Source organism: Mesoplodon densirostris, chromosome 2, assembly GCF_025265405.1.
Source record: "Mesoplodon densirostris isolate mMesDen1 chromosome 2, mMesDen1 primary haplotype, whole genome shotgun sequence".
NCBI classification, from domain to species: domain Eukaryota; kingdom Metazoa; phylum Chordata; class Mammalia; order Artiodactyla; family Ziphiidae; genus Mesoplodon; species Mesoplodon densirostris.
The window spans coordinates 61,095,716-61,167,804 of NC_082662.1; positions in this window are offsets into that span (position 1 = coordinate 61,095,716).

Here is a 72,089-nt window from a genome sequence, read left to right on the forward strand (position 1 = left end):
CTGTTGTGGCCTCTCCTGTTGCGGAGCACAGGCTCCGGACACGCAGGCTCAGCGGCCATGGCTCACGGGCCCAGCCGCTCCGTGGCATGTGGGATCTTCCCGGACCGGGGCACGAACCCGTGTCCCCTGCATCGGCAGGCGGACTCTCAACCACTGCGCCACCAGGGAAGCCCAAGACATTGCTTTTGAGTGGTATTGGTCCAGTGTATTTTGAGTAAATGAACTTCCACTTATTTTTTGAAGGCCTTTTATATTTTGAGAGCATTTTAGCTTTTTATTATAGAAAACTTCAAATGTAGAAAAAAGTGAAGAGAACAGAATAATAAACTCCTACATATCCACACACCAACTCAACAATTATTAATTTATGGCCAATCTTGTTTATCTGTAACTCCTCCCACAGCTAAATATTTTGAAGATAATCCATGTATCATTTGATTCATAAGTAATTCATTCTCTCTAAAATATAAGAAGTCTTAAAAATATAGCGACAATGTCATTCTCACAACCCCTGATTTGATCATTTCTTAATTTCATCAAATATGTATTCATTGTTCAAATTTTCCAAATTGTCCTTTTTTGTTGTTCTTTTTTCAGCAGTTGATTTGTTTGTTTAAATCAGGGTTCAAATAAGGGCTGTACATTGAATTGGTTATGTCCCTTAAGGATAGTTTATTCTATAGATCCTTCCCTCTTTTTTGTTTCTTAAACATTTATTTGGTGAAATGATGATATCATTAGTTCTGCAGACTTTCCCACATTCTAGATTTGATGATTGGATTGTCATGATGTCCTATAAAATATTACTTTTTCCTCTGTATTTCCTGTAATTAGGTAGTTAGATCTAGATGCTTGATATGTTTCAGGTTCTATTTTTTGGCAAGAATGCCTCATAGATGCTATTGGAGGGCATTTTTAAAATTGAAAGACTGCTGGATACCTGTGAGTTGGAGGAGGGGAAGATTCATTAAGTGTTTCAGACTGAAAGCTTTTGGCTACACAGACTTTAGAAACCCTGGTTTTCCCTAATATAGATGAAGACGGTACCTTGTCCAAGATCCCTGACTCAGAGAACTCTACTGGGAAATACTTGTAAGGTCACCTCTACTGGCTTCTCAGGAAAGTGGTGTGAGTCATGGTACAGAACTATCTTGGATTCAAAAGAAGAATAGAAGCAAGTTTTTAGAATAAATTCAATGTTTAGAACTTAAAAAGTATGAAAGCAATTAAACTCGGTTTTGACCCAGATGATAATAAAAAGTGCTACCCCAGGGCTTCCCTGGTGGTGCAGTGGTTGAGAGTCCGCCTGCTGATGCGGGGGACACAGGTTCATGCCCCGGTCTGGGAAGATCCCACATGCCACGGAGCGGCTGGGCCCGTGAGCCATGGCCGTTGAGCCTGCGCGTCTGGAGCCTGTGCTCCGCAGCGGGAGAGGCCATAACAGTGAGAGGCCCGCGTACCGCAACAACAACAACAAAAAAAAGTGCTACCCCTTTTTATACAGGTTACATAGTGATTGCTGTGTGCCAGAGGTTAAATAACTAGGACATGCAGTTAAGTGTCAGAGGTGGGAGTTGAAGCCTAGGAGTCAGTGGGCACAACCACTGTAGTATACTACCTTCTGAGGAATTATGTCACTTCTCTGCTAAAATCCTTTAGTGTCTCTCATTGAAAATGTCAAAATGTATTAATCTGTATAAGCTTCTTTACATGTGGACCTTCTTACCTTGACAGCTTCCCCTCCAGGCACTATCCCCTTCCTCTCCTGCCCGTCCTTAGAAACATAAACAACACCTCATCCGGTTATATTGAAATTCTTTCATTTCTTTGAATGCCCTATACTTTTCCACTTCTTGGCTTTTGCACATGCAGTTTCCTCTCCCTCAAATAGCCTCTCCTCTTCTGTGCTTCCCTCCAATATAACCTCATCATACTAATGCTTACTTATCCTGCTGGCTCCAGGTTCAGCTTCCTTCTTTTCAGGAGTCTTCTGTGACCGTTCCCTCTAGGTTAGCAGCTCCTATGAGCTCTTATAAAACCTGTGTTTCTGCTGTGGGAACACTCAGTGCACCACATTCCCATTCTGTGTCTTACAACAAGACCAGAAGATCTACAAGACAAGAGGCCACTTCCACCTCATTCACTGCTCTATCCTAGGCACACCATTAGTTGCCTGCCACATATGAGATACTTGACATGGTCTGAATGACAATCAGGCTAGCACTCTTAGATAGAAAGAACTGCTCCAGTGGACACTCAAACACACTTCTCAGATCATGCCCTGTTCCTTCCACTGACTGTCATAAAATGAGGTCCTAAGATCCTTGCCCATCACTGTGCTCTTCCCTGACACACTTAAACCTTTTGGTGAGCTGATCAGTTTCTCCTCAAACTCTGTCCAACAGGTAGGCGAGACAGAGGAACCACATAGGATCTTCATTCCACAAGTACCAAAACCCCCAATGGCTGAGAATTTTTAAATAAGGCATCTTTGTACATGGGCCTGCATTTTATAAAGCCCCATTAAGAGGCATGGGGGCAGCAATCTGTGGTGATCATTCATCACCCTGCCCACACAGCAATTTTAAGTTACTTTGAGGCAGTGTTTTCTTTCATCTACAAACTGATAGTTCATCAGGGGGCTGGCAGGCTGACTAATATATGTAGCGTTGTTGGTGGCTGCTTAGAAACCCCATTTCCCAGAATCATGTAAATTGTATTATTTTGACTCCCACTGACGAGATGTGACTTCTGTTAACTTTTCTTGCCAACTCTCTTCTTCTCCCTTTGTCAAGTTCTCAAAGCACTTCACAGTAGGACTCAGAAAATTACTGAGGATGTTGTTAAAGCATATATATTTTTATGTATAATACAACCCATAAATAGCATGTATATTGCAGGGAGAAACCTAGCCTCCCTTTTCCTTTTCTGTTTGAAATTATATATGAAATATTTAAATATGAGAGGGTATTTTGTCATTGTTGGTGTTATAATTTAGCTACCAAGAACTTCCTGATACAACATTCACTAACTGTGCTACTGGAATACTGCTGCAGATGAAGATGGTTGGTTTTTTGTATGTTTGTTTGGTTTTTAATTTATTTTTTATTGAGGTAACATTGGTTTATACCATTATATAAGTTTCATGTATACAACATTATATTTCCACTTCTGTATAAACTACAGCATGTCACCACCACAATTCTAGGTTCCATCCATCACTGTATAGTTGATCCCCTTTACCCATTTTTCCCTCCCCCCACTTCCCTTCTGGTAGCCATTACCCTATTCTCTGTATCTACATGTTTGTTTTGGTTTTGGTTTTGGTTTGTTCACTTACTTTTGTTGTTTGTTTCTTATATTACACATATAGTGAAATAATATGGCATTTGTCTTCCTCTGACTCATTTCACTTGGCATAATACCCTCAAGGTCCATCCATATTGTCACAAATGGCAAGATTTCATTTTTTATGGGGCTGAGTAGTATTCTACTATATATATAATATATATAATGTATATTACATTTTATAATATATTATATAATATATATTGTATGTTTTATATATATATATATATATATATATATATGAAATGCCACCTCTTCTTTATACATTCATCCATTGGTGGTCACTTAGGTTGTTTCTGTATCTTGGCTGTTGTAAATAATGATGCGATGAACATAGTGGTGCATATATCTTTTTGAGTTAGAGTTTTTGTATTCATATTCTTTGGATAAATACCCAGAAGTGGGATAGCTGGATCATATGATAGTGCTGTTCTTAATTTTTTGAGGAATTTCCATACTGTTTTCCACAGTGGCTGCCCCAATTTACATTTCCACTAACAGTGCATAAGGGTTCCTTTTTCTCCACATCCTCGTCAACACTTGTTCTTTCTTGTCTTTTTGATAATAGCCTTTCTAACAGGCCTGAGGTGATGTCTCATTGTGATTTTGATATGCATTTTCCTAATAATTAGTGATGTTGGATGTGAAGATGGTTGTTGATGCCTTGCTAGACATCTTCACCTGAAATGATTGACTTTCCAGAAATCAAGGGTGTAGATAAAAGGTGCTGTGCTTTTCATGATCAATGAATCTATTATACAATTCCAAAATGATCATTGATTGGATTAATTGGTTTGATTCCAAATTTCAACTCTCTTGTTGGATAGTTAGCTTCTCAAGGACAGAAACAATGTTTTACTCATATTTGTGTCCCCTTTAGTGCATAGAGCTGTTCCATGTATAAAACAAGTATTCAATATATGTTGAATTTAATTGCATTTTCATTCCTCTGAATTGTGAAGAATTCATCCTTATTAGAAAGCATTAAAACATAAATACTTTTTAAGGTAGAGCATGCAATTAAACAGATATGATCCAAGCTTTTTAGATATTAAAATATTCAGCATCAACACCTCAATAAAAAGTTCTGCTAAACATTTAAGGGGTACAGCAATGACTGTGATATAATATCTGAATGCCAATACATCACAGTTATGGTGGTAGACATGCAAACAAATGATAAGTTACTTTTATTTCATAACAAAGTATTTAACTACTCTGAAGTCCTTCTGGACATTTTTTAAATTATCAGAGGATGAAGGTTGGCTGCTATTGAGGATGCTTAAGAGATTGTGGTATAGATTCTTATTTTTAAAGCAGCTATCCCAAAATTCAAGACCATTCAATTCTGCTTGGCATAGGACTATCACCCTGCAGAATGCAGGAGAGAAGAGAGTTCCTGCATTTGAAATAAGACCACCTTTCTGCAGGATATCTCACCTTACCAGCAGTAATAAAGAAGAGGCCGAGAACTCTTCTTGCTCTAAGAAGTATCCTCCCTATCTTGTCCTTCTCTTCCCTACGTACTCATCACTTCTCCATCACTATCTGCCATGAGACAGCTAAGACTAATCTCCTCATGCCCCTTATGATATCCAAATCAATTAGTCATCCCAAGAAAACCACACTCATATCTCATACCCAGGACTCTAACCCCCAGTGACATTTCTGACTCATTTTTGAACCCTCCCCATCTTCTAAGCCTCTCTGACTCCCGAAACTCTCCCCATGCTCCCTGGACCTCAACACTGATCCTCAGAAAGTCTTTAAACTCAACTGGTTTGTGAGCTTCCTATTTACTCTCTTGCTCTAGCAGAAACCTATCTCTCCTCAGGTGTTTCCCCAACATATCTCTCAATCACAGCCTGTTTTATCTCTCAAACCCTTCCTACCATAGGCCCTCGGGTAGATAGTATCCTTATTTCTCAACATACCATTGTCCCTTTATCCACCATAAAAACACCAAGCTTTGATTCTTATATCATCAGGCTATGCCACCCATCATTCTACTTTGCTCTAGTCATCCACCACCCCCTGGGTCACTTCTTACTTCTCAAGGATTTTAGCTTCTGGCTCATTGTCATTGTCTAATACTAACCCTCTCTTAATTGTTAATGATTTCAATATACACAGTGATGATTGTTCCAACACTGTGGATTTTCAGTTCCTTGAATCTTTTCCTGCAATAGTTTTATCCTATCTTACCTTGCACACTACCATGCTCATACCCTATACCTTGTCATTACCAATAACTGCACCCCCTGTATAACTGTAAATTTATATACTGTCTAAGCACCATCACCTTCCATCTTGATGGCTGACTATCTTTTGTAAACCACAACTGTAATAACCCTTCATACTCACTGGAACGTTCAATCTTTCAATCTTACATCTTTGTTCCTCACCACTCTCAGGGCTTCTCCACTAGATCCTAATCTTGACTCTGTTGTTGACTCTTTGGAACATCTTGTATTAATTACTTTAGTTCTCTCTGCATCAAATTTTTTCATCTGTAAGTTAGAGAAGTTGCTAAAAGTAATAATGGTAATAATAATATGGTCAAATTTTATTGCATGCTTACCATGTGTTAAGCAATGTTTTTTATTTTTTTTAATTTGTGGTACACGGGCCTCTCACTGTTGTGGCCTCTACTGCTGCGGAGCACAGGCTCCAGATGCGCAGGCTCAGCGGCCATGGCTCACGGGCCCAGGTGCTCCGCGGCATGTGGGATCTTCCCGGACTGGGGCATGAACCTATGTCCCCTGCATCAGCAGGCGGACTCTCAACCACTGCGCCACCAGGGAAGCCCTAAGCAATGTTCTAAACACTTTTTATTTATTAACTCATTCAACCTTTACAACAACTGTTTAAGGTAGGTGCTGTTATTAGTTCTCTTCTCCAGATGAGAAAACTGAGGCAGAGAGTGGGTAAATAGCTTGCATAACGTAAGTAATCTATTTTCTGACTTACAAGGTAATGGCTCATAAGTATGTGGATTTCTTTAGGAAAAATCTCATTTGAAGGCAGTTTTCAAAATAATTTGTTTTATTGTTGTTATTTTACCTTTCAGTAAGTATAAGAAAGTGGACAAAATTTTTTCTCTTTTCTAGACTTTGACTACTTTCAGATATTATGAAATGTAGTGAATATGCCTTATATTCTAGGTAAAGAAGAAGCTGTCCAATGTAACATGGTGTTGATAGGAAGATGGGAGAGGGGTGAGGACTGGAAAGATTTTTTTCTGTCTTAAAAGAAGTGATGATAAATATGTAATACCTATTCACGTTCAACTTGGAGAACTGCAAGGGTCAGTGATACAGTTTGGGTAAGCATGGTTTTCTCTCTGCTTGTAAACAAAACAAAACATACGTGGCATATAAAAGAAGCAAGGTCTACAACTGAACTTTGGAGTGAATAGTCTGCATTTAGTGTTCTCTTTATCATCCTCAGGATAGCAAGCCAGCATATTTGGGGCCTAATTAAGAACACACTTGAGCCAGAAAGTGCACCACACTATTTTCTTGGAGTTTAGAGTTAAACCAAAGGGGAAAACATCCTAATGCGAGGTGACCTGATTGGTAGGTGAGGGTGTTCTTTCTAAGGACCTCCTTCCTTCTCCTGTCTTTCCCCTACTTTTTCCCCATTTAATATTTAATATTTCAACATTATGTCACTGAGTATTCATACCAGAGAATAATTCAACTCATAAGAAAAAGCTAACATGGGTGATGGTGATCTTCCTGTGTGAAGATCTACCTATGTGAAGTATTTTGTTTAAGATTATATGTACCTTTGTTCAGATTTCTTGTAATTGCCATCTGTCACTCAATTTATTCTTTTTTTTTTTTTTTTTTTTTTTTTTGCGGTATGCGGGCCTCTCACTGTTGTGGCCTCCCCCGTTGCGGAGCACAGGCTCCGGACGTGCAGGCTCCGGACGCGCAGGCTCAGCGGCCATGGCTCACGGGCCCAGCCGCTCCGCGGCATATGGGATCCTCCCAGACCGGGGCACGAACCCGTATCCCCTGCATCGGCAGGCGGACTCTCAACCACTTGCGCCACCAGGGAGGCCCAATTTATTCTTTTTTTAAAGTTAATTTAATTTTTTATACAACAGATTCTTATTAGTTATCTATTTTATACATATTAGTGTATATATGTCAATCCCAATCTCCCAATTCATCACACCACCACCACCACTCAGTTTATTCTTAAAAACAAAAACTTTATAACTCATTCTAGCCTTGCTTATTTAAAAATGTAGAGGGACATACTGAATTTGAGGATTGCTTCTTTAAGGATTACTGTGCTCTGACAAACTTACATCTTTATTCAGTTAGGCCTAGGGTTATATCCATGTTTGTTGTACCTAAGTGGGGTTTCTGAGTTTTGTACTGCTTAAGATTTTCGTAAATATTTTTTTTCATGAAGGTAAAAAAATTACAGTAGAGACAATATTCCACAAGGCTTCTTTTTCCTAGAATCCTAGGGGTTCCTATTCCTTAGGGAGTTGATAGGTGGACTTCAAGGTCTGTGAACTTTTGGAAATTATTTGTCAAATTGTTGTCTATATGACCTTATTTTAGAGTTGAGAGTGTATAGCTTTTGTCAGATTCTCAAGTGGATCTATAACTCAGTAAAAAACATTTTTGGACAATCTCAATTAAAGGCCTCATCATCTTCTCAGTGACCAAAGCTGAAACCCCACCACCATCAGTTATTTGTGTCTCTTCACTCAGCTCCCCATTTAATCAACTCCTGAAGTGACTCTAGTTTTCAACATTTGTCTGTGCCAACACATTTGTGCACTCATTTTCATAAGTAACAATGGCTCCTAACAAAAATAATTCTGTTAGGTGTAAGTGGAGCAAGCCTTCTTAAAACATGCATCTCATGGAGAAGAGGCTAAGCATGTATAATTTACTTCTAAAAATATCCCAGTTTATTCTGATTTGTCTTTCTGAGGGTATGAACCAGATAGTCAAGAAGCATAGGTCTCACTGATTCATGAATCTATATATAATCTCAGTTCTCTTCCTCCATTTTCACTGCCATTATCGTAGTTTCGGCCTTCATGATTTCATGCTGAGATGATTATAATTTCCTCCTATCTGGTTTCTCTGCCTTCAGTTTCTTCCCTCTCCATTCCATTTGCCATAGGTAACTAGAATGATCCTTCTGTTAGGTTGAACCAAAGGAAATTGCTATTTCACTATTTTTGACTAGCAAAAAAAAAAAGACAGTTTCATATGGTTCAACCTAATATAACATAGATACAATTGTGTCATTCCGTAGTTTACAGTCTTTTCATGGTTCTCTATTGTATTTATGAAAAAGTTCAAAGTCCTCAGAGTGACATACAGGAACATGCTCTGTTAACAACAGACCTTGAACTTGACTGCTTGACCAGGATTTGAAATTTCACATGCCTACAGGGATCAAATGAATAGAGTAAATGTTTGACATGACTTAGAGCAAGACCTAGGAATGGTGCACATGAGGTGTGGTAATTGTAAGGCAGCATGTCTTCTATGAAGGAGCTTCTCCAGTAGATTGCTTCAATGGTTCCATATTTCTCATCTTCCAGAAAAAGCTAGAAATCTAGAGTTTTATTAGAAATATTTTGACTTTTCAATATTAATAGCAAACATGCATATAGCATACATTATGGGCTAGGCATTATTTTAAGCTCTTTTCAATGTGGCCAGCTAATTCAAAATTCTAATAATCATTGTACAGTTAAAACATAACACATCTATGAAAAAATCTGATCTGGAAAATTCCAGTTCCTGGCTCCTTCCAGACAATTCTGCCAACATATCAAACTATCCCAAATCTCAGAACAAATAAGTCATATATAAACCTCACAGCTTTTGCTCCTGTGGTGTCCTCTACATTGACTTCATTTTTCCTTCTTTCCTCACTTTAGCTGAGATCAGCAACTTTCTATTCATTGGATAAATTCATGGGTTTGTCAAACTTTTCTGATTTCCTTTCTAGCCTTAATTGTTTCCTCTTTCCTTCCATCATTCTACTTTTCCCCCCATTTGTTCCTCAGTACACAGCTCACATAATAATTGGCATTCAAAACTGTTTGCTAAATGAATGAATGACTATTCTAGAGAATTACATTCTAAAGCCTATTTATTTTTTTAAATTTTTGTTTATATTGGAGTATAGTTGATTAACAATGTTGTATTAGTTTCAGGTGTACAGCAAAATGACTCAGTTATACATACACATGTATCTATTCTTTTTCCAATTCTTTTCCCATTTAGGTTATTAGAGAATACTGAGCAGAGTTCCCCATGCTATACAATAGGTCCTTGTTGGTTATCTATTTTAAATATAGCAGTGTGTACATGTCAATCCCAAAATCCCAATCTATTGCTCCCCTGACACTCCCCCCCCTGGTAACCATAGGTTCATTCTTTAAGTCTGTGAGTCTGTTTGTGTTTTGTAAATAAGTTCATTTGTATCATTTTTTTTAGATTGCACATATAAGTGATATATGATATTTGCCTTTCTCACTTCACTTAGTATGATAATCTTCAGGTCCATCCATGTTGCTGCAAATGGCATTATTTCATTCTTTTTAATAGCTAAGTAACATTCCATTGTATATATGTGCTCCATCTTCTTTATACATTCCTCTGTTGAGGGACATTTAGGTTGCTTCCATGTCTTGGCTGTTGTAAACAGCACTGCAGTGAACACTGGGGTGCATGTATTCTTTCCAACCATGTTTTTCTCCAGATATATGTCCTGGAGTGAGATTGCTGGATCATATGGTAGCTCTATTTTTAGTTCTTTAAGGAGGCTCCATTGTGTTCTCCATAGCGGCTGTATCAATTTACATTCCCACCAACAGTGTAGGAGGGTTCCCTTCTCTCCACACCCTCTCCAGCATTTACTATTTGTGGATTTTTTGGCGATAGCCATTCTGACTGGTGTGGGGTGATATCTCATTGTAGTTTTGATTTACATTTCTCTAATAATTAGTGATGTTGAGCATTTTACCATGTGCTTCTTGGCCATCTGTACGTCTTCTTTGGAGAAATGTCTGTTTAGGTCTTCTGCCCATTTTTTGATTAGGTTGTTTGTTTTTATGATATTAAGCCACATAAGCTGTTTGTAAATTTTGAAGATTAATCCCTTGTCGGTCGCATCATTTGCAAATATCTTCTCCCATTCTGTGGGTTGTCTTTTCATTTTGTTTGTGGTTTCCTTTGCTGTGCAAAAGCTTTTGAATTTAATTAGGTCCCATTTGTTTATTTTTGTTTTTATTTCCATTAATCTAGGAGATGGCTCAAAAAAGATACTGCTGCTATTTATGTCAGAGAGTGTTCTGCCTATGTTTTCCTCTAAGAGTTTTATTGTGTCCAGTCTTACATTTAGGTCTTTAATCCATTTTGAGTTTATTTTTGTGTGTGGTGTTAAAGAGTGTTCTAATTTCATTTTTTTTTACATGTAGCTATCCAGTTTTCCCAGCACCATTTATTGATGAGACTGTCTTTTCTCCATTGTATATTCTTGCCTCCTTTGTTGTAGACTAATTGACCATAGGTGCGTGAATTTATTTCTGGGCTTTCTGTCCTGTTCCATTGATCTATATTTCTGTTTTTTGTGTCAGTACCATACTGTTTGTTTGTTTTTTTAAAATTTTTATTATTATTTATTTATTTTGTTGTTGTTGAGGTATAGTTTTTTACAATGTTGTGTTAGTTTCTACTGTACAGCGAAGTGGAGTTCCCTGTGCTATAGAGCGTGTTCTTATTAGTTATCTGTTTTATACATATTAGTGTATATATGTCAATCCCAGTCTCCCAGTTCATCCCACCATTACCCCGCCCCCTAGTACCATACTGTTTTGATGACTGTAGCTTTGTAGTATAATCTGCAATCACAGAGCCTGATTCCTCTAGCTCTGTTTTTCTTTCTCAAGACTGCTTTGGCTGTTTGGGATCCTCTGTGTTTCCATACAAATTTTAAGGTTTTTTGTTCTAGTTTTGTGAAAAATGCCATTGGTAATTTGATAGGGATTGCACTGAATCTGTAGACTGCCTTGGGTAGTATAATCATTTTGACAAAATTGGTTCTTCCAATCCAAGAACATGGTATATCTTGCCATCTGTTTGTGTCATCTTTGATTTCTTTCACCAGTGTCTTATAGTTTTCAGAGTACAGGTGTTTTGGCTTCTTAGGTAGGTTTATTCCTATGTATTTTATTCTTTTTTGTTGCAGTGGTAAATGCGATTGTTTCCTTAATGTCTCTTTCTGTTCTTTTGTTGTTAGTGCATAGGAATGCAAGAAATTTGTGTATTAATTTTATATCCTGCAACTTTACTGAATTCACGGATGAGCTCTAGTAGTTTTCTGGTAGCATCTTTAGGATTTTCTATGTATAGTATCATGTCATCTGCAAACAGTGACAGCTTTACTTCTTCTTTTCCAATTTGGATTCCCTTTATTTCTTTCCTTCTCTAATTGCCGTGACTAGGACTTCCAAAACTGTGTTGAAGAAAAGTGGCGAGAGTGGACATCCTTGTCTTGTTCCTAATCTTAGATGAAATGCTTTCACTTTTCATCATTGAGTATGAAGTTAACTGTAGGTTTGTCATGTATGGCTTTTATTATGTTGAGGTATGTTCCCTCTGCACCCACTTTCTGGAGAGATTTTACCTTAAATTCATGTTGAATTTTGTCAAAAGCTTTTCTGCATCTATTGAGAAGATCAGATGGTTTTTATTCTTCAATTTGTTGATGTGGTGTATCACACTGATTGATTTGTGGATATTGAAGAATCCTTGCATACCTGGGATAAATCCCACTTAATCAAGGTATATGACCCTTTTAAGGTATTGTTGGATTCAGATTGCTAGTATTTTGTTGAGAATTTTTGTGTCTATGTTCATCAGTGATATTGGCCTGTAATTTTTTTTTGTGTGTGCTATCTTTGTCTGGTTTTGGTATCAAGATGATGGTGGCCTCATAGAATAAGTTTGGGAGTATTCCTTCCTCTGCAATTTTTTGGAAGAGTTTCAGAGGTATAGGTGTTAACTCTTCTCTAAATGTTTGATAGAATTTGCCTGTGAAGCCATCTGGTTCTGGACTTTTTTTGTTGGGAGTTTTTAAATCACAGTTTCAATTTCAGTACTTGTGATTGGTCTGTTCATATTTTCTATTTCTTCCTGGTTCAGTCTTCGAAGTTTGTACCTTTCTAAGAATTTGTCCATTTCTTCTAGCTTGTCCATTTTATTGGCATATAGTTGCTTGTAGTAGTCTCTTATGATCCTTTTAATTGATATTTTTAGAGTATTCCATGCAAAAGCAGCAGAATACACATTCTTCTCAAGTGTGCATGGAACATTCTCTAGGATTGATCACATGCTGGCCACAACATGAGCCTCAGTAAATTGAAGAAAATTGAAATCATGTCAAGCATCTTTTCTGGCCATAATGCTATGAGATTAGAAATCAAGTACAAGAAAAAAAAAGTATAAAAAACACAAATATATGGAGGCTAAACAATATTCAACTAAACAGCCAGTGGATCACTGAAGAAACCAAAGAGAAATGAAAAAAATACCTAGAGACAAATGAAAATGAAAGCAAGATGGTCTAAAACCTATAGCATGTGGAAAAAGCAGTTCTAAGAGGGAAGTTTATAGCAATACAATTTTATCTCAGGAAACAAGAAAAATCATAAACAAACAACCTAACCTGACACCTAAAGCAGCTAGAGAAAGAAGAACAAACAAAACCCAAAGTTAGTAAAAGGAAAGAAATCATAAAGATCAGGGCAGAAATAAATAAAATAGAAATTAAGCAAACAATAGAAAAGATCAATGAAACTAAAAGCTATTTCTTTGAAAAGATAAACAAAATTGATAAACTTTTAGCCAGACTCATCAAGAAAAAAGGGAGAGGGCTCAAATCAGTAAAATTAGAAATGAGAGAGGTAAAACCCATTTATTTTTTGACAAACATGTTCCATGTATTATGCCAGACAGTGTTTTAAAAGTCTAAAATGCTTTTGTTAAAACTAGAAATAATACATTGTAAAGTTTCCAGATTTGTACTTTCCCAAAGCATCAGTTGTGATACAATTTCATCATTTGCCTAAACCCTTTGCAAGGATCTCATTCCTTGGAGCCTCTATCAGCAACTCAAAGAATATGAGATTTTGTTACATCTTGAAAATGGCAGTTAGGTAGCAAGATGCAATTTCTGAAAGCTAATCCTTTCCAAAAGCTCAACTAGCCTTGTTTGGCAGCTTCCAGTAGCTATATAGAAATACAGGGAGTATACAGGGAATTGTAATCAAGTTGCTTACTGAATGCAACATGACAGTCTAGCGGTAGAGTTTAAGAAGGTATTTTCTGCTTTGTTTAAAACACACACTCACACACACACAAACACACATACATACATGCCCATGCATGCATGCATGCAAACACACACACAAAAAAGGTAGAATGAGAGAAAAATAAGGCAAAGAGCAAACAGGGGTAGAGACATCACAATAACTAGGAATGGGTTACTAAAAACAGACACATTTCTCTTATCAGTGTCTGAAATCACGTTTCCAAGTTTCCAGATTGCTATACCTCAAATGGTAATGAAGTCACTCTAGCTATGTATTAATTTCTATTGCTGAATAGCAACTTATCACAGATCTAGTGATGACACATATTTCTTTAATGACACATATTTATTATCTCACAGTTTCCAGGGTCAGGAATCTGCATGTGGTTTATCTGGGTCTTCTGCTCAGGATCTCACAAGGCTGTAACAAAGGTGCTCGCTGGGCTGCATTATCATCTGGAGGCTAGGCAGGGGTGGAATCCACCTCCAAGCTTGTTCAGGTTATTGGCAGAATTCATTTCTTTGCATCTGTATGACTGAGGGCCCTAGCATTTTGCTGACTATTGGTTTGGAGGCTGTGTTCAGATCCTAGAGGCCACCCACAGTACCTGTCACATGGGCCTCTCCAGTGTGGCTGCTCACTTCATGGAACCCCCAAGGAGAGTTTTTCTCCCTAGAAAGGGCTCAGTCCCCCTTCCAGGGTCTTAGGCCTGGCTAGCTCTGCCCCATACAGGGTAATTTCCCTTTTGATTAATGGAAAATCAACTGAGTTGAGACTGAATTGAGAACTGAATTGTATTCACAAAATCCCTTTGCTTTGCCATATTCTATTGGCTAGAAGCAAGTCACAGGTTGTTATGGGCTGAAATGTATTCCCTCTCCCTTTGCCCCCACCTCCAAAATTTATGTGTTGAATTCTTTAACCTCCAGTACCTCAGAATGTGACTGTATTTGGAGACAAGACCTTTAAAGAGGTAATTAAGGTTAAATTAGGTCATTGGGGGGGGCCTAATCCAGTATGACTGTTAAACTTAGAAGAGGAGATTAGAACACAGACACATAGAGGAAAGACTATTAAAGACAGAGAGAGAAGACAGCCATCTACAATGCAAGGAGGAGGCCTCAGAAGAAATCAACTTTTGATCAATACCTTGATCTCAGACTTATAATCTCCAGAACTGCGAAAAAATTATGTTGTTTAAGCCACCCAGTCTATGTGTTCTTTTTTTTTTTTTTTAACGGCAGCTCTATCAAATGAATACAAAGGTTCCACCCAAAGTCAAAGAGCAATGGTGGGGTAGGGTGGGGGTCAGGGTACATACAGGGAATGAACACCACGGGGCAGAAATCATGAGCGCCATCCTAGGATCTACCCTCTACAAGCTGCAACCCCAAATAGCCTAATCTGGGGAAGAAGGGATCGAGTAGACATTATACAACAATTTTAGGATCTCCTTTACTTTCTGGGACATGGAGGATTACACTTCTCTATCCCTTTAAAGCCAATGAATGTGAGCAAAGGTGTCTAGTTTCACTTCCAGGATGAACCATTTAATGCTGGTGTTCAGTTCTCTAGCCCTTATTTCCCCTGCTGGTACAAACCTCAAGGCTTCTTTGTAGCATCTTAACATTGGTGAATCACCAACTTGAGTCTCTGAATATTTATTATGAACAGAGCTCCACCTACCAACCTATGCTAAAAATGTACAGTGAGCAAGAAATAAAACTATGTTAATATTGAGCCACTGACATTTTGGGGTTGTTTATCATAACACCATAATCTAGCCTAACCTAGTAGACAATTGAGATGAAGTAAAGTTTTACACTGTTAATGAATTTGGGAAGTTAAAATAACTAAACAGTGAAAACCAAAGTATTTGCACAAGCTTGTGCAAAATTAGGAGTGAGGTGCCCATTTCTTTTATACCCTATGAACTGTTATCAGAAGGCTATATGATACTAATTGACACTAATGAAAAAGCAACCTGGAGTTCAGATGAAAAATAAGTCCTGCCTCCCCAGAAGATTCCTCTGATCAACAGTCTATGTAAGTAAACTTATCCTCTGAGTCATCAGCTTCTATGATAGAGCTTCATCTAACTCTCTAATATTGTAGTAGAAGGAAACTATATAAGACAGACTTAGAAAATTCCCCAAAGCTTTGAAATGAGTAATCCTCAAGGTGAATTAAAATTCTGTACAAAACTGCCTCAAGTTTGCTTTTCATTTCCCCCTCTCTCTCTCTTTTATTCCCAATCCTCTTGCATCCTTTTTCATTTTTCTACAGTGGTTCTGGTCTACATGGAACACTGGAAAAATGATTTTTTATTTTTCCTGGTTTGAGAAAAAGAAAAAATAAAGTTTAGGAGGACCTGCAAGGGTGTGTTTTTTGTATAACTGTGAAGAAAATTGCAGTGAGACATAGCTAAAACAAAGGTGCAAGCTGGGAAAAAGCTCTTGTAATAAGATTAATTTCTGATTCCTAACTAGCCTTCCTGATGGAGGCAGACAGATCTAGTCTATGGAGTTATCTTTGCCTTTCTGTGCAGTGCTATCCTCAGATAAATGCTTTCAGGTAGTAATACTTTAGCTCAGATAAAAGGAAGGGTGGCTACCCTGTCTCATGGGAGGGAAGTCATGCAATTTATCCAGTTTTGGCAAGTGACATCACAATATGTCAAACTCTGTAGCCTACCCCCTTTGTAAGAAGCAGTTAACTTTCACTTCCTAGTCCATCATGCCTACTGAAGCGTTCCTTGGAAACTGCAAAGCCACCAGGAAAAGATCAACCTTTTTTGGTGAGGAGACTATGAGAAAGAAGAGACATCTGGGGAAGCTTGGAGAAGAAAGAATAGGTTAGATAGCATGCTACTTAAAAAAAGATGTGTTACCTCTGTTAACATTTCTCATATATACATACATATGTTTATATAAAATATATAAAAGCTTATTATAGTTTATTCTATATATTATTATATGTAGTACATATAGTTTATAATTATATATCAACGATCATATATATAATCAATTAGCAGAGAGTCAGACCAGTAAGTTTTCTGGTTAAGTTGGAGACAAAAGTGGAGCCTGGGGAAAATAAGAATTTTGATTTTTGAATGTTAACATTTTGCTACCATTCTTGAATTTTTAAAAATTCCTTAAATTAAAAGTATTTAACACCTGCTGTGAAATGAGTTTGATTATGTCTAGACAAGCACAGAATTTTTAATTTGTGCTTCTTTGTTACCCCACAGATGTGTCTATTTCCCCACTTTGAAAAGGAAAATATTCTGAAAGCATACAGTCCATTTCCTGAACATTTACACGAAGCAGAGTATTATACTTCATTTGAGCATATTTATATTCTTGAAGTTCGGGTAAACAAATAAAAGGGTTAAATGAAACCAGGAAGAAGGTAAAAAAAGAGCAATGAGATTACCTCTGTATGTGATGAATCTATACATTTGAGGGTCTCTGTGTGTGTGTATGTGTGGGCTACTCTTGGTTCATGTAATATAACAGAAAAATGAAATAAATGGAAATTACCAAAAAATGACTTGGAAATTTAAAACTAGCCTTTAAATGCTTGATTAACTAACTGTTAAGACATTGATTAATGTTAGCTTTAGTAATTTTAAAGCATTCTTTTAGATAAACTGCCTTTCACACTTTGAGCTATGAACTATTTTTATTTAGGAAGTCATGTGAAGCGTAATTCATGATGTTTTTTCCAATCTTCTCAGGTTTAATGCCTTATGTATGAGAGAGAATAGAGTGATTTTGATAGTATTAATACTAAGTTTTATGGTAATGCCCAAACATGGCTGCAACCATTCTCCTTACTGAGTCCTTTGTGCCTTTTCCCCACTCTCATTGGCAATCCATTTCTATAAGTCCTTTTGATTGTTAACATTTGATTTATTTCTCATATTTATCTATATCCTTCCACCCCCCCCATGCTTCCCCTTTTCTATGATCTCATCCCTACCCCACTGTACTAACCCCATAAATAATCTCCATGTCTTTGCTCTTGCCCACCTCTAATACATTTCCCACATTTTGGTAGAATATTGTTTGTAAGACAAATCTGATGGTGTCACTCTCCCACTTGGAATACTTCAAAGGGGTCTCATCATCCTCAACATGAAAAGCAAGATGCATAACATGGCTTACAAGTTCCTTCGGGATCTGGTTTCTGCTCATCTTCCTTGTACCCCCAAATCCACACCCCAGTCTCATACCTCTTCATGCTCTCCATCATGCAGCCTCCTTGGCTGACTTTCTCTTCTATGGATATCTCATTCTCCCACCTGTCTTTGGAGCCTTTGCACTTGCTGTTCCATGTGTCTAAAGTGTTCTTCTCTTTTTCTGCTTAACTATTAACTGTTTCATGCCTATACATCCTTCAAGCCCCATCTTAAATGTCAATTTCACAGGGAAGACTTTTCATAGAACTCAGACTAGACCTATTGTATACTTGTGTGACACCCCGTACTTTTTCTTTACAGTGTTTTCCATAGGTTGTAAATATAAATCGTGCTTTTATGAACTTTCATAGTCACAGAGTGCAAATGTGTACAAAGATGTGATTTCATTTTGTCCAACAGGATTTAGCTCCTGGGATTCTATTTCATTCATAGTGTCACAAGTCACTTTTAGATTTTTTTTCAGTCTCTTTTAGATAAATACTATTCTTTCAGTTCACGAGCTTTCCGTCCCTCAGCTCCTTCCCTTCTCTTAGGAGGATATGAGTTCCTGGACCTGAGAAGGAATGGGGTACCTCGTTCATAATGGTTCTCTATTCTCTATGACCTGTGCTGGTATCTACCTGCTCTTCTTTGTTCCTTCCTGTGCTGGCATTTCCTACTACTCTACCTGATCCTGCCATGACCTCAGATTGCCACATTCATGCCCTATGTGCCATCCTAATTTTTACCCCAGAGGCCTGCTGACTACACCTGATCCTGTTGTGACTTCTGATTGCCACATTCATGACCTATGTCTAATCCTAATTTTCATCCCAGGTGCCTGATGACCTATTTTTAGGACTCCATTTTCTCTTGGTTGCACGGGGTAGAGGTTGCTTTCAAATTCAGTTGGTTTTCTATACCGCACTGGGGTCTTCTGTGCTCTCTGAGGCTGCCTTCAGGCTCAGCTACCTAGGACACCTCACTCACCCACAGCTAGAGCAGGGCTGTGGTGTCATGGTAGAATTTTGTTTATAAGGCTTATAAGCCTTGCCTTCTTCTCAGAATGCAGTAGGGGAAGTGAGGCCCTGCTGTAGTCCAGCTTATCTATGAATTTGTCTGAGAAGGAGGCTGAGCCAGGGGTCCTTTCTCAGCAATCCACACCAACCACAGGCTTACTGTCTTGTTTTCTCTCCCAGTTTTGAAGCTCCTACTCCAGATGAAAACTGCGTCTTCCCTGATTGCCTGTCTAATATAAAGCTATGGATAAACTTTGCACCCACCTCTTTAAGGTTTTGCCTCCTTTTGATATTTGGAGTCAAGTTTTTATCTTGAACTTCTTTTCATTGGTTTTCAAGACATTTGTTCCTGCAGTGAGATTAAAAAACCCACTCAGGAACTCAATTGACCTTTTTGCTAAAGCTGATTCACTCTCTTCCAGGGCAACAAGGATGATTTTGAGAAGAAACACTTGGTTATTTTTCAAAATATTATCTTTCTACGTGTGACTGATTTTCTTAACTTCCACAGAATTGTAAACTCTCCAAGGTCAAGAGTCAGGTTTTCATATATCATTATATCCCTTAGCCCACATTAATAATAAATATTATTAAAGAAATAAATATATAAATAAGAATCTTAACAAAGGGAAACAAACTGATACATCACTATATTGATAGGTTGGGCCCAATCTTCCAAGCAGAAATCTCATAAGCTCTGCTATCATAAGCTCTGCTAGAGTAGGTAGTCTGACCTGGTGTCTACCTGTTTCTGACATCTTCCCTAATATTAGGATCTTACCTCATCCTGGGCCTGTCCTGAACAGGTAAAGGCCACAGTCTTCTTTTGTCTCCAGATACATTGAGAGAGGAAAGAGATAAGAACATGTGTGACAGCCAGAAAAAGCTTACAATCCAGAGAAAGGGTGCAGAAGAGAGAGAATACCAGAGACAGGGCTGAGCTTTTCAGGTGAGAAAATGTCACTGGTCACTTTGTTGCAGTGGTTGTGTCGATGAAAGAGAAAAAGAATCACTCTCATTAATTTCATAATTTAATGTACAGTGACCTATCATTGTAAATGCTTCCCAACTGGTGACTTGGAGTCTGACTAATATCCCTTTTCTTTAGGTAGAAGAGGAAAGAGAGGATGAGGAGAGCTCACCCATCTTTTTACCTGTTGTACTCTTTTCATTAAACCATTGTAGGAAAGATAGTCTAAACTGGTCCAAAGAGCAACTAATCCTTTCACTGTGTGTGACAGCAAACAAATATTGGGGCATGGCCAGCTGGTGGAAGCATATAGTTTGGGGAGCTGGAATCCAAACATAAATATGATTCCATCTTCTTTTTCTTATTATTGGCTTTTACAGTGAGAGGAATTTTCCATTTTAGAGGTCAAATCCCTCTTTGCTTTATTTTGACCACATTTCAGATTTCACAAAGAAAAACATTTTAGAGGAAAATAAAACTAAACTGTCTTGAGCCTCATGATGTAGCACAGTTAGAAAGAGGTTTGGAAAAATAAACAAAGAAACATTGAGGAGGTTTCTTAAGACAACCGTGAAATGTAAAAGGCCTAAAATTCTATTTAGATTATAATTTCAGAGATACAAACAGTCACTGAAGTAATTTTGTTCATCATGCATAGTAATCACTTCATTAGGTGATTTGCTTAAGGTCAAACTAATTCAGTGCAACGTCCTGGGCAGAGATTTTGTCTTTGACTCCCAGCTAAGCCAGTCAGATCTCTATTCAGGTAAAGTGAATATAAACACAGGAATGGAAGGGGAAGGAAAGCTGGAGCCAAGGTATCTGATTGATGTGGCCTAAAGAAGGTCCATGTCCAAATCTGCCTTGACTGGCCCCTGTCCTTCAAGAGGACTCTTTTATTCCCTGCTAGAATCCATGAGCTCTCTATCCAGTACTCTTCTAACAAATTCCTTTGGTTAAGTGAATCAGAGGCCATTTCTGTTGCTTACAATCAAAGAACTCAAAAAGACTCATTAAGTATCTTTTTTGGTGTTTTTGTAATGCTTAAGATTTCTCAAAGTCCTTTGCATGCTAGTGTACATTTTCAAAAGGAGGTACAACATACATGTGTTGGTTTTTATATTTATTTGACTGTTCTCAAGGAGCATTATTTGGGATTTCTTTCTCTCTCTCTTTTTTTTTTTTTTTGGCAGAACACACTCTGGAAAACACTGTAATACGCCATTGCTGCATTGCTGTCCCTTAAGGCACTGCCTTAGCCCTAGAACTAATTTTCAGCCTATTTAGCAGAGCTTCAAAAGCCTTCCCTATTTACTAAATAAGGATGCTGTATTTATGGTATGATAGTGTGGCCTCTGTGTCTTATTACTGCAGTAGTTAGAACACTGGTAACAATTTTACTTGAGACATTCTAGTTTAACTCTGTGGGTAGGGTTCCACGATTTCTATGATTTCTTTTTTATTGTTTTACTGACTCAAGTATATTCCAAAAGGATTTTATTATGCCTCAGTTTCCCTAGAAGTAAAATAGAAAGGAATGATACTTACCTGATATCTCCCTGAGCACTGGCAGGTTGAATTAAGTAATGCCTACAATGTGGCCTGAATTCTGCAGAGACAAGATTTCTGAAACACCAACAATAAATGTTTGTTATAGAAAAAACTGCACAGTGCTTTTCATGTATTTTAATCCATTGTTTAGGTAATTGCATAACAAGTCTGTTAAATCCTTCTGAGAAAAGATAAAAATACAAGTCAGAGCAGTTCACAGTGAGTTCTGTACATGTTTAAGAAAGTCAGACCTTGTCACAGGGCTGTTACTTCCCACTAATCCTGGGGGTGGAGACATGGGTTACTCTACAATCAGTGCAGGATGCATTTAATAAAGCAGCATTATGGGTCATGTCCATGGCATGTCATATCTCCACTTCATGGCTGATTGGGAAATACATATATAAGTTGTCCATTGTCTTTGATCAATACTCTGTCCTTTCATTTTGCCACAGTTATTCCAACCTGAGGCAAGATAGTTGGGGGAAAAGTATGATAATTTTTAGTAGAAGCCAATGATGTATTTTAATAATTTATCTCCAGAAAATCTCCCACATTCAGCCCTCTCAATTGAACAAATATGGTATTGAATATTTAAAAGAACGCCAAGGCTTCTTTCCTTGGTCTTCACAGAGAGTTTTTACTAATGGAGGAAAGCTCTCAGTGAAGTGAATCTGTTGTTTTTCTGATACCTGTGGTGCTCAGCAAAGGGCCCACAAGTGGGGGCTTGATGAATGGAACCTAACAAAGATTGAAGCAGTAATAGGTGAGCAGCTTGTCTGCAAGAGGAAAGGGGCATTGAGGAAGACACCACTGAGCCTTGAAGGAGGACGGTGGTTCGAGATTGCTGAAAAAGGTGAATATAAACTCCTGAGTTCTCTTCCTCAGTGGGAATCTTAGCCACTCTTGGACAGAAGGGTACAGCAGAAGCAAATAATTGGGTCATCTCTTAGATAAGGTTTCAGAATCTACTATTATCTGTTGCTTCTCTGACTGGGGACTCCTGGCTGGAATCACAGTTAATCAGAAACACTTCTCAATAGAAAAGAATGCTTTTAATTTCAACCAGGTTATATTAATTAATTTAGATGGAACTTGCTTCTGTCTTCTTTCAAAACTACATTTCCAAATGTACCTCTCTTTTGAAGTGAGGTGCTATTTCATGGTGTTTGTTCATTAATTCAGTAAATACTTACTGGGCACTATTTCATGCAGCGTTGTCCTATCTTCTGGTGATATAATGCTGTCCAGGACACATTCTCTGCCCTAGGGTATCCCATATACTAGCTGTAAATTTAGACAGTAAACAGGTGATTTTAACTGTATTGCAGAATTGAAATTTGCTAAGAATAGAGCTTAAATGTTTTCACCAAAAGAAGGGTAAATATCTGAGGTGATGGATATTAGTTAACTCAATGGGAATCCTTTCACATTGTATACACACACACACACACACATCAAATCGTCATGTTGTATACCTTAAATATCTTACAATTTTATTGGTCAATTATACCTTAATAAAGGGAAAAAAATAAAATAAAATACAATTAAAAAACAGGTGATTTTAGTACAGTGAGATATGCATTTGATAAAGTTATGGAACCTTAGTGGAAGGAAGGAATAGGTAAACTAGTTTAAAGCACACTAGATAATGCATTCCAGAGGAGAGCTGAGCTAAGAATTAAAAGATGAATAGGAATTAGGTAGAAAGAAAAAAATGAAGAGAACCTTCTCTCTCTCACAGCCCTAGATATGCAACTTTTACTAGCCAGAAGTTTTGAACATTTAATAAGTGATCCATAATATACATGTATCTTTTTTATTTCTCATAACAACCTTCTGAAGAAAGTACTATTATTATTCCCATTTGAAGGGTGAAGTAGAGTCTCATAGAGGTTAAGTTGTTTACTCAATCATGCAGTAAATAAATAAGTAAAGGAATCTAGATTCAAACCCAGGTTGGTCTGACCACAGAACCTTAGTTTTTCCCCATGGTGTATATTGGGTCTCATGTCTCCCAAACTGGCCATCTTTAGTTGAACATGGGATAGAATTGTGATACAAGGCCACCAATTGATTGACTGGGTGGGATGCAGTCAGATTATCTATCATATGAATGCTACAAAAGAAAGACATAGGTACCACAATGGGTTAATGTTTAGCATTGGAACTGAAAGCTGTGATATAGTGGCCAGGAGTGACCAGGATGGAAAATGTATAAAGTGCACAAACGGAGGAATTTTATTTAAGAGAGTGAAGAATGGGGGGGTTGCAAAGAGAGGAGCAAAGAGGAGTCTTCTGAGAGATGGATAGAAGAGACTTGGTAGCTGCATCTTCAGTCGCAGTGTGTATGGAGCCAGTATATTTTGTTTTCTGCCCTTTGACACCCAGGAGAGTGTTAATGACATCTTTACAATCCATAAATATAAGTCAGTCTCTGTTTCTGGCAGCTAAAAAGTTCCAACTGAAACACATCCTATGTGCCAGGCATTGTGCATATAATGTCTCTAGTCTTCCTAAACCCCTTCAAGTTCAGCAAGTATTATGCTGGACTATTTCATACTCTACACAAAGTCACAGATCACATTGTTAGTACTTACATATACTAGAGTTCTTGTTATATCCCTGCCAATAAATCACTGTGTGATTTGGGGCATTTGCATAAAATCTTTGGGCCTCATTTTTATCATATGTAAAATGATGGAGTTTGGTCAAATCAATGTAAAGAGATAAATACACATATATTTAAAAATTCTATAAACATTTAAATAATACTTATTATTATAAAATACCAGAGCTCTCTGTACAAGCTCTTTGTGCTAGAGCTTGCTATTTTAGCAAGTAGGGCATGGATACCATATGAAATATGATGTTAAAACTGTGTGACGTTTTGCATGTTTTAACCTTTCTGAGCATTTATTATTATATTTTGAAAGGAAAAATAACAATGCATAAGTTACAAGATAGTTGAAAGGATTAAATAAAATAATGTAAGTGAAGCTGTTGATCAAAATGCCTGAAATGTTGCATTTCTTTCCTTCCTGCCTTGGCCCTCTCTTCTCACTACTTTCTTTTCTTCCTTCCCTCTTTCTCATACTCCTTCCTTCCAAGAGTGCTTTATATGAAAATTCAGGGCTTATATTTCAAGAATAATTTTTAAAGGGAAATGAGAGACATGTTCCAAAAAGTTTAATGATGAGAGCCACAAGGAGGAGTAGGAGGGCAGGAATTCCTGGCCACTGTCATTGTCTCTCCAGAGCACTGCCAGGGGATGGATGAGTTGAGCTAACATGTTGCCTCTAATCTCCATTATCATTGGTTCTGGAACTGATGCAAGGAACAGATGTGGTTCAGAGAGAAAGTGTGCATTTGACTTTGGAAAGCCTTGGAGCTTTTAACAACCACTTAAGAATGTTTGATTAACCTTAAGAAGAAACCCAGGGGGGCTTCCCTGGTGGCGCAGTGGTTGAGAGTCCGCCTGCCGATGCAGGGGACACGGGTTCGTGCCCCGGTCCGGGAAGATCCCACATGCCGCAGAGCGGCTGGGCCCGTGAGCCATGGCCGCTGAGCCTGCGCGTCCGGAGCCTGTGTTCCGCAACGGGCGAGGCCACAAAAGTGAGAGGCCCGCGTACCGCAAAAAAAAAAAAAAGAAAAGAAAAAAAAAAGAAACCCAGGGGACTCCAAAAGACCTGTTCTGTGTCATTTTGCCCATAAAAATGTTTTGGAAGCAGAGAGATGAGCTTGGAGGGAGTAGGAAAGGGAGGGTATAAGTATAGCGTCAGAGTGCTTCATATAAAAGGTACCAATGTCAGATCAGCACTAGAGGGCTTCCTGACATGATTCCCAAGTTGTCAGGTTGGTTATGAAGGACTATGAGAAGATAATGAGAATGGCTGGCACTTTTGGGAACAAGTGACTGAAATCTTCTCCCATTGTCCATTTAGAATAGAGCCTATCTAGAGTCAGCCTGCTAGGACTGGAAGTTTCTTAAGCAGGGCTGTTGCATTGTACAGCTCAAGGGGCATCATTTGCATTGTAATCTATGTGAATGTTAATCCTGGGGTTGTGCAGTTGTGCAGTACAAAGCCCAACATAGAGGTATTTAATCCAGTGCCTCATTTGTAGGTAAAAGAGCTTTGAGACTCTGAAAGGGCAAGTCCTAGGCCAAGGTCATGTAGGCAGTTGCAGAACTGAATCAGAAGCCAAAATTCTGTACTTCAGTTTAGTGATCTTTCAACTCAACTTGTGACTCCCAGACTATGGGGTGCAATTATCTAAGGACAATGGAATTGTCATGAGTACAAGGAGGGGTGTGTGTGTGTTTCCCAATGTATGCTAAAAGTACAGTTATTATCATGTACTAAGCTTTTATAATTTTTTGCATGAATAAAAGGATTCCTCATTTAAGATTAGGTTGGCAAGTACTGCTTAAATCACTTTGCCTGTCAATCAAACTGCTAATGTATATTGGTCAGGTTTTTTTTGCTAAAAAGAGAACAAAATGCTTTTGAAACATGAGACCTTGAGATATACCTATCAGATCCTGTATAATGATGGAGAATCCAATGAGAGTATTTTACTTTAACTTGAAAATACATCACAGTGAGATATAACATACTTGTGGAAAATGCTCCAGATTCAACTCTAACTCTGTAACTATGTGACCTTTGCCAAGTCACTTATCCTCTCTCATTTACTTAATAGGCAATTATTGATTGCTCACCAGGTTCTAGGAATTTTCCTGGTGTGAAAAACAGATGAAAGAATCGTTTCTAACTGTAAGAATTTCACATTCTAATGAGAGAGAGAGAGCGAGATGAGAAACAATTGCCTTATATCACAATAAGGTCTGCCATCATTTTTTTAAAACGTATAAAACATTTTATAAATGAATATTATTTATTTACTCATAGGTAAACTCTGAGGCCTTTATGTGAATCCTCATGGACTCACTGAAGGTAGTTTTCTGGGTACTCCCGTTTTTGAGAGAGGAGTCTCAGAGCTGGAAAGTTTTTCTCAAAGACACACAGTGGGAGCTGGGATTTGAACCCTGGGTCTGATGATGGCATACCTTGTGTATGTTTTAGAAAATTCTCTCTGGAAGCCAGAGTGGACTGGGAGCAGAGAAAGGGACATGGGAGGAGCCTGGGCTGCGATCTAGGAGAGGGGAGATGGAGCCATATAGATGGAGAGGAGTGGGAGAAACCGAGAACTATTGATACTTAGCTGGGAAGGAGAATGCTGAGTGAAGGGAGGGTTGAAGCCCAGAAGGAAATTGATGCCAATGTCTTGGTTACTGGTTGGGCTCCTGGTTAGGTGGTCAGAAGATTTGTTTTTCAGATCGTTAGTACAGTCTTTCTCACTCCAAGGAGCATCTTCACTCCATTGAACTTCCTCACTGTCCTGGAGATTCTGTGTCCTCCAAGTTCCAGGCTGACCCCTACTGGGGGGAATACTTAGAGACAATGCTCTAATGAGACTACTAGAGGGCACAATTATTGGGGGGGGGGGGCTTTCCCAGAGCCAAAGAGTTTAGGAGGTCTAGCATCAGCGTCGCTCAAGCTATCATAGAAATATGTTTTAAATTTTATAACGAACTTCAGGTGCAGAGGTTTAAGCAATGATATTTCCAGTCTGCAGCATTTGATCATCCTTGGTTTGTTCAAGATCCTTGTCTTATTTCATAAATTTATTCTTGTTCCTTCACCCAATTTCCTTTTTGTTTTGACAATCATTTAAAAATATTTCATGTGTACTCTTAGATTTGTATGTGTTCTTGCAAGTTATATATTTTTTAAAAAAAATTTTATTGGAGTATAGTTGATTAACAGTGTTGTATTAGTTTCAGGTGTAAAGCATAGTGATTCAGTTATACATATGCATATATTCGTGCTTTTTCAGATTCTTTTCCCATATAGGTTATTACAGAATATTGAGTAGAGTTCCCTGTGCTATACAGTAGGTCCTTGTTGGTTATCTGTTTTATATCACTGTTGACAATGGGAGCCAATAGGAGTGAAATCTACCCTAGATCTGGAAAGGGAAGTGAGTGTTAGATATTCTTCCCAGAGAATCCCATCCAGAAACTGAATTGTGAAGCAAAATTCACCCCTGGAAAGTGAAGAAAGAGGAAAAGGAAGACTTTCCAGACAGAAGGAGTGCCGTGTTCAAAGGCAGGGCAGGATGAAACACTATGTGCTGTCTGGCTCTCTATTTTCTTAACCTCAATTCCTTTGAACCTGAAATTGCTAAGGAGAAGCAAACTGGAAATTTATGAGCTAATTTACATATTTCAAGAAACTTAAATAAAACCACAAAATCTCCAACTTAAGGACTGCTGAGGCTAAAATATCAAATTGCTTAACCTTTGATTTAAATTATATCAACTAAGTCAATCTCTCTGTGTCTTTCATGCCAATCAGAAGTATCATGTAAGAATGCTATATGGAATTGATTTGTCATAATGGAAAAGATAAACATTGTTACTTAATAAATATAATTTTGTAGACAAAGTTTTTTCAACTATAGGATGAATAGAGGAAGATGTAATTAAATACATAGGGTCCTAGAGTACTCTTACATGCTTTTGGGAAACAGGACATTCATTGATGTGCCCAGCTGATAGATATTGCTCAAGAGCCACATGTTGAATTAATAAATACTGTAAACAGGTATCTAGGTTGTAGGCTATATCACTTGGGGAGTCCCTTAATTCCTTTGTTGTTCATTAGCTTTCAAATCCAAGTTTAATTTACTCCTTCCCCTCTTTGAGATTCATGAATCAAGAAGCAGATGGTACATATGTATCAAAATGTCTGGATTGCCATCTTTCTCCTAAAACAATTACATTTACAATTAAGTCAATAAGAACTCAAGGTACCAAACTAGGATACTAGGCTTTTGCCTAGAATAAGGATAGTAGAATATCCTTACTAAGATAAGGCTTCTATCTATTCTGAATTGTAATTCAGTTTAGTGACAACTTGCTTAGAGTATGAATACTTAAGAAGTTCAGGATACAAGGCCTGACTTAAAGGGATTTGTGAGTAAATTAGGTACAAATACATACAGATAAAACATTTCAAGAAGAGAAACTAGATAGTTATGGTGTACCATTCCTCCCCACCCACCTCCAATTTCCCAATTCCCTTCCAACAGATGCATTCTTCAGTCATGGCCATAACTCCACCAACACATCACTTTGCCATCTATATTACAGTCTCTGTAGTACTACTTGGTTTTCTTATCTATAAAATAAGAATATCAATGTAATAGTAAGCTTGCAAATTAAGGTGGCTAAAAAATATTTTGTACTGCCTTTCTTCCTAATAGTTTTACAGATGCCATCATCTCACATGATCCAACAATCATGCCTGCAACTTTAATGTGTTTACCTTGTCCCTAGTAAGAGACTCAAAATCATATAAAGCCACTGCATTCAGTAGTTATGATATCCTGAAGTCCTTTTAAAGACCTTCATCTTCATGACCCACAAACTGCAGGTGATGCTAATTCTCCTTTAGACATATCATACTCCCAACTAAACTCCTCACTGTTTTACAACCTATAAACTAAATGGTAGTTATCAATACTAGTAATATACCAAATATATAATAGTGGAAAAAGAGAAGATTAAGATAGTAATGATTACCTTAATTACTGTTGTATTTAAAATAAGAAGAGATAGAAGACCAGTATCTTTCATTTCCACACATTATGCATTCCTTTAATCTTCAGACAACACCTCAGCTAAACAGGGATTCTACTTTAGGAGATGTGATCTTCATTCCTATGAGGTTTGAATCCTTGGTAGTCTTACCAATATGAAATTGAGGTTATTTTCCATTAACCTGCTCCATTGGATATGATGACACAAAGAGTTGTCTAGGAAACCTCCAAATTCTAGGGGTCTACCCATACTCTTTGCAAGCACTGAATATAGTGGAGGCCAATTACCTCTTTAGACTTAGTGTCAACAATTTGGCCAATACTGGTCCTATTTCCCAATAGTTCCATCAGTGGCCCAAGAAGCTAGAAATGCCCACATGACAATCGCAACTGCAATTTAGTCTAAGAATTACTGTGCACCTAATTGGATGTGCCATTCTCTTGGAAACAAAAACTATAGGCCAGCACAGTTCAGAGCTTTTGGGATGGGAAATAAAATTTGAAAGTGATTGATTCTCAGATCTATATAATTTGGCCATGGAAGAATCAGCACCATTTATGGGTCATTGGTTCAAGGCATATGCCTCTAAAATACACAGCAACTCACAGGTTGATGTCTTATAGCTGTCACTGTAGGAAAGTTTTAAATAGGTCTTTCCACCATTCAGTAAAGCTAACTGTTTTTTGCATGAGAGGCTACCTAATAATTCCAGTTATCCCAAGGGCATCAGCCCATTGCCTCCCTTCTTTCATTTGAAATTATGTGAAATTGTGTCCTTTGATTAGAGACGATGTTGTGTCTTCAGAGCATTTAACAAATTCTTGGATGGTGGTGGTCTCAGAAGCATGATAGGTGGGGAAAGAAAGTCCAGGATAAGTGTCTGTTCCATTGGCAAATGGAGTAGCGGGTATGGTGTTGGAAGAAATTTGATGTAACCTAGGTAGCACAAGCTAGCTGCAGATGCCTCTGACTGTAGGTACCAAATTGGGATGGTGGCAAAGGGCTGCTCTCTATCATTGCAAGGTTGTATATTTAATTGTAATGATACTCAGGTTAGCCAAGGTGAGGTACATATGTAAATCTCCTTTTTCTTCCAGTATCAAATTTTAACCCTATATTAAGTTCTAGTTTTGTTTATGGATTTCTACTGGTGTTTTTTTGAGGAAGGGGTAGGAGTCACCAAATGTAATAATAAAAAGAAGTTTCTCATCTTTAGGGAAAAATACATGTTTTCTGAGGAGAAAAAAAGTTACAGTAAATCCCATTTTTCTAGTTTTAGTTCTGAGTTACAGTAATGATGCATATTCCTTGAGTTGTCAGAAAGGAAGGCTTTTAGAGGCTAATTTTAGTTGGGGTGGGAAACTATGGAAATCAGATTATAGGACTCAACAATGGAATGAAGAAATAAAGATATGGGTATGATAACCTTTAGGGATTTCTGTCAGTGGAAAGGAGCAAAATAGGGTCTTATCAAGCAGAGAAGGAGGCTCAGGTTAAGGCCCTTAAAAATGAAAAATGAATGATTACATTTGGAGTCGGGGTCAAATGGCTGGGAAAAAAGGAATGGATCAGGAATCATGAGTCCTAGTCTCAGTTAGTGGTTACCTACGTGAACTTGGGCAATTTGTTGGGTGTCTCTCTGCCTCAGACTGCTTGTTTGCCAATGATAAATTAGCTCCTTTCCCCAAAGTTCACCAAAATAAGTGCATCTGATTTGGTCTCATACAAGGTTTCTGTGTAACTTGGAAGGAAGAAGGGGTTGTTACTTTTGCTGAGGATCACGTTGTCCTTGATAACTCCTGGAATTCTGGCCACTTAGGATTAAAGTGTATAAATAACTATGAAAAACATCTCTTTGGCTTAGAAGGTATATAATTGGTGGCCTTTCACAAACCTTAGCTAACATCCTACACAGAAAACATCCTACTGCTGCCAGCCTTGCAAAGACAGCACCGTGTGGCCGAACAAAATTCATTCTGTTCTGCGTCATGCATCATCAACAAAATTGCCACTTAAGCCCTGACTCCAGAATCTTTATTGTTGGTTCTAATTTATGAAGCAAACATCAGAACACAGCTTGATTTTTGCCAAGATGAGTTGGCAGTTGCTAAAGTCTTGTTTTGACTTGCAAATCGATTGTATTTGAGCTTAAAGCTATGAGAGATCCACAAATAGGAGACACCAATGTCCTGTGAAAATTCCTTGATTTATTGTTCTAGCTTTTAAACTTTGGGAAATGGTGTTTGAGTTAGGAAAAGATAGGGATTGGGGAGTAGTCTTGCAAAATTAATTTTATTAGCTTAACATTTAAATAAATAAATAAATAGTGCTAGCACCCAAGTGTACATTTAATTGTTCAGGATAGGAGGCTACTATAGGGCTAGGTGCTATTAGTTGTCTGGAAGACTAAGAACCTATTTAGGTCAAACTGACTGGCATTACTCGAGAGGGAAATTATCAGGACCTCCAGTAGATTGTGTTGAGAGAAAGCAGACACCTATAAATCATTTCAGAAGGGGTTGGTTGAGAGAATCAATTGATCTTCCAAGTGTTCACAAAAATCTAAAGTGAGGTCTGGGAAACAGTTTAGGTAAAGAGGGGAAGGACTCTTTAAGAGTAGGGCTCTCAGGATCTAGGGATAAGGGTTGCCTGAGGAAAGGCTTAAAATTTGATTCCAGGTACCACACTATGTCCTTATCTGGTCATTCAAGGCCTTCTTTAACCTTGCCTCATCTCATTTCCCAACCTAATAACTCATGTTTTCTTTCATGTGGATATCATGCTTATCAATATAACAATATATAGAATTCCTACAGTCTCTACTATATATAGCCTGCAAGGTCATTCCAAGTACTACCTCAATCAATTTCTATAAGAAATCTACAATGTGGATATTATTATCTAAATCCATTATTATCCAAATGAGGAAAACTCAGGCACAGGAAGGATAATTCATTGACCGAAAGTCACACAGCATGTCCATGGAATGGCCAGGATTAAAAATTAAGCCTGGGGCCTCCCTGGTGGCGCAAGTGGTTGAGAGTCCGCCTGCCGATGCAGGGGATACGGGTTCGTGCCCCGGTCTGGGAGGATCCCATATGCCGCGGAGCGGCTGGGCCCGTGAGCCATGGCCGCTGAGCCTGCGCGTCCGGAGCCTGTGCTCCGCAACGGGGGAGGCCACAACAGTGAGAGGCCCGCATACCGCAAAAAAAAAAAAAAAAATTAAGCCTGAATCCCTAGATTACAAATGGAGGATAAAAGTATTATAATACTAGTAGTGCTCTAGGAAACTGAAAGAATAAGGCATCCCTACTTACTAGCATAATACAATAGTTTCAACACTGGTAGAGAGACTCCCCTCACCTCTCACATCAGCATGAGCAATATATGTGGCAACCAGGAGCCAACTTCCCAGTAGTGGGTTATATGCAATAATGTTAGTAGCAAGGCCAGTGAGGCAGAGAAAAAAAAGAATAACAGGAAAAAAAAAATCCAAGACCAACACACAATGGTCATGCCAGGACCAGTTCACATTGTTGCTTAATACAGTAAGGGAGCAGAATACAGTAGTTTAAAGCACTTTATGGTACCACGTAGGAAGAATGTCTCTAGTGGCTGCAGAGGAAACCATATATGGCTATGCTAGACAGAGCAATAGTCCCTCTAAGATGTCCATGTCTGGGCTTCCCTGGTGGCGCAGTGGTTGAGAGTGCGCCTGCCGATGCAGGGGACACGAGTTCGTGCCCTGGTCTGGGAAGATCCCACATGCCGCGGAGCGGCTGGGCCCGTGAGCCATGGCCGCTGAGCCTGCGCGTCCGGAGCCTGTGCTCTGCAACGGGAGAGGCCACAACAGTGAGAGGCCCGCATACCACAAAAAACAAAACAAAACAAAACAAAACAAAAGATGTCCATGTCCTAATCCCCAGAATGCATGAATATGTTATTTTACATAGTAAAAGAGAATTGGCAGATGTGATTAAGAATCTCAAGATAGGGAGATTATTATGAACTTTCCAGGTGGACCCAATGTAATCACAATGTCCTTAATAAGAAGGAAGGTGATATATCAATGAAAGCAGAATTGAGAAAGAGACAGAGACAGAGAGGAGAGAGGGAGAGAGAGGAGAGATTTGAAGAGCTGGCTTTAAAGATGGAGGAAGGGGGCATGAGCCAGGAAATTCAGGTAGCCTCTGGAAACTGACAAAGGCACAGAACTGAATTCTCCCCTTCAGAGGAAGATAGCACCACGAACACCTTGATTTTAACCCAGTGAGACCTATTTCAGACTTGTGACCTCTGTAAACATAAGAAAACAGATTTGTATTGTTTTAAGCCACTAAGCTAATGGTAATTTGTTGCTGCAGCAACATAGGACACTAATACAGTGGCCAACAAAAAGACTTTGAGAGATCCCCTGAGAAGAGAACATTTGTATGTGGGGTCACTATAGAGTTAAACAATGATTGGGTGTTGAGTGAAGGGAGAATGGGGCAAACAATTAATAAACAGAGAAATCCCTGTGCCTGTTTCCTCCAGAGTGACAGAAGTGAGGCGTTGGTTCTTTGTTTGTTTTACATTCTCTTAATTCCTGAGAGAGCAGTTGTTGCCACAGGAATTACTCAAGTGTACCCTACAATTAGAAGAATTCAAAGGAATGGCTTCCTGTGGGTGTATCTGATGTGTCAGAGGAAAGGTTTCCCTGTGTGGTTCAGGCATGGAGCCTGAAATGATAGCTGCAATGCCTGCGGCTTCCACATGTCAAAATGGATATGTTTCAGAAGCAGTATTGATCTTAGGAGACAGTCAGAGAAGGTTTCCCTGAGTTAGTGCTAGGAGGAAGCCTGAAGGATTAATAGAAGAAACTAGGTCAAGTGCAAGGGTCTAGGTAAAAAGGATATGACGATAGAGGATGCAAAATGCAAAGCTCAGAGCAAGAATGTGCATGTGTGAGGCTCTGCAAGTCAGTATTCTTGCTTAGCGTGGCTTGAGGTGCTGAGCATGAAGAAGGAGGTGATGGTTAGCGACTAGAGATAAGACTGAAGGTGAAGTAGGTGTCTGGATGTGGAGAGCAGCTGGCCGCTGAAGCCTTTATGCTTGAAGGCTCATTTCTGCTAGATAGTAAGTTTCATGAAGGCAGTGACCATGTTGGTCTCATTTATCACTGGATTCTTAGTGTATGGCACAGTTCTTGAAACAGAGTGGAGCTTGGTAAATATTTAAAGAATGGAAGAAAAGGATGGAAGGAGAAAGAGAAGGAGTGAGGAAAGTGACAAACAGAAGGAGGAAAGAGATGGGGGGGAGAGGGAAGCAAGGAAGGAACAGGGCAAGGACAGATGTCACCAAAGGAAGCCCTGGAAGAGTGGTAGGTATATTAGTTATATCAGTAGGAAGCACTTTCTGCTTGCTTTTGTCTCTGCCCTATATTTTAATGGCTCAGTTTTATTAATCTGCTTTGTACAGAGAGCAGTGAATGTAGACAGTATCCCAGTTTACAGTCCTAGCCAATTCTGTGGCCTATGAAGGAGATACTGACCTTATTTCTCAGTGTTCTAGTACAAACAGCAATATCTCTGAAAAGTGTGTTGATTTACGTGCTCACTCTTCCCCACCCTTTAAAACTTCAATATTTTCACTAATGCTGATGGCATTAACCATGATGGACACAAAAGGACAAAACAATGGACAGGGCCAGGTAGAAAAGACTCTGGTAGATATATAATAGGCTCAGCTCGGATCCCATCTAATCTGTCTTCCAGGGAAGGGTCAAGGTCTAGTTCTGCACCTTCACCAGGAAAGCTATAAAATGTGTGATTGTCCCCAAATGTGGATCAGACGTGAGACTAGTAAGTTTCTGTGTTTGGTGTCTTCTTTGGAGGACTTTAGTTAATACTGACACATACTATATGGCTGGCTTTAGATGTATTTCTGAGATACTTGTCCTGTATGAATGAATGAATAAAATGAATAGGATTCTAGAAACTTGAAACTTGAAATTAGATGCTTAAGTCACCATAATACAGCAAAAGGTTAACTCAGAAGGCTTGGGTTGCTAAAATCCTGCACATTCACAAGAAAAGCCTGTTTCTAGGATTGGGCCTTGGCTGGCCCATGGGAACTGAGAGCTCTGAACCCTTGAAATGTCTGCCTGGTGAGTTTTTTTGTATGTTTGAGCAGACCTTGGGGCATGCTGTAACAGTTTGACCAGACAGTTTAACAACGTGATTTACTGTGTCAAAACTACAGTAAGGTATCATCTCACACCAGTCAGAATGGCCATCATCAAAAGGTCTACAAACAATAAATGCTGGAGAGGGTGTGGAGAAAAGGGAACCCTCTTGAACAGTTAGTGGGAATTAAATTGATACAGCCACTATGGAGAACAGTATGGAGGTTCCTTAAAAAACTAAAAATAGAACTACCATATGACCCAGCAATCCCACTACTGGGCATATACCCTGAGAAAACCATAATTCAAAAAGAGTCATGTACTAGAGAATGGACTTGAGGACACGGGGAGGGGGAAGGGTAAGCTGGGGAGAACTGAGAGAGTTGCACTGACATATATACACTACCAAATGTAAAATAGATAGCTAGTGGGAAGCAGCCACATAGCACAGAGAGATCAGCTCGGTGCTTTGTGTCCACCTAGAGGAGTGGGATAGGGAGGGTGGGAGGGAGATGCAAGAGGGAGGGGATATGTGGATATATGTATACGTATAGCTGATTCACTTTGTTCTACAGCAGAAACTAACACAACAATGTAAAGCAATTATACTCCAATAAAGATGTTAAAAGAAAAAAATTAAAATTAAAAAAACCAAACAAAACAATGTGACTTACTGTGAACATCTGTTTTCCCTTTGGGGTTCTGGAGTCCGAGTAGTTGAGCTAGTTGTGCAGGTGGTACCTGCTTAAGTGACTGACTAACCTAACCCCCAATAAAAACCTTGAACTCAAGGCTGGATGAGTTTCCCTGGTGGGCAACACTGCACTTGTATTGCCATGCATCATTGCTGGGAGATTTAAGTGCATCTTGGTGTGACTACTAGAAGGCAACCCTTGGAAGCTTGTGCCTGGGTTCTCCCAGACTTCATCCCATGTGCCTCTTCTCTTTTCTGGTTTTATCTGTATCCTTTCACTGTAATAAACCATAACCCTGAATGTACCAGCTTCTCGGTCCTGTGACTCCTCCTGGTGAATTACTGAACCTGCAGGTAGTCTTGCAGACCCCTGGCACAGTCCTTTCAGGACATAGCTCTCTTTGTTTAGGAGGAAGTCTTGAAAGTCGTTTGGTATACAAAAGAGACGCTGAGTATATGAGTATAAAGACAACAGAAAGCCTTACAGACTACATAAGAAAATGGAAGGAATGTGTTTCTGAGAGAGGGATAGAAGAGGAAAGAAAGAGAAGTGAGTGATAGAAAAAAGAGAAGGAAGGCAAATGACAGTAAAATGGCATGAGGGTGATATACTCCCTGGGATGAAGTGGCCATGAAAAAAAAAATTCTGATGGGAAAGCCAAAGGAAAATTTAAGCCCAGGGAAATCTAACCTGCAATTGAAAAGATTTCCTTTATTAAAATGTCAACCCTTACTTGATGTCCTCAGATACTCAACAAAGTCAACTCTACTCATGAATGAATGGGATTTTTGTAAAAATTGAGTGAAGTTTTTTGTCTGGAGTGATAGAGTTCAAAATAAAGACAGTAGCTAGGACAATAAAATGTTTAAAACTGATCAAATGGTCAGTGCAGCCCTGAGATCATTATTATTACTTTTCCTCAATAATTCATTAAAAAAAATCAGGGCTTTTGATTTTCAAGTGGCATGGAATGAGGAGGGGCTTAAATTGATCTCATCTCATTGTCAAGAGTTAGGTAGAGCCTAAATTATATCTAAGTCGCATCTGTATCACAAACGAATGGTCTAATTGCCTGTGAAGAAAAAAGGGGTATTGAAAATTATTATCTCCTTGACAGGCAACTTTCTTGTTTGAATTTCCTATGTAAATTGGCCAGTCAAGTTCCCTATGAACCAGATTCTGTGTCTGAGACTTGCTTGCAGAAGGTTTATTAAGGAGTGCTGTCAGCAAAATTTTGTGTTTCCTCACTTAAGTGGGGAGAGGACAGGGAAAGCAGGATTGGGAAGAAAGAGGATATGAACTGGGTACAGTGGCAACAGTGGCCCCAGCCAGTCCCACAGGATGCTGTGGAGCTAGAATGCCCTTAAGAGATGTCCTGAACAGAGGTGAGAAACCAAGTCTTTGTATCCTTACATAGATCATTGGATCCAAGCTGTCTATAGGGAGGAAGAATACCCTTGTGCAAACCAGCTTCTTGGCAAAGGGCAGCTCCTGGGGAGAGGCTCATTTGTGAGCTTCAGTGGGCAAGCACCCCCTGCAGCTGTGATCATGAATGCCTCCATCTTGAAGAGGAGGATCTGGGATCAAAGTTTAGCAAGTTTATGAGTCCTACTATTTACCTGTGACTGCTATTGTTGAGGCTAAAGAAATTGTTGAGCCACGCCGCCTGCTGTAATGATGCTCATAGCCCAATAGGGGGAGATAGGTATGTAAAAACGAAGACAAATAAATGACAGCAATTAAAAAATGGTGTACATGCTAATAGAAAGATGTGTGAAAGGCATAGAAGTAAAGGAAAGGTGGAATACCACATGATTCAGCAGTACTACTCCTAGATATCTACCTACGGAAAATGAAGAAAACATATGTCCTTGCAAATAATCTTATGTGAATGTTTGTTCGTAGCAGTAGTGGCTAGGAACATGGCAGATAGAAATGAAGGTAAATATTAATGAATAAAAAGAGGTCAGTGGATTGTTCTGTAAGGAGTCAGCTGATCACTTAGGGGTAACAGTTAAAATGGAGTGCTTTACTCATTTGACAAGCATGTATTGAGTATCCAATTTATGCCATGCAGAAGCCAGATTGCACTGCTTATGTGTATTAATTACATTGTATGAGCTCTGTGACAGTTATATAGCCTGAAAAATATACAGATGTATATAAGATTAGACTTTTAAAAATAGGGAACAAAATGGACAAATCACCAAACACACAGGTGCACCCTCTGATTGAACAGCTCAGAGAACTACAAATATTTGAAAAGATATGTGAAAATAAAGGAAAACTTTATTTTAAATGAAGTCAGGAATCCCTGAAAGGAGAGCTCTCATGCATATACCACTTTTTGTAGTCTGCATAACCAATGGGAAGAAGGAAGATAAGAATTATTTTAAAAGGTCTGTTTGTGTAGAATTCTTTGTATAAAATTCTCTTGGTCTCAACTTCCTATCCATGATGATTAGAACGTTACTTTCCTTCTGGTAGGGAGGACAGTTTTCTTATGAGAATTTCATCTCCTGAGTTTAAGAGAAGGAAGAAAGATCCACCACACCCCTCCACTTTTCCCAACAACTATGCACTAACCACCACCTGCAGCCAACAACCAACTGCCACAACCTCTAACTCTTGTTCTTCTCCAATCAACTTTTATCCCAAACAACCCTACCCAATTTCCCCCTACAACCTGCTAAAAGCTGACTTTCCCTTTGTCTCTTTGGACATGCCTATGATTCACCATAGCTTGCCTGTCTGGATTTGCAACTCTCTGCTCTTCTTAAATTTTGCTGATAAAATAACTGGATATTTTATTTTTTAGGTTGACAGATGGAATGCTTGAAAGGCAATGCTACTCTCACAGAGTTTCATACCTTTTTTTGAAAAGCTAACAGTTTCTTTTTGTTTAATTAACCATGGGTCAGCACCTGGCTATCTAGCACCTTTCAATAGCAAGATCAGCCACTTTGAATATTTTGAATTCATTAAGAAAGTTGAGGCTTCCATTTGCACACTATTTAAGAATAACACAGGCTTTAAAAATTACATTAAAAATGGTTTCATTTTAGGGAATGCTTTTGGTTTTTTAACTATAGCCTTTTATAAATTTAGTTCAGAAGGAATGTGGGTATTTTTTTCAATTAGTATTTTAAAGCAGATACTATGTTTTTTTTTTACAACTTTATTGGAGTATAATTGCTTCACAATGGTGTGTTAGTTTCTGCTTTATAACAGAGTGAATCAGTTATACATATACATCTGTTCCCATATCCCTTCCCTCTTTCATCTCCCTCCCTCCCACCCTCATATCCCACCCCTCCAGGGGCTCACAAAGCAGATCTGATCTCCCTGTGCTATGCGGCTGTAAAGCAGATACTATGTTTTTAACTTTTTACTAACTTCTGTCCCTTAGGGCAAAGTGCTTCTCACTGATCGTGGGTAGAGTCTAGTCTGGAGTGTGTTTTCCTGTCCTTCTGCCTTCTTGTTTTCTCATCAGTACATAGCTAAAAGAATACTTACTGCTAAATATTATATAGAAAGAATTTTCATAAATTTTATACAACTTTAACCACAAACATTAATATTTCACCATCTCTACTCTCCTCACATCCAGTAAAGGTAATGAATACAGCTCAGGTCCTACTGGATTAAGGGTGATTGTGGAACATCTGAACAGGGATGTTTAGTAAGCAGTTGAATATTTAGGATTTATACTCTCTGACAATCAGGAGAGTATAGGAAAACATTTGAGGATCATTGGTTTATGACGAGCACAAGCTATGTATATGGCTGGCCTGATTACTGACTGGGAATGTAGAGCATATGGAAGAATATGACTATAATGTAACAGATAGATACAGATATCAATCTAGGTGTGTCTATATGTAGACATAAAAAATAGAGAAAAAATAAGGGGGTCAATCAAAGAGGATGATGAAATGTTTGGTTTTCAGACCTCTGCCATGTACATTTATGGACTGATCTCATTAAAACCCATAGCTTTGACCACCACTTACACACTGATACCTGAGCTCTGGTAGCAGTGACACAATCCTGTTACCAAATGCAAGCTCATGTGCCCGATATACAGTAAGGCCAAACAAACCAAAACGTTGGAGTTTGGAGCTGAGGAAGGTTTATTGCAGGGTCATGCAAGGAGATGGGTGGCTTGAGTCCAGAAAACCCCCGAACTCCTCAAAGGGTTTCAGCAAAGCACTTTTAAAGGCAAAGCAGGGGAGGGGCTTGGTTATTTGTTGCATACTTCTTGGTGTCAGAATCCTTTGTTCCTGTAGCTGTCCACATAGGTCGGGTCATGATGTTCCTGTAATCCTCCAACAAAACAAATATGATTCTCTGTTCTGCAACTTTTTCTGTCTGTATGAATGGACTCTTAAAGGTCAGAGCCCTGAGAATAGGCTGGCTATCCTATATATTTCAAGCTATAGGCAACATTCTTTTACAAATGTGCAGAACTGGCATGAATAAGCATGGGAACAGAACAGATCTAATATGGAGTCAGATTTGTTCTTCCCTATTATAATCCCCCTGTTATAGTTACAGAATAAAGAGGTGGCCTAATGAAATAAAGTGACTACACCCAAGTGATATAGGGAAACAATGAAATGACATCTTTCCATTTCTTTTTATTCTCACTGTCCATCCCCTACACAATATGTTTAGGTTATAAGTTACTTAGTCATAACTAGGTTACTGCAGTAGGCTTTTATCTGTGACCATTCTCCGGAAAGCTATTAGATTACTGTTTCTAAACAACGTTTTTTATTCTGTTGTTTCCTTGCTCAAACACATTCACTTGCTTTCCATTCCCTACAGAATCAAGTCCAAAATCTCTAGCTTGGCATTCACGGCCCCTAGTAAGACACCAACTAGCATTTGTAACCTTTTTTTCAGTTGATTTAGCAGAAATTAAGCACCTCTTATTTAATACTGTTGACTAATAGCTGTAGAGATCTGCATAAAGAAGTTTTATTTCTAGCCTCACAGATCTTTAAAAAAGTTGAGAATATTGACATTGTCCTTATCACAATGAGGATGAAACAAATTCATCCTCATTGTGATAAGTATTAGGAAAGAGGAAATATAAGGTGATAGAGCATACATATCCTGAGGATCTAATCTGGAGGGCAGGAAATTCCCTGTATTGTCATTGTTTTTAAGGGCTAGTTGTCTCTTCAGTAGGAGTTAGCCAAACCACAATGAAGAGAATGATGGTTTGGGGTCAAAGTTCAGATGACTAAATTTTAGAGAACAAAGTTGAGACAGAAAAAGTCAAAGAAGCTGAGGCTTGAGATAGAAGCAGTACTAGGAGCCAGGAGGGCCGCCTAAACCAGGATTAGAGTTTGGAATTTTAGAGCAATGGAAAGTCACTGCAGAGATTTAAGCTTTGTAGGCAATTGATCAAAATGGCTTCTAAAATGATACTTTGTAAGTGTGGAAAGCTGGAAGGAGGCTCTCTGGAGGCCTGATTGTTAAGATTTTTAAGGAATCTGATTCTTTGTTACCCATCATTACATTTTTGGAAATAGAGATGGAAAGAAATTAAATGGATTTTAAAAATCTATTTTGAAAGGAGAATTGGCAGGATTCTGTTATTGATTGTGTGTGTCTTCCTTGTTGTACTTTGATCATTTACATTTCCTTACTTGATCTCATACTTTTTATGCTGGCTAGAGAGAGATTTCCAGCAGAACTAAGAAAATGGACTAAATGATTTATGCTTTTGTTTTTCTTCCTACTTTCATATTTGGGGTCTAGGTTGATAATCTTGATTAATCAGAATATCACTCTGATAGGCTGAGTTCTAAAGGAAGGTAGGTCTCCATATATGTCACATACACTCCCAGACATTAATCAATTAAAAAAATTCCATTTTGTGGTTTTCAAAAGGTACCTTCACCAGTATTTTACACACTTACAGTTTAATTTCAGGGGACATCAGATTAGAGCATAGGCAATCTGTTCCACCCACTGTTAACAGAAACAATACAAAACTGGCATTTCAGGGATACCAGGTTAAAAATATTGTAAGAAAAATGGCTTTAAAACAAAGAAGGATGAATACATCTAGACATGATAAACACCTACTTTAGCTAAGTGATCTTTCATTTTGTTGTTCATGAATATATTTAATATTATATACTGTTCAGATATTAACATGAAAGATCCATAATCTATGTGTACTAATGATGCATGGAAACTATTAAGGTTTCTCATGAGCACAGGAAATACTATCAGCACCCTTCACTGTGAAAAATGACATTTCCATTCTCAGAAGTGTTATACCTTACAATAGATACATCTGACACGTACTTGAATGGGTTAAAGTGTTGGATCAAGTTCAGCAGGTAGTATCCTGGTGCCTGCTCTGAATTCTGTGGGATTATACAGAGACATTTGGCTTTCTTTTTCATAATTGCTCTGCAGTTCATTGACTTTTTGTACAGTAGAAGGAGCTATTTAGAATGTGAGTGGTCCTGAGCCTACATCTGAGAAATTTTCTGCATATTAATATGAGTCTCTTTTCAGGAAAAAAAAATAACCTTGACTTTTTGAATCATACCTATTGAGGAAGACTATGGATCATGAATTGCTAACCAATTCATATTAATAAACCGTGTGCTGACACAAATCATATTCATTTGCATAAGCTTCTTCTCTCTGTAGCCCATGAAATTAACATTGCTTAATGGCTGGAAATAAGATCACCTTTGGCTATACCAGTTATACTCTCATCTTGAAAGGAAAAGATAAAGGGGTCTTGACTCAGTAGGCAGAAAACTGCTTTAAATTACAAGTACTTTCATTAGACAACCAGTGTGAGCCCGTGACAAAAGCAGTGTCATCTCTAGATGAGTGTAGGATTCTAGGGCAAATCATAGAATAAAAAGCCTTTTTCTACTTAGTTCCTTGACCATCATTTCATTCAATGAATTTTTTATTGAACGCCTACTTATGTGCTAGTTATTGCAATAGTTCCCAGGCCCTGCCTTCAAAGGCATCACAGTTTATAGTGTGAAAGCAGTACCCAACTTTGTCCTAGAGGCTTTGGGAAAATTGTCACAGAGAAGGCGACATTCATGTTGGGCTATGAAGAATGAGTAGGAATTCTCAGGTTTAGAAGGAGAAGAACAGTGTAGGCAGAAGAATGCACGTGCTATGAAAGTATTTTGAAGAAAGAGCAAGAAGTTAAGTGATGCAGAGCTGGCTACATACTTTTCAAAGCTCAGTTGCAAAATGAAAATGTGGGGTTGTTTGATTTAAAGAAAATCAGTAAAAAAAATGTTATTAAAGGTTTCTTCCACAGTTTTTCTCTTGACTTGTCATGGTGTTTTGTATTTGCTACTTAATGTTGTCCTAAGTAAAATAATTAAAAATTTTAACTGCTATCATGAATTTTTCCATTCATCTTTATATTGTGCAATGCCAGTTTTAAATGCAAATATTTAACTCATATGTGGAATCACCAAAATTACACAATTCTTTCAAAGAAAATACATGCATCTATATTTTGTTCTTATCACAACAATGGAAATGCCACAGAAAACTAACTCAGCTATTTTACATCTTGATCTATGCATGTTCTACCACTACTCTCAACCTTCAGCTTACCGAGCAGTAAAAGGGAATAAAAGGAAACTATAGGTTTTCCTGTCTCTTCTTTCTACATGATCATGTTCAGTAGGTAGCTTGTTAATATAGGGAAATAACATGCATAAGAAAGCATATGATAGGATTTCTTGATTGTTTGTGCTTTTTAGAATGCCACTGCCTTCTTTTTGCATTTAAAGTGAGTGCTTGTTCAAAGTGTCGTGTCAGACTCTCAAGGCTATCATAAACCCACTTACTTAGTTTTAGTTGTAACACGCATACCTTGTATTTGCTTTGAGTCCTACTGAACTCCCACACATTGTGTGTTCCCTGGAATTCTGTGCTCATGGGAGCATCACAAATGCTGTTTGTGGAGACAGAAGCAAAGAACTGCAGACATGCATACTGTGTGTACCTCCTCTGTTCATGCACATGTTCTGTTGTTCCACTGGCCTTCACTTATAAAACAGATGTTGAAAGATAGAATTATTAGGAATTTCAAGAAGGCAACGACAGAGCATTAAACCAAAAGAGGGGCCCCTCTGAGAACAGGACCCTGTGCGAATGCAAAGGTTGAACAACCATGAAGCTGGCTATGATGTGATAGCTATAGAGTACATGGAATAGAAAGAGATTATGTTGGAAATTCATTTGGGCCCAGATTATAAATTAGCATGTATGCAAAACTGTGAATTTTGGAATTGATACTGTTTCATATAAGGAACCAAAACATTTGTATGTATAGCAGTACTATATCATATTTAGGTTTACAAAACTAACCCTGGAGGCAGTGTGCAAAATGTATTGGGACGGTGGCAGAGATGTTGGGGGACTGAATGCTGCCAGTGGCAGAAAGACTGTGAGATGAAGGACATGGATGACAGTTCTGAGAGACAGAATCCTTAAAATTTGGTTACTGCATTCAGGAAATGAGGGAGGGGGAGGGGAATGTGAACAAAACTGACTTCTGAAGTAAGCTTAGCTCTAACCTTTCAGCCTGCAAATCACACCTTTCAGCTCCAAGTCTCCTAAATTATAATCAATAAATGTGCAGCATTATATGTATTTCCCTCCTTTTAAAATCTTGAAAAATTGGTGACAAATGCTTCTATTATATAGCAGATCTCATTTATTGACAATCCCCTATGCTCTGCTCATGTGTTGTAACTGAGCTCATTGGAACCTTTTAAAATGGGTGGATCAAGAATGCTACTGTGAAAGGGGGAAAGTGACAGGGGGTGGTGGTGGTGGTCGTGGAATGAACTGGGAGACTGGGATTGACATGTATACACTAATATGTATAAAATAGATAACTAATAACCTGCTGTATAAAAAAATAAATGAAATAAAATAAAATGGGTGGATCAAGAATGCTATCGTGAAGGGGGGAAAGTGGTGGTGGTGGTAGTGGGATGAATTGGGAGATTGGGATTGACATGTATACACTAATATGTATAAAATAGATAACTAATAAGAACCTGCTGTATAAAAAATAAATTAAATTAAATTAAAAAATTTAAAAAAAAAGAATGCTATTGTGACTCTGAGCTTTTAATAGGTGGAACACATATTTTACACCAAGCATAATGACCTGGCCATATTACAAAAACCAGAAAATATACTATGCATGCAAAGCAAGACTTGAAATCCCATTGTTTCATATAGTTTACTGATAATTAGGAACTCAATTATCAAGACATTTCAAATAAGAAAATCCGTTTCATATTTGAGTCAGTGATTAAGAATGAGAAATATGAATGATATTGCCCTTCCAGCTGCCAGGATCAGCTCTCTCCTAGCTGGAATGGGTGAGATGTGTTAATTACTCAGTTGGTAGTTTACTTCAAAGAAGGTGTTAATTGAAAAGGGTGACGTACTCAACTTTTCATTTTATTAGCCAAGATGCTTTCCTGGGACTTTCTTTGTTGCTGCTTTTTAGTTGAAAGCATTCTTTAAAATGTTATCTTTTATTGTACAGATATTTTTATTAACTTTTAAAAAAATTGGCAATATATCTCCTGTAAGGACAATGGTTTTCAACCCTGGCTGCATATTAGAATCACCTCGGGAGGTGCATCACAATGTACTTTTGGCCCTACCTAGGCCAATTAAATTAGAATTTCTGGGAGAGAGTCCCAGGCATCTGTGTTTTTTAAAAAGCTTCCCAGGTGATTCTAAAGTATAATCTGGGTTAAAAACAACTATGATGGTTTTTTTCAGATTCTCAGAGACACAATTTTCATTCCAGTTCAAAGCATATGAAAGAAATAAAAGTGGGGAAAAATTGTTTCAATCAGAGGTGGAAATAATTCAACCAGTAAAGGAAACAAAGGTTTTTTTTTGTTGTTGTTATTTCCTTTGTGTGTGTGTGTGTGTGTGTGTTTGTGTTTCCAAATAAAAGAATTAACAAACGTGTTTCTTTAATAATGGTTGATCTGGTCAAAGATAACAATAATATTTTAAAGGGCATTAATCACCTGATATCTCAATTTCATTATATTCCTATTAAAACATGGAGTTTTATTTCTTTTCTATTTTCTTTGCATAGAACCTTACTTAATTGTCTTTAGGAATACTAGTTTAGAACATATAAGAACACCATTTTCCAAAACCTTATATTCTCCTTTTATTATTATTGAGCTGTTTCTAGAATTCTCCTTATTGTTCAGATACATTTTAAAAGGCATAAACATGGAAATTACTATTTTCCTAAGGATGATTTTAACAGTATAGTAGTCAGGTTTTGCTGCAATAATACTACATGACTAGCAACCTCCCCAAATCTCAGTAGCTTATATCAACAAATTTTTATTCTTCTCACTCATGGACCTGTGAGTTATGTGCAGTTCTGCTGATCTTGGCTGAGTTAGGCTGGACTTAGCTCTAGGCTGCAGGTCAGGTCTGGGTCTGCTTCACATGTCTCCTTTTGTGGCTAAATCAGGGGCAGAGGAGAACTGGGACATGCTCCTCATAGAGCCAATCACAGGGGTCAGGAGAGAAAGTGGAAACACATGATGCCTCTTAAGCCCTCAGAAACGGACACAGTGTCCCTTCTGCCCTCATCCATCTGCAAAGAAATTTGCTTGGCTAGGCCTGACATCAGTCTGTAAGGGAAATATACTCCAACTACAGGGAGGCCTTGCAAAGTCACATGGTAAAGAGTTTGATGTGTAATTTTATTAAAGAATTGGGAACAGTAATCCAATCCATCCCAAACACATGGTTTGCCCTTAAGAAGTTATTTAGATGTATCAAAAGTAATTTCAAATGAATGTGAAACACAGAGTCCAAAAGGTGATTATTCTGGGGTAATGGGCTGTGATCATGCCTGGAATATCAGTAAAGTTGAGAGTAGGGTAGACAACTTAAAGAAGGTGTTAGAGGCACAGATCCACTGGTGCCTCAAAACCCAGTTCTGCCATACATTTCAGTGATGTTAAAGCAGTTTTCTTAGTCTTTCTGGATCAATTTTCCTCAACTGTAAAAAATACCTAAGAATACTTACCCTACTTATGAGGAAAATCTAAGACAATATACTTGAACACACTTGGCAAAACTAAAATACAATTAAAAAAAAGAAGTTTGATATAATTATCAGTTTTACTTAGTTATTTCAAAGTTCCAATTTGAAATTACTTGTAATTATATAATTGAGAGTGCCATATTTTTCCTCAAACTTGTTTCAAGTGTGACAGATGAAGAAGCTCTGACAAGGTCACAAAAACTCCATGATCCCTAAAGCAGAGGTCACAAACTTGTGGCCCATGGGTTTGGTTTGGCACACACAATATTTTGCAAACATCTTTCTTTATTGCAAATGCTAAGAAATTATGAAGTTCCTCATTAAAATAAAAATTTCCAGCTTCTTTTGAAATATCAGAATATTAAGCCCCTAATATTAACCTACTTTCCCACATGACAACAATCTTCCACAGCTACTTCTTTAGGGGTATATGCTTTCCAGTTTCCCACATTTCTTATCACCTCCTACTGTATTATACCCACTCACTTAACTTAATTATTTCCATTGTCTTCTTGACCTTTTAAACAGGGCTAATATTAAATATGTTTAGCTGCTAGAGCCAATCAATCAGAAAGGACACCAGTTAGTATAGAGTGCTGAAGCAGGGTCCTAGGGCACATCTTTTGTGATGCCAGATAGGAACCCTTTAGGTGGTTATGTGGGAAGATTCAGGGGTTCCTGGGGATGGGGCTCTGGTGGCTGTGGTGATGAGAACACTCTAGGGGCTCAGAGTAGGAGTCTTTATCAAATGTTAAAAAAGTATTTTAACATTTTAATGACAAGCATGCCTCTATTTTACATAGCTCTGAATATCAGTCCTATTGTAAAATTTTCGTTTCTATCCTAGAAGGCAAGGATATGGATTAGGAATAGGAATTATTGAGAACCTAAGTTCAGAAAACTTGACTAAGTTCCTTGGGAGTAAGGCTAGAGTATAGAAGATCAAAAGAAATAGTTGCTTATTCTGAAAAAGCTGTTTATCTCTCCTATTATGCCAATGTTATTCTGTTGTCTGTCTTAGGATAGTCCTTCAGTCATTCATTAGGTGAGCTTCTTCTTGGATCTGAGAACTCCTTGGCTTTCCTATGACTGGTTCATCTCAGCCTAGCTCCTCTTGCTGTTAAGAGTTTGGGTGATGTCAGTGAGGAGCAGATGCTTGGGAAACTGCTGGACAGCTTTTCATCTTTTAGAAATAAGGTAGCACTGATTTATGGTGTCTCTTAATGAAATATAATGGGTTTAGCATTGAAAGTTATAGCTCCTTTATGAAGGTCTCTATAAAATATCCATTTTTGGTTTATAAGGTTTTTAATCTCATCATCCCCCAAAAAGGTAAGTGTGCTATTTCAGTTATGATAGAATATCTTTCCCCATGATCATTTTGAAGATTTTGTGCTTATAGCAGGATAAATGAGTTTTTAAAAAATGTCAAATTTATGATCCTTCCAATAGCATATTTCTCTGAATTTCCATTTTTAGATAGAGTAGAATGTGTCATTTAGACAGAATAGTCCATTTTATGGTGAAAAAATCTGATGTTTCAGTGAAAAAGAGCAATAATTCAATACCACACTAAGATGTTCACCAGAGAAGATGGAATAGGACAGTTTGGAGAACCTCGAGCTATACCTGTAGTAAATTCTTACTTCATATGCCTCAAACCTGGCATCAAACACTGTCAATTTACTTTCTTTAGAACTGTGCAGCCTCAGGGCACTGAACTCAGTTTTTGGAGGAGGAAAGTGATTTGCAATATTTCTCTGGGACCCCCTGCAAATATAAAGTTTGGGATATTTTCTTGAAAATTAAAGAATCTGTATGATGCGATCTGCATTAATTTAAAGTCTCCATGAGATCAAGGAAATTAGCTGGCATATTAAACCAGCTAGCTAAACTCCAGATTTTTAAAAAATAATGATAGTATGTTTTGTGAAAGTACAACAGGTAATGGCAAAGATTTCCTGATGGTTTATTTTCTCTGCCAGCACAACTTCTCTACATGTAATTGTATCTTGGATGATTCTCCATATTTCAAAACAGTCTCCATGCCAGCTGGGGAATGTAAAATGAATAAATAACCCTACAAACTTGTGAATACATTATTATTTTCTCTTTTTCTTTCTTTTCTCTTTCTCTGACCCTTGCCTTTTCCCTTTCTCACTTTCCCTGAAAGCCTTCGCTTTTTTCCTCATTTACTTCTTGCCATTTCTTAACCTCCTCTGGTTTTTACTGAACAAAATCTGAAGCAATTGGAAATGAAGTTCCAGGACCATGCAGGGGAAGTAAAGTGAAAGAATACCCATCAATGTGGAATGTCTTATCCAGGTTATCTCATCCCCTTTTACAAACTTACATGACAGGTATTCTTATTGCTTTCCTTTTACCATTTGAAGAAATTGAGGCCAAAGGACTTTAAGTTAAAAGTCTTGACCCTAATATTTGTATCCAGGTCTACTTTACATTAAATCTTCCACCTTAATTTCCCCGACCACCATGTTGAAAAAGAATTGGATGAAAAAAAATCTTCATTCTTTACTGTGATTTTCTTTCCATTTTTTGATGTACATTCCTCTCCTCTTTTCATTTGACCTTCCTTAACTTCTAGGTTGAATAGCATAGAAATGTAAATCTTATGATTAGTAGGATGACAAGGAGCTTGAATTTAGGTATAGAGTGAATGAGCAATGGGAAGTTATAATATTTTATTTCAGAGAGCAAAGAACAGACCATGGGTAGACAAAAGTATTCCCAAGGTAAGTTTAGAATTAGTTGGATCAACCTACTGGTGAGCACCTACCATGAGCAAAATACCCTATTGAGAATACAGAGATAAAAAGATGATTAATACAGAGTTTGTCTCTTCAGGGAGTTTATTCAAATTGGCAAACACATATGGATATCCTAGTCTATAATACAGATAAACTAAAATATATGCTGTAGTTGAGATACAAGTAATGGGTAAGGAAACACAGAGGACAAAGTAAATTCATTTTCATCAGAGTTAATTGGGACCCATTTGTCAAAAAAACTGCATTTAAAATTTTCCTTGAAAGATAAGGAATTTGATTGGAGAAGAAGATGGATATTAACATCCCCAACTGAGAATATACCATGATATAGAAGATATGAGAAGTTGTTTTGGTCTGGCTGGATCATAGTAGGGTTCTTGAAGGACATAATAGAAGATAATACTGAAAAAATAGATTGATATTAGATTCTGGAGAACCATTTAAAAAGTCTGAACTTTAACCAAGAGGCAATTAGAAATTATTGAAATGTTTTTAAGTTAGAAAATAACATGATTTGATCTGTGCCAAGATAATTCTGACAGTGTAAGAAGGATGTACTAGGGAGAATCTGTGGGCAGAGAGATGTGTTAAGAAGCAATTGCAATAGTGCAGGTGAGAGAAGAGGGATAATCCATTAGTTATTTATTGCTGTATAACATATTACCCCTAAACTTATGATTTAAAGCAGTAAACATTTATTATCTCAAAGTTTCTATGGGTCAGGAATCCCAGGATGGCTTACTTGGGTGCCTCTAGTTAATTCAGTCTTATGAGGCTGAAATCAATTTGTTGGCCCTGGTTGCAGTCATCTCAGGGTTTGACCCAGGGACAGTCCACTTCTAAGCTTATTCATGTGGCTATTTGCAGGCCTCAGGTCCTTGGTAGCTGTGGTCTGGAAATGTCAGTTCCTTGACTCATGACCTTCCATAGGGAAACACAAACATGGCTACTAACTTCCCTTAGAATAAAAAAGCAAGAGAGGTGCCCAAGGCAGAAGCCTCAGCCTTTTTGTAATCTAATACTGGAAGTGACAACTCAAAAATTTTGCCATGTTTTGTTTATTAGAAGCAAGTCACTGAGTCCAGCTCATATTCAAGAGGAGGGGGTTACAAAAAGAGATAGCCTTGATGTTGGATTTCCAGTCTGCTACTGCTCTTCCTGCAGTTAGGCAGAAAGTTCTTTCTTGAAGAGAATCAGGTGACACATCTCCAGCTGTACCAAACCTTCTGTGCTATGGGGTGAAATTCATGTTATAAGACAGTATGGTTAGCTGAACTCAAAGTTAGCCTACATGTAAAAGTATTGCCAATTAGAATAATACTTAACATTTTTTTAAAAAGTTGATTGTGTTGTCACAATGCTATGGTCTATAACATAACCACTTATTCTTCAATAAAGCTTTATGAGGATATCTTATTATCATTTCCATCACAGATTAAAGATTTAGACAAGTAAAATTACTCCCTCAAAGTCGTACTAGGTGGCAGAGCCAGGAATAAAATCTAGGCCTCTTGACTCTAGAACTCATAACTTAATTACTAATCTATATTCCATGTTGATTAACAGATGGTGTCAAATTTAAAGCATTTCTTAAATGATGTGCTACAGGATCTTGCTCATGTATCGGTACTCTTGGGTAACACTTTCCATGACTTGTTGAAGGCATGGTAGACTACCTTGTCAGATCTGTAGGTGACAAAAAGCTGGGAAGGATAAAAAAATACTTTGGACACAAGAATCAAAGGCATTCCTAGACTACAGTGATGTTCAAAATAATCAAGATGAAATTTAGAAAGGATACAAATTAAATTTTACACTTAGGTTCAACATTTTCCTGCACAAATTCTGCATGAGAGAAATCTAACTTAAGGGCAATTCATGTTGAAAAAAAAAAAAAAAAAGCCTTAGAGGATTTAGCTGACTCTAAGACAGCTCAGCAAAAGGAAGATTAAGCCTGACTATCAGCTAGACCTGAATTTGGATTCTATTTCTAACACTTAACACTTGGCCAGATACTTTGACTCTCTGAGGCTGAGTTTAGCTATCTAAAATGGGGATAGTAATAATATTTGCCTTAATTCAGAGACTTCTCAAGCACATTTTGTGGAAAAAAAACACAAGTAAAAAGAGCTTTATAAACTATTATATAGAAGATAGATAAAAAACCTTCACCCCTGGCTCTGGAAAATTTATCTTCCACAAAACCGGTCCCTAGTGCCAAAATGGTTGGATTAGTACATAGAGCAATATGAATGGATCTCAGTGACATAGTGCTGAGTGAAAAGAGAAAGGTATTATATTTAATAAATACTTTTTAATGTGAATTTAAAACATGTGCACAAACACCAATACAATTTTTGCAAGAGCCCATAAAAAGAAAAAAGATATATATTAAATACATTAGTATGCTGCCATAGGGGGAAGGGAATGAGAATGGAAGATGAGGAAAAAAGGCAATGAGATGAATCAGCTAGTGAACAAGTGAGACCTAAAGGAGCAGCACTGAGTGGGCCGATGGTGCTAATATGTCATGATTAACTTAATTGAAACCCAAAGTCTTCTCATTTCCAGGATAAGTAGGGCTCTTTGAGCAGCTCATCATGTGTCACAGTTTACAGGACCCATAGCACCCTGGCTCATCTCTTCTGAATCATTTCACTCTCTCTCCTGTTTATCTACTATCCAGACACATTTTCCAGAATTCCTACAGCCATGTATGGAACAATAATTCCTAAGAGTCAAAGTTATATCCTTGGGAACTTAGGAGATTCTAAATTTGAAGATAAGAATTCAGTTGCATTCTGTATTCTGTACTTACTAAGGCAGGGGAATGGTTACTAAAAATGTTAATAAAAAAAATTCAGTTAGCTAGATGCTGTGAACTTTCCAGTTGACTGATATTTTATCATATGTGACTTAAATAAAGTTACAGAGCACACTCAACAATCACGAGCAGCAGTAAAAATGAGTCATGTAGTGACCCAGACCACTGAATATTGATTTCTTAGAAGACAATGTAGTGAAGTGGTTAGAAGAGTGTTTCTGGATTCAGACTACTAGTGTCAAATTCTGTTTCTTCTACTTGCGGACCACGTGACTGTTATGCTTATATAACCTCACAATGCCTCAGTACCTTTATTGTTAAAAAAGGGATAACATCGTAGCATATATGTTTGCTGTAAGGATTAAGTGAAATATTTCATGTAAAGCACCTAGAATAGTGCTTAGTATCCAATACATACTCAATAAATGTTAGCTTTTTCTATCTCAAAGTAGCTCATTCTTTTCTCTGACAGTATTCAGACTCCACTCCCATACCAAGTGCTGTGTTTGATGCTGAGAGAAAAGAAGACCAAGAACTAGATTTTTTCTTTGACAGTCTAATAATCTAGTGGATGCAATTAATACATGCACAAACGCCTGCTGTACAATTTATTAAGAACTCAATATGTACAAGATGCTGGATGTAATGTATTAATTCTGTGTGAAGGTGTCAGGAAAACCTTTTAGAAGTGGTGACCCTTGGAGTTAGGACATTCAGACTGTTAGAAGTCTACTATATGATGGAGCTTTGTTATAAAGGCAAGGAACATAACATTAATAAACATAGTTCCTTAATAACATCTCAATTTAGTGAGAAAGGTAGACATACAGTGATACAAATTATAATGTATGGTCAGTGTTTTGAGAAAAGTATGAGTAAAATATTATAGGATGTCATGTCATGTCATGTCATGTCAGGCATCTCCAGAGATGAGGTAATATGTTAGCTGCATATGAAACAATGAGCAGGAATATGGCAAATAGAGAAAAGAAAGGAGAGACTTCCAGGCAGAAGAAACAATGCCCGTAAAAGAATCATCAAGGTAAGATCTGTACAGGAACAGAACTACCATGAAGCACATGAAGTTTAAGTTTCAGGGCCTCTTATTTGAGTGTGCCCCTTCTATCTCTCCATGTGTTCTTCTCTAAGATGGTAGGAATCAGCAGAAAAATGGGATATTAGAGGCATGGAACTCTGCTCCTGATGATGGTCCTGGGGCTGTAGGTGGGGTCAGCAGGCTGCCAGCACTACTTCTACCTCTGCCTGATCTCCATCAACACCCTGTCCCCAGAGTACCTCCTCAGTCATCCCAACCCTGTCTTAGATTCTCAAGAATAAGGATTTGAATAGGATGCTGCTCTGTGTCCTGCTTAAGGCCATTATGATTCAGAGTATAGCAACCAAGACCCCCCAATTCCCAGGATCATCATGGTAGGACAGTATGGGGTGGGGGCATGGTGCTAAGGTTAGTGAGGAGCTGTCTGGGCTGTGCTGGACCAAAGGAGAGCAAAGGCTGGAGTTCTCACTGGTTTGTTACTGAGCCAGAAATGGCACCTTAGCAGAACCTAAAGAAAGTCACAGAGGAAATGGAAATAAATATTTCTAAACTACCAATAATAAAAAACAAATATAGATCAACCAGCTAGAAGAAATTCAGAATAACATTACTATTCTACAGAAAATATTAAAAATTATTGCATATGAAGAGACAATCAAGAAATTTGCAACCTCAAAATTTAGAAAAAGATATTAAAGAAGTATGTCAGAACTCTAGATAATAAAATACTAATTTTCTGGATTGTTTTTTATATTTATGGTATTTGTCAGCTTTCTAAAATGTATAATTTACCATGAATTTATGTTTATAATTTTATAATTTTTTTCTTAACAAAAATGCCCCAAATTTATGTAAACATCTGGCCTCACAAAAACTAGATACCTTCCTGATTTATGGTGCTAAGAATGAGAAGTGAAATATTTTTCCATTGCAATTTCTCTCTTCTCTTCATGTAATTTCTAACCAAGAGAGCTGTATGAATGACAATAGCCCAAAGTATTAATGTATGTATGAGCACACACATACAGAAAATGTATTAATAGCTGGACAAAGTATGATAACTTCCAGTGCAGTACTTTAATACTTTCTTGCAAAATGTGGTTTGGGAAATATTGTATGAGTGAGGGGTAAAGCCTTCTGCTGTTTTCCCTTGAATTTATTATGGTTGTATCTATATACCAGGGTCCAACTTAACTTATCCACTCAAGTTAAGTGGGGTCTGAAGGCTGAGTAGAAAGAAAATAACTATTACATCTAATGAATTCACTCACCCAATAAATATGGCCCAACCACTGTCCTAGACTCTGATTAATCCAAATTGTCAGCCTCTCTTCCCTTGGCCAGTGGTGTTGAATGAAGGAAGATGGATAGAGGCAGACAGTCCTTGTTCAGTTAAGGGCACTTGTGAAGAGCCCTGTATTATAAACCTGATTTTATACTGTTTACAATTGGGAGTAACTGTAGGTTTTTAAAAGATTGATTTATTTTTGTGGAAAATAATTTTGGAATGAATGGATAAATGAATGGAAGTGAGAGAGACTATTCAGAGACATAGCACCACATTTCAGATGAAAGATGATAAAGACCTGGACAGTGACAACGGCAGAGGGAATGGAGAAGAGTCTGGATTTCGAAGACCTTCCCAAGGGATGTTTGAAGGTAATAGATGACTAGTTCGATTCAGAGACTGAAGAATTAAGAGAGGTTTAGGTTTTCTTCTAGGCTTCTAGTTTTGGAGAATAGATAACTTCTAACATTGTTTGGAGAGAATGATAATCCCGAAGAGTAGGTTTTATAGGAAAAATAATCAGCTCAGTAGCTAGATAGAAATCTAGCTACTGGATCTTGAGCTTCGGTGAGATGTCAGGGCTAGAAATAAAGATGTGGGTGTTGTCAACATATGGGTGGTGGTTGAAGCCATGCAAAAGGAGAAGATATATAAAGAGAAGAGTAAAGAACAAAAAAAGAAATTTCTGGGAAGAAAAAGAAAAAAGTACGATTAAAGAGGGAAAGTAAATAAAGCCAATGAGTAAAAATAAGAGGGGGCTGTCACAGAAGTTGAAACCCCAAAAACTGTTTAACCTGAAGGCTAAGGGAGGAGAGAATTTCAGGAGGTAGAGGATGGCCAACTGGAAGAGTTGAATACGATCAGTATTCAATATTGGGATAGAATATGATCAAATTTGCTTTTAGAAATTGAACTAAATGGAAGAAAAACTTGAGGCAGGAAGCTACCATAATACTCTCAGAGAACGGGAGACCTCAATCAAGCATTAGAAGTGGGAATGCAAAGAGAGAAAAAAAAAAGAGGCATTTAGAAGTTGCTTTGGCAGAAACTGATGGTGGCTGGATGTGAAGAGTGGAAGAGGCAAGAGTCACAACTGATTTTGAGTTTTCTATCTTGATGAATGTTGTGCTGTTAGCTGAGATGGAGAGAACCTGGTTTGGGGAAATTTGCAGGGAGGTAATGAGTTTTGTTTTGAATTTGTTTAATGTGACATGCCTGAAGACACTCAGGTAGAGATGTCCTGAATGTGTCTAGGACTCGGGAGGGAGTTTTGGGAGGAAGTTTTAATTGAGAGTGGGAAGAGTAAAGGTCCTAGGTTAAACCACGATAGAGAACTGAGATTGCATAGGAAGAGCACATGAGTGTGAGAAATATGCTTAGGACAGTAAACTGTCAGATGTGTGAGAAAAGTGGAGCCAATACATAGTCCTAAATTTTAAAAATTACTCCATGCAGCCAAAATAAATTACTAAATGCCTTCATAGAAGGTAACCAGCAACATCATAGTGAAGCAGTAAATTCACACTAAGCATTTGGCTTGGGATGTGTGATTATTATTAATAACATGTAAACTAGATGGGAAGAGAAGAAAGAACATGGACTTGAGTGTTCCAATGTATAACTGATTCACTTTGCTGTATGCCAGTAACTAACACAATATTGTAAATCAACTATACCCCAATAAAAATTAATGAAAAAAAATTAAAAAAAAAGAGTGTTCTAGAGTTGGATTCAAATCCTGGCCCTTCTAGTTACATTTTGTGGGACTTTGCACAGAGTAGGCGCTCAGTGATGCTAACTTCTCCCATCTCTCCATCTCTCATCCTTGTCTTTCTCTCTTCCCTCTCTCCCTCCCTTTCCTATGTGGGTTCAATTGTTTGAAATGAACCCTTCTTTGGCTTTAAAAATCCTCAATTGAAACACAAGGGTTCAATTATGTACGTACTGATAAGGAATGATATCTTAGGGGATGTAACCATAAGTTAAAACAGCTGTACTGATACCCACATAAGCAGCACTTATTTGAGAACATCCATTGAGCAGGTTCTCTTCCTAAGATGAGTCACCTACACACGAGGGAATAACTTAAAAGAGAAAGAGGAGAGAAGGAGGAGGGGAGAGAGAGAGAGAGGTGTGTGTAAAAATGTTAATTACTTACAGGGTAAATAATTTCTATTTTTTTCAAAATAAAGACAATTAAGAAATAATATGTCCATAGACATATTATAGAATCATTGAAGGAGCTGGTGGTAAGGCTTTTAGAGGTTATGGAATATGTTATTTTCTCTTTTATTTTCTTTTGCAGCAGAATCTTCCTCTCACAAATGAAATCTTATACAAATAACAGAGTTATTAACAATGTTAACGTTCCTCAGATTGATGCAGGGGTAGGAGACCCTGAATCCTTCTTTCTCAGTCTCTCCTAAACCCCTGCTTCAGCTGGTCCCTGAGGTGCCACTGTGAAACTCGAAGGCTCTATAGAAGACAATTTCTAATCATGGCTCTAGTCCAACTGCCTCATTTAATGAAGAGGAGACTGAGTAAAATGGTGAGGGTAAGTAGCTTGCTGTAGGTCCTGATGGTAGTGTGGCAGTTTTGTCTTGATTTCTCCTCCAAGGCTTTTGTGGGAGGGACGTTTTAAAGCCTGCATTTTGAGCAAATGACCATCTTCCCACTTTATTTTTACATCCAGTGTTCCATAAAAATAAGATTTGGAATGTTACTCCAACCCTTTCATCTCCAAGCAGAGTCCCAGGAGGTTGACAGCCTCATGAGAAAATACACAAAGCTTTTCACTGGGGGGACTGCCAAATTTGATTAAACAGGAGTGGTAGTTGGCCAGGGAGATGGAAATGAATGAGTAGATTCCTTGAGGGCAGCCAAGAAACAGAAGTCTCTCACATGGCAATTGGGTACAGAATCCCACTGGAACTAAAATTCATGTCTGGGAGCCAGGACATAATGAGCACACATTCATCTCTCATGCTCAGATGAATAGGCCATTCTGGTGCTTTCTGAAGACCATGTAGGAATGTATATGAGAGGTAAACTGAGAAGGCTGAGCTCTGTCATGGCCAGGAGACATCGAAGACAATTAGCGGGCACTGGGGAGGGTGTCTGCTAGTTTTAGGAAGAGGAAAATGTAATCAATGCCCTCTTCTGAGTTAAAGTTTTAACCCAGTTGTAACTTTATCCCAGTGGAATATTCAACTGATTTAAAATTATTTTCGTGAGCATTTTCTGAGTCCCTACTATGTCCAAAAAGTTGTGTGGTGAGCTTTGGATGATCAAAATAAGTTCTTTCCCTCAAGAATTATATGTCCAAAGGACATATAATTATATGTCCAAAGGAAGTGGAATCACTATCTCAAAGATATCTCCCCTCCCATGTTCACTGCAACATTATTCACAAAAGCCAATATGTGGAAACATGTCTTGTGTCCATCAACAGATGAATGGACAAAGAAAACTATATATACATACACGCACACACTGGAATATTCTTTAGCCATAAAAGAAGGAAGTCTTGACATTTGACAACATGAATAAGCCTTGAGGCATTATGCTAAGTGTAGTAAGTCAGACGGAGAAAGACAAATACTGTTTGATCTCATTTATATATGAGCTCTAAAAACGCTGAAGCTGTAGAAACAGGGAGTAGAATGGTATCTTCCAGGAGCTGAGAGGTGGGAGAAATGGGGAGATGGGGGTCAAAGGGTACACATTTTCAGTTATAGGAAGGATAAGTTCTGATGATCTAAGTTACAGTGTGGTGACTATAGATAACAATACCATATTGCTTACTTGCAAGTTGCTATGACAGTGGTGCTTTAATGTCCACACCATAACAATAACAACAAAATGATAATTATGTGAGGTGAAAAATTTATTAAATTAACCTTATTGTGGTAAATATTTTACAATATATACCTGTATCAAATCATCACGTTGTACATCTTAAACTTATATATATGTCAATTTTATCTCAATAATAGAATTAAATACAGTGAGAGAAACAGATGTGTGTAATTTAACTGAAATAATAGCTTATACATCTTTTGTCTTCATCATCTAGTAAGATGCTTAACTTATAGTATATCTATTTATTGAATGTATTGATAGTCCATCTGTATATGAAAAGGATTTGAAGCAGTTACAAAATGCTTAATAAGTGTATGAATAAAATGGAAAATCAGGACCAGAGCAGAAAGAATAATATGATTTTAGTCTGCAGAGGAGAACTGCAGTAAATTGGTTCAAGTTATGGCTCCCCCACTTATTACCTGTGTGAACATTTGTAAGTTATTTAAGTCTCCTCATCTGTAAAATGATGATAATAGTATCTACCTCATGGGTTATCGTGAGGATTAAATGACATAATATGTGCTAAAATTAATAACTGGTCAATAAAGTTTAGATATTATTTTGCTTTGCTTTCTGGGAAGATTCTTCCCTATTATCTTCCCATTATTTTATGAAGTTTTAAATTGCTATTGCATCTTGATGGTATTGTTTAACTTCCAAGTGCTCCTTTTGGTTTTATGTGTTCCTTTTACTTTTTTTGTAACTTACTTCACTAATGCAATTATAATGTCTCTGATTATAGTAAGGGTCTTTGTCCATAATTAATTTTAGTTTTCTTCTATCTGCATAGATTCTGATTCTTCTAGGTTTATTTTTATCAGTGTTTTTTTGTTCTAATTATTATCACTAAAATTAGAGTATTGACTTTCAAAAATGTTTGACTATGACTCTCAATAAAGAGTAATTTTTATATCAGGACCCACTACACAGCACACACATACACACAAACATACAAACACAGACACAGATACACATATTTACACACCATCTGGAATTTAAAATTCATATAATAATACTTACTATGTGAACTATCAGACAAATGATAACCTATGATTTAAAAACCCTGAGGTGAGGGCTCTAAGTGCACAGGTAGGCATTATTGACTGAGTTTCACTGAATTGGTCTGACTGGGCCATTCAGGAGATGATACTTCAATGTTAATATCATTAAGTCTTTCCTCTTAGTCTGGTCAAATTCCTAGGGAGGTTGCTACCAATTTCCTGTCAGCAGGGTAAAGGCACCAGCATGTCTGTCAGCACCGGGAGCTATGTCAGGAAAAGGTGCTCAGTCTCAGCATCAAAATACATGTTAATTTCCTCTTTTCAGTACAATATATCAAGCCATGGGTGCGATTTTTTAAATGCCAGACTCCTACCCTGCTACCTCATTAGGATGGGGTGACTCAGGTAGAAAGCAAAGGAAACATTTTGGGATCACTGAGCTTTCTACTCCCCAACCAGAGACTTGAGAGTGATAATCTCTCAAGTATATATATTATATCTACAGATGTATATATATTATGCCTACAGATCATAAAAAGACATGTACAGAAGAGGAAAAGGAAGATGGATAACCAAAAGGAAGAAAAATAACTTTAAGCATAGGAATGTAGCGTGGATTGGCAAGAATAGTGCAGGAAGGTCAACATCCATAATGAGCTGAGGTTTGCAAAATTTGCTACCGGCCATTGAGTTTGGCCTCAAATGGAAATGAGTAGGGCTATTTTGGGTGAAAAGTCAAGACTGTCTGGTTGATATATTTCCCCCCTTGCTCTCTTGCACTTTGCTATTTCTTTCTCTATTAAACAAAGACATTATCTAATATTAAAACAAATTTCCTTTACTTTCCAGTATTTTCCCTAAGCCTTTCTCAGTCCAATATGTAGGATTCACAGTTTAAAAACTAATTTTCTAATCTACCAATGTAGGAAATGGAAGGGCCCAAGGCAAAGATGTTAAGCTGAATGTATTGAGGCCATAAGTTCATAGGTAGAAGATATAAGGAGACCTCAGGATACATTGGTTGGGGCAGATGGAGATAACTTTTCCAAACAGAATGAAGAAGTGGGTGAATTTGACCAGGAGGTAATATGGCCACTTCATTGCCCTCCCATAAAGAATGGCAAACATTGTAAATGTGTTAATGAGAAAGAAGAAAAAGAAAAAACATCTCAGTCAATGTAGGCTTCTATATTAAAGAAAAAACATCTCAGTCAATGCAGGCTTCTATACTACAGCTTTGGACTTTTCCTCACCATCTTTTTCTGGGTAGAGCAGACAACCATATCCCATTTAAGAGGTACTTTCTGGTTTCATTATGATTTTCTTTTTCTTCACCACACTCACAGTTGTACAAGTACCTTATGCAATTTCAGTGAATTGTTGGTCAGCATAGATCAATACCAGTTCCGGTACTGACGATTTCTCAAATCGTGTACCCCTATAAAGCCACCTTGTGAACAGTTCCATACAAGCTCATTTAAGGCTCCTTCGGAACTTAAGTACTCTGTAGGGATGGCACCTAATCGATTTTCTACAGCAAACTGACCCCCTCAGACCTTGAGCAAGCATCCAAGCTTGCTATAATACAGTGAAAAGAGAGCCCTTAGGATAAATGGTTGTGGCTGGGGGAAAAGGTTCAGAAGTGCTGACCTGAAATGGAAAATTCTGACTAATTCATCCCCCCCAATAGTATGTTAGCATGGAAACATGGAAACTCTCATAGTGGTGAGATAACTAAAATGTCTGAATTCCATCCTTTGCTGAAAACTCCAGAGCCTTTAATTCACATTTTTGTGATATTTTCCCCTAAAGATAGAGAATCACACTACGTATACTGATTATATTTTTAAAGATGATGTATGTATTTTTTCCATTACAAGAAGAGTACATACTTATAAAAAGAAAATGTAAAGCCCAAAAGAAGCAGGGAAATTACCATCCTGCCACATTTTTAATCCACGGAAATAATCACTTTTTATGTGTGTGTATTTTTTATTTTTTTCCCAAATATAAATTTTTGAATATTTGAAATAATACAGCTGTAATCCTATCACTTCTAGAATTTAGTTTCTTGTTTCCCCCGCCCCTGCACACTTATCATAAGATAAAAGCATTTTTAAGATATTGCAAATTAATTATAAATATAATATTTAATTATATCTCAATATGCTATTGAGTAGATGATTTAATTATCTTTTACTGTGGGATAGTTAAGTTATTTCCAACTTAGAATAAAATCATGGTAGCATTTCATAGTAGTGGGGAATAAAAGGACTCCCCAACACCATACACTCAAAATGGATAACTGTAAGTTAAAGCCCACTTCTTACCTTAATCCTAAATAAATTCCAGATGGATTAATGATTTAATATTTTAAATGGTATCATAAAAAGCCAAGAAATATATAAGGGTGAATATTTATATAATTTTGGTGTGAAGAGTCTTTCTAAGCAAGAAAACAAAGCAGAAACCACAAGGGAAATAATTGGTAGATTTTAAGGAAAAATAGCAAACAAAGCTACCTAAAATAATTTAGAAATCAATAATAAAACAAAAAAGGTATATGTATAGTTGATTCACTTTGTTATAAAGCAGAAACTAACACACCACTGTAAAGCAATTATACTCCAATAAAGATGTTTAAAAAAAGGTATAAAAATGGTTTAAATTTGATGTGTAGATGATTCAGTATAGAAAAAGTGACAATCACTTAAAATATTCACATATGCTAGTAATAAAAGATATATTGAACATAAATTAAAATAATGATATATCATTTCCCTTATTATACTTACAGTTTATTTTTTAATTTAATTTAATTAATTTATTTTTTTATACAGCAGGTTCTTATTAGTTATCTATTTGATGAACCGGTTTGCAAGGCAGAAATAGAGACACAGATGTAGAGAACAAACATATGGACACCAAGGCGGGAAAATGGGTGGATGGTGGTGGTGGGATGAATTGGGAGATTGGGATTGACATATATACAGTAATATGTACACTTACCATTTAAAATGGTTAAAACACCTTGTGTTGTCATGGCTCTGGGAAAATAGATACTTCTAAACACAGAGTGGAATTGTAAGTTGGTACAACTTCCCTGGAAGACATTTTGACATATATATCGAAGACCCTAAATATTGAGTACTTTTAAGAAATTCTTGGAATTTATTCTAAGGATTAAATGTGTTCATAGATATGTATACATAGATATTCATCTCAGTGTTCTGTATTATCATGAATAATGGAAAGCAAGCTAAATGTCCAACAGCACTGTATTGTTAAAACATTTTGGCATGACCATACAATAGAAAGCCATGTGGTTCCTAAACAAAATGATGTAAATTTATATACAGTGTTAAGAAGTTGAGGACAATCATTATCTATTAAAGAGAAAAAGCATTACTGAAGAAAATGTATGATATTCTATCTTTGTATGTATTTATGTTTCTGATTACTTGGGAGAAAATCTGGAAGAATAGGCAAGAAAATGTTAACAGCGGTTATTTCTGGGGAGTGAGATTTTAGCTGGTATAAATTTATGTACCTCCCCCAATCTATATTTCCTATTTTTTTGTCCTATTAGAATGTACCTTTTTGAATAATAAAAGCATATAAATGATGTTTTAATGTATACTTAAGCCCATATGTCCTTAAGTACATTTATTATTTTTTCTTTTAGGATAAATGACCTTCTCTTTAGAAGTGGGAAGGTCACTTCAAAGGATGTGAATAATTTTGAAACTCCTGATATAGCTTGCAAATTGCCCTGTATCAACATAACACCCTCATGGACATTAAGATAAAAGTACCATTTTCACCATACTCTTATCATCATTGGCAAAATGATTAATAGTAAGAGTACATTTTTAAATTTTAAATATTTGTTAATCAGTTGACTTTTCACTGTTGGAGTTTTTTCTTTGACAGCATATTTTAAAAACCATAACAAGAGCTTATATTGTAAGCAATGCATTTTCGGATAATCATAAAAGCAAATTCACTTTTTACAGGCCACAAAAATGCTAACGAATTATGATGACTTTTCTCACTTTTTTAGCTAAGAGAACATAGTCGTAGGCAAATTCACTGGTACTGATCATTTTCTTATTGTCTGTCTTTTGCAGTTCAGTTGTGCCCTTTGGAGGACCTTATGCCTTTTCCCTCTTCATTCCAAAGAACAAGTCAATGTTAAGGTAAAGGATATTTTATTGAATCCTGTTTCTAATAGATGATGCTTTCACTGTACTAAGCAAAGGAATTTAACATTCTGTACCCTGGCAGCAACTAATTGTCTGTTGTTTTTTTTTTCTTTCTTTCTTTACTCTTTGAATCATTTTCATACAGCTAATGGCGAATATGGACTCAATCTTGAGAAGGACTTATGTGAGTTGCCTAACAACTCTAAGCGCTGGAACAAATGTTCTTTTTCTTTCTTTCTCTCCCTCCCTTCCTCCTTTCCTTTTTTTCCTTCCTTCCCTTGCTCTATTTCCCTCTCTCCATCTCTCCCTCTCCCCTGTCTTGTATATGCTGCTTCTCATTGAATACCTTGCTCTTCCTTGCTCTAGCCTTTCCTCACCATTCTCCTTGGAATATACAGAGGATCAAGTTTGAAGTTAGGCTAACGTAGAAAGGAGCTAGGAAAGCTACTAGGCTTTATTTGGTTTACATCACATTGGTAAAACACATTTTTTTTCTGAGGTCTACATTGGCTCATCAGGGGACTACATTTGGATTATAAGCAAACGGTTCAAAGCCCTATAGAGCATGCATTTACCTAGCTTTGTCCTCTGGGCAGTATAGTTCATAGGAACATTGGGAATATTGGGTTATGCTATTATAGTAGGGAATACTAGTTGCTCACGAAGAGCAATACTCTTCTCTTCTTCTTGGGCACAAAGTTGAACTATATTTCCTAGCTTCCTTTACAGTGAGCCGTGGTCATGTATTGAGTTGGAACCAAAGCAATGTGAGTGGAAGTGATTAGTATAACTCCTAGGCTATGCCATTAAAACCTCCTACATGTGCTTCATGAATTTTCTACCTCTAACTGGAATGGACACATCACCCATGGAGACCTCGAGATTCATAAGTTAATGACTGTATAGCCTGTCAGTTGGATAAAGAGTGTTTATCAATGCAAGGATACTCTCACATGATATAGGATTTTATACCAAGGCAAAGAGCCTGGTGATGTTGCTAACATGCTGCTAGGATGGCTCTTGAAAGTCTGGAGAAGGCAATGGCCTGCATTAAGTGGGGTAGAAAGGCTCCATGGTGGAAAAGGATATCCAAAGTTTCAAAGAAGTGTGCATATTGGAGTGACTGTAGGGTTGGAAGGTCCACCAGCCAACTGTGGTGGGTGGGAAAGTCTAGAGTAAAGAATTACGCAGGTTAGAGGATCACCAGCATCACTGAGAAACTCAGTGGTGGCTGTCCTGTGTAGGCCAAGACTGACACCAGGAGAAGCTATTAAAGAACTAGCTTGCCTAATAACAATGGGGATGATAGGACCTCAGAATAATAAAGACCAGGTGCAGGCACTCAATCATGAGAAACAAAGTGAGTGCAATTATCATAATGGTCAGAATAACATAGAAAGGAACTTGACCTGCAAAGAGCTGTAGTGATGATTAATAGAACGGGGCATCCCTAAGGGAAAATAAATGGGCAGCCAATAAGGGAGTTGCTAACTTTATTCAAACAAAAGAAATCAAGGGTGGGTGATGAGGAAGGTGATGATAACCTCCCCATTAGAAGACACAATCCGTTGCATGGTTTCTGGACATGAGACTTTTTTTAAACCTGTAACTTGATGACTGAAGGAGATACTGAATCTCTAGGAAGAAGGACGCTGCAGTACCACAGTAATTGTACACAGTAATGATTTTCTCTGTTCTTCTTCAGTGGTATCTACAGTCATTTACTTAGCTATCCATATGCTGAGACAAAGGGTAATATCCAGCCATTTCAAGAACAACTGAATATAGAATCCGAACTGACATCGATGTCTAGGGGCCCAGTGCCATCAGAGCCCCCTTGCGTAACTGTGGGAGTATATGGTGTCCAGGTAAAAATGGAATTCTGGCCCAGGACCTGTTCACAGAGGATCCACTGGTTTCACAGATCCACATAATGGTTAATTCTCTGTCCCCAAATGTTTAACTGGAATGGACCTACTTGGTAGTTGGCAGAACTCCCATATTAGTTCCTTGGCCAGTGGAGTAAGAGCTATTCTATGGGGGAAATCCAAATGGAAAGCTCTGGAAATCCTTCACTCCAGGAAAGATAATAACAACAGAAAACAACAATAGCCTTATCCTGAAGGGAAATGGTAGAAATAGTGTCTACCTTAATGCACTTAAGGTTTACTGGTTTGGTGATCCCATTATATTCACCAATTAATTCACCATTCTCACCATGAAAAAAGACGGGTCCTGGAGGATGATAGTGAACTACCATAAATTTAAACAAGTACTAGTCCCAATTGCAGCTGCTGTACCATATATGATATCTTTGCAAGAGTACATTAATGCTGCCTCAGGACATGGTATTTGTCCACTGATGTTGCAAATGCATTTTTTTCCATCTTTATCAGGAAGAAGGACTGCAAGCAGTTTGTGTTCACATGGGATGGACAACATTTTACATTCATGATTTTGCCCCAGGGCTGTGACAACTCTCTGGGCCTGTCATAATGTAATCCAAAGGGACCTGGATTGTCTGAACAGAATATCATTTTAGTCAGCTGAATCAGAGTCATCATATATATAAGACCAGATAAGAAAGACAGGGCAAGTATATTAGAAACACTCCTCTATGTAAGAAGAGGCTGGAAGAGAAATCTTATAAAGTTTTAGTGTCTTGACAAATCAGTAAAGTTTTCAGAGGTTCAGTATTCTGGGGCATGCCAGAATAACCCCTCTACATTATGGGACAAATTTATTTTATTTTGGACTTTCCACTACTAAGAAGGAAGCACAACACTTGGTAAATACTCTGCATTCTGGAAGCACATAATCTACACATATGGCTCTGACCCATTTGCCAAGCAATTAGAAAGACTATTAGCTATTAATGAGCCTAGAGCAGTAAAGCTCTTCAGCAGATACAGGCTACATTGGGGATATATATCTGGATAGTTCCTATAGTGTTATAAATATCTGTGATTGGAAAAAAGCTGCTATGTGGAGTCCATGGCAAACTGCAGTAGAAAAATCACAACATAACTCTCCAGTGTTCTGAAGCAAGATCAAGCCATCTGCAGCAGTGAACTGCATACCAGTCAATAAACTGCTCATGCCATGCTACTGGGCCCTGATAAAGCAGAGCTCCTGACCATGAGCCATTAAGCAAGCATATGAACTGAAATGCTCATCACAGGCTTGGTTCTGTCAGATCCACTAAGTCATATGGTTAGACAGGTCCAGCCATGGATAGGGTCACTTTGAAGAGTGCCATGCAAGAGCCCAGGCGTCACATTGGAATAGAGGACTAAGAAAGACTCTCCAGAGTTGGCCAGCTCACTGATTGAGTGGGAACATTTTCCAGTCATCCTTCAAGACCTTGTTCTCTAAGAATTCTGTCATGAAATGAGCCAGTACATTGTCCTGCAAATGTTCATGAATTACTGTCAAACTTCTAGTATTCAAACAAGTAAGATCATTTTTCTGTAAGTGCCTTGAGACTGGTATTTTGAATAACTGTATACATCACAAGATTAATTCTCAGTTAGATCCCAGAGCTTTCATAAATGCTATCGTGATGCTGGTACTTATCTTGTTTATTATCTCTTTCCCCAAATAGAATGCAAACTCAACAAGAGTAGTAATTTTTGTCTGTTCTGATCACTGCTATATCCATCCCTAGAATGTAGGACTGTGCCTGACATACAGCAGTTGCTCAATAAATATTTTGGGGAATAAATGAATGATACATAGGATAGTACAGTATACTATTTCTGTTTCGTTAATGAGGGCCCATTAGTGCACTGAACTTGGAATGAAATAGAATGGATACTCAAGTTATAGAGACAGGAGATATGGGGAAGCCACTTTATGAAGGTGTTGACTATTTCTTTATATCCTCCCTTGAGGGGATATTAGCAGCCCTAATTAACCATACACCCAGCTGTAAGCCATTCATCTTAAGGAAAAATCAAAAGTAGGAAAATGCTGGTCTCTAGGGGCATTTTAAAGTTTTCCATTTGACGAAGGACTACAGGTACAGAGGACGTCCTACTGGCTTGGGGGCTGCCCAGACTTGCTAAATTCTGGGTATTGTGAAATTCTCTCTTACCCTTGCTTCTTCTTTCCTTTATGTCTTTAGGCCTTGCCCTCAGAGTGATAGATACTGTGGGTTAAGTTTCAGGGTAGATAAATGTAAATTTATAGTTTGGTCAGTATATGAGCACACCAAAAATGGCATGTGGATTTAATTCAAACCACAAGCAAATACAGTGCAGAATGGGAAAAAGAAAATTATTTTTTATGTCTAACAGCATGTCTAAAGGCAAAATAATTTATTGTGATGGTGAGTCTATGAATGTCTTAAAGAATAGGGAGTTAATAATGATGCCTCTGTACTCTTGGAATCAGACTTGAATTCACTAGTTCCTGGGGATTCCAACAGCTACTTCTCATCAATATTCAGATTGAATTCATATCAGCATCAAAATAAGAAAAAGTATACCTGCCAATTTATTCTTACAAATTGTCACATACCTACTTTCTATCTTACGGAATTTATTACCTAAAACTCTCATTTGACATAGAGAATCCCTGCCACGGCATGGTAGTAAAAGCCTATTTAGGTGAGAATTTTTAGCTAATATTGCATTCTAGTCCCAAGTGAAAAAAATAACAAAATAATAAATTGACACAAGTACTTGACAACCTCTTCAGTGTGCTTACGTAAACTTCTGTACTGTTCCATTAGAATATAATCACTTGAAATTCATTTTCTGTTGAGGGTTCATTGCAAATGATAAAATTATTCCTAAGTACTATGACTAGAGTGAACTAAAATGAATTTTTGAAGCCTCAGTGTCTAAAATAAATATATTTTTTTCAAATCTGTCAAAAAGCTAGGGGTTCATAGCATGACTCTTGAGGGAGTCTATCTAGCAAAACAACTCTGACTTTCTGCATCCTTTAAGTTTTAACTGAATGCACTGAATACCTTGAAGGAAGTGCAGTTTGCTATAAACTGCATTCCGTTCTGTCCCATTTCCAGCTGTCTTTGCTTACTGAATGACCTGCTGCCAACAGTTACAGCTATAACAGTAACTACTACTAACTGACAGCAGTCAATTAAGTCAGGAACTTAATGAGGTTATATATATAATATAATGTATTCCTCATAAATTCTTCTGTGGATGCAACTATGAACAGTTGGTATGAGTATTGCCATGTTAAAGATCAAGGAACTAAGGTTCAATGAATTTAAATAATTGTATCCCCAATACTATGTAGTCAGTAACTGTGATTGGCACATATTCAAAACCAGATTTGTCCAACAACAAAGCCCATGCTCACTACCATTATGTTGGGCTGCTTGTTACCATTGTGGTGACATTTTCTGACATCTATATCATTGTTTAATGTTTACCTGAAACTATCTGGAAAGGTGGTAGAAAGGAAGCCGATCACTTTCCTGCCTTATTTTTTTAAAAACAAATTCTATTCTATGAACTAAATGGTTTTAAAAAGGTACAAACAATAAAAGGAAAAGTTTATTTAAGATATACTACATACAAAGAACTATATTCACTTGAAAGACAGCACAGCATATTAGAAAGACTAGGTCTAGATGTGTCTTGGGAGGTATATAGGCCTGAGTTTCAATGACAGGTTTCCCTGTCATTTATGTGCTGTGAGCCCTTGGTTGATATTCTGGTTACTTGCCTATTTGCTCTTAGATCCATTCCTTGTGCTTCCCCTGTTCTATTCTGTATTGCAGGTCACTGGCTTAAGCAAATTGCATTTCACATGCTCTTTTGCCAATTTAATTCTAGCTAGGATCAACTAATGGAGGGCACGGGGAGAAGCCTGGAATTGAGAGAGAAGCTGGGTAATTTCTCTCACGCTCTCTCTGCTTTAGGCAGAACCTTGGCTGTAGTTTCATCTTTTTTCATATTTCCCTGTTTTTGAAGGATATTGGTTCTAGCTTACACTGGGCTACCCTAGCACTTGGGCTCTGGTAACATCACCCACACTTTGTCCTGCTAGTCCTAGATCTGGTGGTGGCTTCCCTCTTTTCCTGTTCTGGGTTGCCTCACTGCTCTTATTTGCCCTTTCAGCATCTCTGACCCCTTGGTGAGTAGTTCTGCATGTTAAATATCCCTTATTGAACAACTTAATGTGGATTCTGTTTTGTTAACTTCACCTGATTTACATAGTATAACCAAATACTCAACTTCACTGAGACTCAGTTTCCTTTTTTATAAAGTAAGGATGATAATAACTACAGTTGACCCTTGAACAACGGGAGGGTTAGAGTTGCTGATCCCCACACAGTCAAAGGACACATACTGCTACCTTTGTCTCAAAAACAAAGGAATTGATGAACGACTCACCCAAGGGCCAGAAGCTGAAACAGTTTGGATAGAATCAGGACTCAAACCCTAGTTCTTTTGATTCCACGTATTGTGATCTCCAATCAAACACAAACTTTCCCCCACACTTAGTTAATTTAAAGATTTGTAAAGATTTGTAAAATGAAAATACAGTACTATATTTATTGAAAAAATCCACGTATATGTGTACCGGTGCAGTTCAAGTCCATGTTAATCAAGGGTCAACTGTACTTGCAAGTTACATAAATTCTCTGTGCCTCGGTCTCCTCATCTATGAAATGTGGATAAAAACACTACTTAACTCAGAAATAAGCTAACTACTCTAAGAAAGAAGCCATCCAAATTCCGCAGCTTACCCTAACAGATGAGCAGTCCAATGCCGATCTAGGCAATATAGGGTGGAGATGGGGGTGGGGGTGGGTCTCTAGTTCACACAGTCATTCAGGGGCTCAAGCTGATGGCAACTTGGGTATCTTCAGCACATGGCTTCCAAGGTTGCCTTGGGGGTCATGTCCATTCCACTAACTGGAAAAAATGAAAATTCTTATGGCCTGAGCCTGGATGAGATTTATATCACCTCCACCCACAATCCATTGATTACATCTCCATTACACTCCCTCATCTAATAGCTGGGGAGACTGGGGAATGCAGTCTTGCTAACTGTCAAGAAGGAAAAGGAAATGATTTTGGTGATCAGCTAACAATTTCTGCTGCAGCTTCATAGGGATCTTGGGAGGATTAAATTAGTCAATACCCTAGACTGTTTAGAACAGTGCCTAGCACAAAACTAGCATTATGTAAGCATAAGGTGTTACTGTTATTATTAGTATTAAAGAGATAATGTTTATAAAGAGCCTAGCAAAGAGTCTGACACATATAAAATACTGGAGAAATAGATTGTATCACTATCATCATCATCATTATCATCATCATCATTGACATAACCATCATCTGAGAACTGAGATCGCAATATAACATTTGGCTTTACCACTATCTTGGACAAGAATTTTCTTTTTAATTCACAGTTTTCTATCTGTGAAACAGAAATGTCAGTATTTTTATTGGTGAATATGAGGATAATGATTTAACTACCCTAAATTATAGAGTACTAGGAATATTAAATGAACTTAGATATGAAGTTATCTACTGCAATATTTAATGCATGATATATACTCAAAAATTATTGTCTCACCTCCTTCCATAGATTCCAAGGATAAAAGGAAGGTGAGAGAAACCCAAAGATTAATCAAAATAGTTATTATATATAAAGCTAGATACAATCTGTAGGAAAAGAAATATATCACACAATATTCTAGGTACTTTGCCCTTCATGGAAGATACATTTTTATGGTGAAGAAAATGATAAACAAGTAAACAAATATATATGTGTATATGTATATTTGTGTGTCACACATATGTGTTCAGATAGTGAGAAGTGCTACCAAAAATCCCAAAAGGCAGAGAAAATGTTTATAAAGTAATGGTGATGGGGGGACAGGTACTTCCATAGGGTACTTAGTCCTAGTTAGGGATCACTGTAAAGAGTCATTTGAGCAGAGATATGAAGTCTGTGATGGAGTTGGTAATTAGGG